The 72089-nt window shown below is 40.1% G+C and overlaps 2 protein-coding genes across 2 annotated transcripts in view; one reads left to right on the top strand and one right to left on the bottom strand.

Annotated features, from left to right (window-relative positions):
• The window catches only part of NPHS2 (NPHS2 stomatin family member, podocin), a 16568-nt gene extending 837 nt beyond the window's left edge, over nucleotides 1–15731 (bottom strand). Inside the window, exons 1-7 of the mRNA XM_032226800.1 lie at nucleotides 15449–15731; nucleotides 8918–9021; nucleotides 8543–8615; nucleotides 7803–7885; nucleotides 5780–5983; nucleotides 5417–5472; nucleotides 1232–1310 (exon numbers count right to left, since the gene is read on the bottom strand). Coding sequence (XP_032082691.1) covers nucleotides 1232–1310; nucleotides 5417–5472; nucleotides 5780–5983; nucleotides 7803–7885; nucleotides 8543–8615; nucleotides 8918–9021; nucleotides 15449–15731 — 882 coding nt within the window. The remainder of the gene's footprint in view (nucleotides 1–1231; nucleotides 1311–5416; nucleotides 5473–5779; nucleotides 5984–7802; nucleotides 7886–8542; nucleotides 8616–8917; nucleotides 9022–15448) is intronic.
• A 6106-nt stretch (nucleotides 15732–21837) lies between these two features.
• TDRD5 (tudor domain containing 5) lies at nucleotides 21838–58225 on the top strand. The gene is made up of 18 exons (XM_032226853.1): nucleotides 21838–22038; nucleotides 23859–23983; nucleotides 25397–25635; nucleotides 26115–26543; nucleotides 27081–27262; nucleotides 29773–29856; nucleotides 31421–31477; nucleotides 31945–32098; nucleotides 35297–35448; nucleotides 37180–37400; nucleotides 40911–41123; nucleotides 45815–45881; nucleotides 48777–48977; nucleotides 50154–50312; nucleotides 52988–53215; nucleotides 55742–55831; nucleotides 57043–57214; nucleotides 57874–58225. Exons 3-18 carry the CDS (start codon nucleotides 25404–25406, stop codon nucleotides 58131–58133), a joined length of 2901 nt encoding a protein of 966 aa, XP_032082744.1. The 5' UTR covers nucleotides 21838–22038; nucleotides 23859–23983; nucleotides 25397–25403; the 3' UTR covers nucleotides 58134–58225.
• The last annotated feature ends 13864 nt before the right edge of the window (nucleotides 58226–72089 follow it).

Here is a 72089-nt window from a genome sequence, read left to right as displayed (position 1 = left end):
TCTTCCCCTTCAGCAATTTATAAGTTAATTTATATTCCCGTGGATGCAGTTTATTTATTGCCCTGCATATATATATTTTTTGTTCCATAGCAAAATAATAGTACTTTGTGCAAGTACTTTCTCAGGAAATCTGGTAACTAAATTCACACACAAGAGTATGGAGATGAAGCAGGACAGAATGTGCTTTCCTACAAGTTAGGAAAAACTGTAAAGATTCATATATCTGAAATTGGAAAGTAAGGTATGAATCATGGAGACTAATCTATGGGACGTCACTAACACTCTCCATTCTTCCTGTTTGCTTGCTTGCTTACACTTAATATTATTGTATGTGCTACAGGGACGTGCAGTCAGGGGAGGCAGTGCCTCACCACTGTCATCATGAAAAGAAAAAAAAATGTAAAAGGAAAAAGGCAAGAGCTGAGGTCAGGCTGAGCTAGTTGCTGCCAGAGTCACCATGGATGACTCTGCTTAGTGCTTAACTGTTTAAAAAAGCCTCTAAAAAGCGCCCTCTAGAGGAGGCAGCAGGAGAACGACGTGCCTCATCTAGTCTGACTTTTTATGATCACTCGAGTAGAGTTAAGCAAGGGTTAAAAGTGGAAAAATTCCTGACGTAGGTGAAGCACGTCGTTCTCCTGCCTCCTCCTGTAGAGGGCGCATTTCTAGAGGCTTTTTTAAACAGTTAAGCAGAGTCATCCACGTTGACTCTGGCAGCAACTAGCTCAGCCTGACCTCAGCTCTTGCTTTTTTCCTTTTACATTTTTTTTTCTTTTCATGATGGCAGGCAAGAGCAGAGTTGAAATCCTCTCTGAAACAGCTGGAAAAGGTACGTGTGGGTTGGAGAGAAGGGGAGGAATTCAAACTTCATCCTGGTGCAACTGTGTGTGTGTGTGTGTGTGTGTTTGAGAGAAGGGGGAGAGAGGGAGGAAGGAGGGGAAGGGAGAAGAAAAAGAAAGAAGGAAGCTTATTTAGCAAAGGAGAAAAACAAATGCTGTCGCTTTAAATCGGAACTGAGCATGCCTGGCTGTGGAATTCTGGGAGTTGAAGTCCACAAGTCTAAAAAAATTGCTGCCTCACCAGCCATAAACCTCACCGCACGTCACTGATGCGCTATCAATCTCCCCGATAGCAGGTTTCTTTTCCTCTGCCCTGTCACTCCCCCTGAATCCAATGCCACTAGAGGAAGAGCATCTCCCGCATCTCCTGTAATAAAAATGTACCGCTGACTTACTCTCACTTTAGCATGACGCTGGGCTTCTGCTTGTGCAGATAGTGACACCTGGAGCTCAGCTGGCAGTCGAATGTCTTTACTGAAATAAAAATAGGAAACTGAAAGAAAAACTTCTCTCCAGGCTTAGAAACAATAGAAGATGCTTGACATCTTGAAAATATATGTATTTTTGGTTACTATTTTTTTCATGTCACGGACAATGATAAGCCATCTGATCCAATTACTTAATTCAGCTTTTTACTTCTTAGAAAAATTTTGGGCCGATACGCTAGTTGAACATTTGTCCAGGGTGCTGGCTATAAGTCAGCTCATTTGGACTTTCACTACCGTTATCTGCATACCATTTCAACTGATTCCTTAAGCACATTGCCTACTTCAGGAATCATATTTGGGTTCTAGAAATCGGTTCCACCACAAAACCGTGGACGACAAAATCGCGGTCGATGAAAGCGCGCATTTGACGTCATCACAGCGCGACGAAAACATGTGATCGAAAAATGTAAAAATAAAGCGAAAACCTTACCCTAACCCCCCCCCCAAACCTAACCCTAAATCTAACCCTAAACCTAACCCTTAACCTAACCCTAAATCTAACCCTAAACCTAACCGTTAACCTAACGCTAAACCTAACCCTAACCCTTAACCTAACCCTAACCCTAACCCTAAACCTAACCCTTACCTTTATGTGAATCGGCTTGCTTTAATTTTATTTTTATTTCAATTTTTAATTTTTTTCGTCGCGCTGTGATGACGTCAAATGCGCGCTTTCGTCGATCGCACTTTTGTGGACCGCGGTTTTGACGGGTCACGCTAGAAATCGCCTGCCTACCCTGGGTTAATCCATGAGTCTCTCTCAATGAACTCTGTATAGAGAGGTTGGGCCATAATTACAAACACTGTGTCTCCTACATGGCTAGGTTCCCCTCGCACATATGTGCTAGTCGTTCCTGACTCTAGGGGGTGGTGCTCAACTCCGTTTCAAAGCTGAAGAGCCAGTGCTGTCCAAAGACGTCTCTGTGCTCATGTGGCCATCTGAACGCTGTTACAGTCCCACCAAACGTTGGTTCCTATTTTTCTACTTGCATTTTTACATGCTTTTGAACTACTAGGTTGGCAGAAGCTGGGACAAGTAAGGGGAGCTCACTCCGTTACACGGCGCTAGGGATTCAAACTGCTGAACTGATGACCTTCTGATCGACAAGCTCAGTGTCTTAGCCACTGAGCCACCTACATAGCTACTGGGGATTATATCCCCACCCACCACTATTCCCAGTTAGATTAAGGAGGCTGTCATTATGGAGAGCTGATATTCTTCTCCTAAGCACTATCTTCACATTCTCCTACTTATCTTTTTTGGCAACAGCAAATGTGATATACCCCCAAAGGACCATCATTTTTTGAATTTTATGGGACCCTCACAGACATATGCTCCAATCACTTTATGCCATATCTCAAAAGCTCAAATGCAGTTCGACTGAGATTTGTCATACCCTCTCTCTCCAAAATGTCTCTGGGCAGTCTTTGGAAATTCTGTCCTATGATCTCATTCACTATGATCTCGCTTTAAAAAAAGCTGAGGACAGGGAACTCTTTCAGAGTTGAAAACAGACTTGCAAGGCCTTGAATTCATGACTCTTGCTCCCTTTTGCCTCCTCCATGCATTCTACACAAACAAATGCCTTTTTAAAAATTTCCCTCTTTTTGGAGGGCTGCCATGGCATCACTATTTACATGAAAGGCAATCCACAGGTATAAATCAAGGCCAAAGCATTTGGGAAGTGTGTGAGTTAGGGCAGAGCATGAGTCCATATAAAGAATTATAATCCATTAATGGTTTCCAAGTTAATTTAAATTTTACCTCAGGCATTTTTTTTTACATGGGAAGCTATTTTTGACACTGAGGCATATTCCCATAGTTTAGTTTGCCAATCTTCTAAAAAGATAAGTACGTGCTATTTGGACATTGTTCTTCAAGTGCAACCTAACCTGTACAGAATGCAATGGAACTTTTAATTCCTGTGAACTGGTTGCAATGCCTCTGTTAACATAATTCAAGCCTGCATTGGTTTTTTTTTAGATACTTCTGCTCACAAATCATTTTGTCAGGGAAACACTTGTAAGAAACTACAGCTGTTTCTTCACTATTTATTTGCTTCAGTTTAGATATCTGTCACATAATAGCAATAGCAGTTAGACTTATATACCGCTTCATAGGGTTTTCAGCCCTCTCTAAGCGGTTTACGGAGTCAGCATATTGCCCCCAACAACAATCCGGGTCCTCATTTCACCCACCTCGGAAGGATGGAAGGCTGAGTCAACCTTGAGCCGGTGATATTTGAACAGCCGAACTGCAGAACTGCAGTCAGCTGAAGTAGCCTGCAGTGCTGCATTTAACCACTGCACCACCTCGGCTCTCAAGGAGCACCTATTCTCTCTCCTCATGATTTTAGTGTAAAAAAAAAAAAAAAAAGAACTTCAGCATCTTCAACCATCCCCCAGAGCAGTCTTTCTCAATCTCAACAAATTTATGTTCTGTGCGCTTCTGGTTGGACATGCTGGCTAGTTGGTTGGGAAATTTTGGGGCTTGAAGTCTGTATATCTTAAAGTTGCTGAAATTGAGAAACTCAACTCTGCTACAGAGAAACTTGGAAAGGATGAAAGCCGCTTCCAGTTTACATAGACAACAGGAAGGAAAAATGGAACTAATTAATGTATTTCACAAATGCCTTTAGTGACTAGTTCATTCATTCATTCATTCATTCATTCATTCATTCATTCATTCAATCAATCTTGGTCAAGGAGTGGTCCTAGTACTCTCAGTATCTTATCTCTAGTTAAAGTTGCTAGATATAGTTTTTCTGGCCATTCACTTTCCATTCTGGATGGAGATGTCAGTGCATAGAGATTGAAAACAGATTGCAACAAACCTGCAGTCCTTTTTTAAAATCAAGTTTAATCAAAGAAAACCTTAAACATCTTGCATAACATTTTCAATGTTGCAGAAAAACACTTGATGTCTTAAACACTTGTGATAAGCGTTGGTTCTTATATTGTTGCTTGTACTCATAAACACTATGCAATGGAGACTCATCTAGAATTAGTTTATGCAATACTCACAATACAGCAAGGACCAAGTAAAATAGCACAAAAGACTATGCAGGCTTTGGAGTTCTCCAGCAGTCTTCATTGGAGACAATGTTATCAAAAATAATATAAAAACAGGATGGAGAAAAAGCCAAGAAATCTATAGCTAAGGATAGGTGTTTCAGTTATGAGGTATGCAATTCAAAGCCAGGATAAATATGAAGGCAGATTGAATATCAATAGAAGTACTATCAGTCATGGTTATAATATTGGAACAAGCTCCCCGTGGAGGTTCGAACCCTCACCACCCTCCAGGCCTTCCGCAAAGCCCTTAAAACCTGGCTGTTCCGACAGCGCTGGGGCTAAAGAGCTTTTGCCCCCCCCCTCGAATGGTACGGTTGTTGTGTGCTTTTAAATTGTGTATTGTTCTGTTCGTCTTTTTTATCCCTTATCTGTACCCCCTTCCCTGACTTGGATTGTGAGCCGCCCTGAGTCCCCTTCGGGGAAAAGGGCAGCATATAAATGCAATAAATTCAATTCAATTCAATTCAATTAGCAATAGCAATAGCAGTTAGACTTATATACCACTTCATAGGGCTTTCAGCCCTCTCTAAGCGGTTTACAGAGTCAGCATATTGTCCCCAACAACAATCCGGGTCCTCATTTTACCCACCTCGGAAGGAGGGAAGGCTGAGTCAACCCTGAGCCGGTGAGATTTGAACAGCCGAACTGCAGAACTGCAGTCAGCTGAAGTAGCCTGCAGTGCTGCATTTAACCACTGCGCCACCTTGGCTCTGTATACCTGTCTGTGTCCTTCATGCTCAAAGGTTGTGGGTTTTTGTAACCTCTTGCCTAATGAAGATTCTGGAAAATGCAACTCTCAGACAAACCCTTAGATCATTTTTGTTGATCCTAATAAAATCAATCTAACAATTGATTTTATATTTCTTCATGGATTGGCATAAGCATAACTATTAATTATAAGCCAATATAGAAAGAATATGTAATACTTGAATGTAAAGTTTCAAATTATAGCTAACAGTTAAAGATTTTATTCTTTTGATGTTTTTTTGGTTTACAGTGTACAGATTTCATACCTACATTTCTGTCAGCTCCACTTTGATCCCCCACTGACAGGTGATGGCATCCACAGCTACCTGCATAAAAAGAAAACAAAGGAAAAATTATTCAAAGTAAAAGCCCAGAATTACTGGCCTATTTGTGGTATCTAGCTTGGCAGGTATTGAAAACAAAAACTGGATTGAATATATACCGTATTGGTCAAGCGTTAGCAATGCAATTCTTACAAATCTGCATCTTTTGAAATATCTTTTAAGAAAGAGAAACTGTCCAATAACAAGGGAGCATTATTTTATTAATGCCAATTGGCTGATTACAATGTAAATATTTGTGATGGTTTTTGCCCATTATGAAGAGTTATCCCAAAATCCTCATCTTGCTCACTTTTATCTCCTGGCTGATGTTCTTTCTCTCCATCAGAATGTCAATGAAAGTCCGATGCGCCAGCAAGCGCTTTGTGATAGTCTGTACCAGCATCTGAACTGCGTTAGAACGATTAGCAAGGGAGGTCATCAGCAGAGTAACATTCTCCATTCGATAGTAGCAGACAGTATTTAATTCTAAAACAGCCATATCTTTGGTGATCACCTACAATAAATAGAAGGTTTATGGAAGATCTTCAATGTAATAAGATGAAGAATGGGTATGGTACAGTGGTAGGTTTCAAAAATTGTTCGAACCTACTCTGTGGGTGTGGCCTCCTTTGTGGGAGTGGCTTGCTGCCCATGTGACCAGATGGGAGTGGCTTGCCGCCCATGTGACCGGATATGAAGATGCCGACGACACTTGTCAGAACCACCTTAAATTACCTCACACACAGCACTGGCATGCATAAGAATAGGATGTAAACTTGTTTTTTAAAAAGCATCTTTGGTTTGCGTTAAAACAACTTCAACACACGCAATGTTCTGATTGCACCACAAACGCAGTAGTCATCCTTACCTTTCACAGAGGCACTGAGTTTTATAAATAGGAGCATGATAGTGTAGAATAATCATATCCAAGGACCAGTGGTGGGTTTCAAAAAATTTTGGAACCTCTTCTGTAGGTGTGGCCTGCTTTCCGGGTCCACTGGTGGAACCTCTTCTAACCGGTTCGGTAGATTTGACGAACCGGTTCTACCGAATAGGTGCGACTACTGCCTTTGTGGTGCAATCAGAACATTGCGTGTGTTGAAGTTGTTTTAACGCAAACCAAAGATGCCTTTTAAAAAACAAGTTTACATCATACTCTTATGCATGCCAATGCTGTGTGTGAGATAATTTAAGGTGGTTCTGACAAGTGTCGTCGGCATCTTCATATCCGGTCACATGGGCGGCAAGCCACTCCACAAAGGAGGCCACACCCACAGAGTAGGTTCGAACAATTTTTGAAACCCGCCACTGGATGGTTCCCAAGTTATGCACCGGACTCAAATGGAGAAATGCCACCCCATCAAAGACCAAAGGTGAAAAAAAGAGAACTAGGGGCCCATCCATTTAGACTTTTGAGGACTGAAGCTAAGGCTCCCCATCCAGACCTGAACAATATCCAGCATTGGATTAGGACATTGACATTGGACAAGCAAAGACTGAGATGTACAATTAAGCAGATAGATGATAGCAGACCCAAACTTCACCCAGAAATTTCATGTAGATATTAAAAAGCAGGGGCAGGAGTATAGAACGCTGTGACATTCAACAAGAAAGGAGGTGTGGACACAACCTCTCTTTCTCTGTTAACTTTGACTGGAACTGACCACTAGTGAAGGAGAACCACTGCAATATAATGCCACCCATTCTTAATCCCCCAGTATGTCCATAAGGATGCTCAAGGTACTCAAAACTGCTGAGAAATCAAGATGGTTACAGTATCCCATGTCATCAAAGGTTCCACCACAAAATCGCGCTCGACGAAAGCACGTACGTGACGTCATCACAGCGCGACAAAAACATCGCGCTGTGATCGATAAATGTAAAAATAAAGCAAAAACCTTACCCTAACCCCCCCAAACCTAACCCTAAACCTAACCCTAAACCTAACCCTTAACCTAACCCTAAATCTAACCCTAAACCTAACCCTTAACCTAACGCTAAACCTAACCCTAACCCTAAACTTAACCCTTACCTTTATGTGAATCGGCTTGCTTTAATTTTATTTTTATTTCAATTTTTAATTTTTTTCGTCGCGCTGTGATGACGTCAAATGCGTGCTTTCGTCGAGCGCGCTTTTGTTGTCCGCGGTTTTGACGGGTCACGGTCATCAAAAAGTGTAATCAATAGAGAATCCTCCTAAATGGAGAATCTATGTAACTTTTTTTCTATAATGTGTCTGCTTGGCAACTGTCTCATTTCTTGATTAATCCATGTGATTTTCTCCAGCAGGTGAGCTATAAAAGGATGAGTAAGCTATAAGTAAACTCTCTTACCTCACATAAAGGAATCTCTAAAGTTTTGAGACGGATGTCTATTTTGTGGTACGTATCCAGACAGGGAAGAAGAAAAAACAAGCCTTTTAGGAAAAACAGAACAGCATGGAAGTTACATTATAGGAATTAAGAGCACACTTTTTGATGCTCATTTTATCAAGTTATCATATTGGGACTTTACATATAGAAAAATTGTTGGCTGATCATCAGGTGCATTCTAATCATGTATTTTTTGCATGTATCTCACCCAAATTAAGGTCAACTCATGTTTGAGAAATAGTGGCCATAGTACCTCCAAGATATATGTAAATTTATATGTAATAAATGTGTAACAAATCTCCACTTGGAAACTGTTCGTATTTAAAGTGGTGTGAGTGCAACTATCTTAAACTATCTCCCTCTCAATTCAAGCAGTATATAAAAAAATATAGGGATCATCCCATGGTAATGAAGCTGGTTTTAGTTTCTATCGTATCAAAATGAAATTGCCAATATTCTACCATTTTATTTACTACCCTATTAATTTCATAATTCAACAATGAGACCTAGCAAGGTGATTTGTTCACTATGTATTTTAGCACAACCCTAGTTGTGCCATTGTTTCTCAACAAGGTTGACGCTGGTACCTTCTTTTACAACATCAGTCACCCCAATAGTTCGGTCTATATAGATGTCGTAGAAAGCAGTGTTATATTTAACTTGTGGTCCTGAAAAAAATTGAATAATCTTCGTATACTTACCAGGCCCTCTTGGCCTTCCATGAAGAATACGACCAAATCGAAATAAAACAGCTCTCTCATATTCCCGTACAATCTGTCATAAAAAAATGGAGATGAGTGTTGTGGCCCAGCAGGAGCCGTTGGAACTGCCACCAGACTCCAACGGTGAGGGGCCCTATGAGTCGGCCCTGGAGGAGGTGGAGGACCCTGGCCATCAGGAGGCACCTGGTGGAACCTCTTCTGTAGGTGTGGCCTGCTTTCCAGGTCCACTGGTGGAACCTCTTCTAACCGGTTTGGTAGATTTGACGAACCGGTTCTACCGAATAGGTGCGAACTGGTAGGAACCCACCTCTGTCTCCCACATGTACCAACTTCAATCTCTAGAAATACTCTTACCTTCATACAGAACCAGATGGAAATGGGAAACGTGATTATGATGAGAAGGAGTGAGAGGATGACTAGAAGCCACTCACAGATGCCTAAACCTGGAGACTTTAAGCCTGCAGGAAACAAAGACACAAGATATAGTTTTCTCCTGGTTTTTTTAAACCTGCATTTCTCATTTAAAAAAAAATCAATATGGAATATGTACCTGCTGACCCACATTATTCTTGGAATAAAGGAGACTATAGGAAGATCAAACAGAACTGAGATATCGTTCAAATTTCATCTGCAGATGCAAATAGGAACTCTTCTATATTCTAATTCAAATTAAACTTCCAGCATATATTTTGGGTCTTTCTTAGCTGTTAGCATTTTCCCCTTATTCCCCAATGTCAGTTTCAAGCTATGTAAACTCAATTATGCATCCCCACCTATTACATACGATCTGAGGTGGGTTCCTACCAGTTCGCACCTATTCGGTAGAACCGGTTCGTCAAATCTACCGAACCCGGTAGAAGAGGTTCCACCAGTGGACCCGGAAAGCAGGCCACACCTACAGAAGAGGTTCCAAAATCTTTTGAAACCCACCACTGGTCCTTGGATATGATTATTCTACACTATCATGCTCCTATTTATAAAACTCAGTGCCTCTGTGAAAGGTAAGGATGACGACTGTGTTTGTGGTACAATCAGAACATTGCGTGTGTTGAAGTTGTTTTAACGCAAACCAAAGATGCCTTTTAAAAAACATGTTTACATCATATTCTTATGCATGCCAGCGCTGTGTGTGAGGTAATTTAAGGTGGTTCTGACAAGTGTCGTCGGCATCTTCATATCCGGTCACATGGGCGGCAAGCCACTCCCACAAAGGAGGCCACACCCACAGAGTAGGTTCAAACAATTTTTGAAACCCACCACTGCATAGGAGGCAAAGTCAGGTGATCACTAGTGAGTGTGATCACAAAGGAGCTCTGGATCTTTCAAGCAGAGGTGAGATTACTCCTTCTGTCTGATCCCTAGTCTTCAAACACCATTCTGTTATTCCCTCCCTAAAAAGGTGAACTAAGTGGCATACGAAATGTCAAGGAAACTACTTGCCATGTATTGTTAGCCTTGGGAGGCAGTCCAAATAGAAGCACATCCTGACATACTAATTTTAATATATTGCTACTTTAACAACATCTTGCAAGCTTGAAAGTACATCTTCTTCCGTCGCCTTTTCAGTCGAGGAAACTAGGGAGAGTTCCTTCAGAGACATTTGCCACATCCCATTCCTTCTGCCGATTCAGCTGCTGCTTATCTCACTGTTGTGTATGCTATGGTTCTTCCTCCTGCCAAGGCCATTCCCATACAGCACTATATTGTTGCCACCAAAGCTACTTGGATTGTCCTTGTGGTCAGCAGGGTTTAAGTTTGACTTGTAAGGACTTTATTATTTTTAACCTGCCAAAAGGTTAAGGCATTCTGGATAAAAATATGGTGGGTTATGCAAAATATTTTTAAAAGAAGGATAAAGATTACTCCGCAGTTATTTTTACTAGGTATATGTACTGACTTTACAGTGGTAGAGACTAATTTGATTCTGCATCTAATAACGGCAGCAAGACTGTTGGTGGCGCAATACTGGAAGAAGGAAGACTTGCCTACAACTCAAGAATGGACATTGAAAGTCACAAACTTAGCCGAGATGGCTAAAATATCGGCATATCTTAAAGATCACTCAAATGAGAGATATAAACAAGACTGGAAAAAATGGATTGACTATATACAAAATAAATACAGGACCAAGAAATTCCAGTTAGCCTATGCTTAAGATCAGAAATGATTTAAATTGTTTAAAGTTAGTTCAGTAAGAAGAAGCTAAGGTCAATGTAGAATGTCATTAATTTCTTTATTTCTTTTTTCTCAATAGATTTTAGACTGTGTTAGTTAAAAATCCATACCGTGTACGGGTTCTGGGAAGTCGGGGGGGGGGGAGGAGGAGGGGGGCTGGGGGGTGGAGGGAGGGGCATACAAAAAATTTGTACTTCAATGTTTTAATGATTGACGAATGATGAAATATTTGTGTTTTTTAAAAAAAGGACTTTATTATTTTTAAAATAAATACTATATTTTGCAGCCGGGGTGGCCATTGCGGCGTTGGGTATATTGGATTTGTACAAGAGCACAGCATTTTTATTTATGTGTGCTTTTAGATTAACACATCTTGGCACATGAAGTGTCAAGAAAATGGCAAAGTAACATTTGTGAAAATACATAATCTCATGTGCATGTGCACCAAAAAAACCCTATGTGGACATATCCACTTAATCATAAGGATTCAGGTTTTACTTGAAAGAGACTTTACATACTTTTTAAATATTAAAAACAGAATGGAGAGGAGACCATCATTGTTTTGGCGGCCCAGGCAACTTGCAAAAAAGTGTTAGACTGCCCTAGTTTGTTTTAACTTTATAGTCTTTCTTGGTCTGGTTAAAATACTACAACTTCAAAATGATATAAAGGAGTAGAGAAGTCTTAAGTAAAAAGTTTTCATTTGGTTTGGTTTGGTTTATTGGATTTATATGCCGCCCTTCTCCCAAGGAGTCAGGGCAGCGTACAACATTAAAAAAACACATATTACAAAAGATAAAAAAAATTAAATAGAATATCCAAAAAACAAACCCAATTAAGATTAACAATAACATTTTAAAAAAATTGATTAAAATTAACAAGCATTTAAGAAGTGCTGCTTGTTACTCGGTTCCATTTATCATCCCTCTAAAAATGTAATTTGCGTTATGACCAGTGGTGGGATTCAGCCAGTTCGCACCACTTCCGGAGAACCAATTGTTAATTTTCTGAGCAGTGAACTGGTTGTCAGAAGAAATCATTAGAGCAGAGAAGCAGTTGTTAAATTATTTGAATCCCACCACTGGTTATGACTAAATGGGGAGGAGGAGCATACAAAGGAAACTTGAAAGGACATACAGGGTCTCTCAAGGTCTTTCTAAATCAAACCTGCCCTATATCCTACTGCAGTATATGACTGATGGATATTTTTCTCTTTGGTGAAGTACCGAGTGAAAAGATTAAAAAGAACTAGCGGATTAAACCAATCATTATGTCTCTTATGAGCAGCACCCAGAAACATTGGAATAACATTATGAACTGGACATATTGTGTTTGTGATCTGAAAATCAAAGAATGATTATGTATGAATTGTTCCTAGGGCTGCTCCACTCAAACACCATGGTTCTTTTGTTCTTTACATTCAGCTTTCATCTGGTAAGTACTGTATGTTATAGAGAACTGTGGCTATTTCTACTTTTGCCAAAAATAATAATTATACAAGTAAAGCATGTCTTGTAAACTAAGAGGAACTGACCCTGTTTTTAAGTTATATATCTATATATCTATATATCTATATATCTATATATCTATATCTCTATATCTATATCTATATCTATCTATATCTATCTATATATCTATATATCTATATATCTATATCTATATCTATATCTATATCTATATCTATATCTATATCTATATCTATATCTATATCTATATCTATATCTATATCTATATCTATATCTATATCTATATCTATATCTATATCTATATCTATATCTATATCTATATCTATATCTATATCTATATCTATATCTATATATATATATATATATATATATATATATATATATATATATATATATATATATGTTTTATTTTGTGCTGATAAATAAATAAAGGGAGACTAGTATAGATCTATTTCAAGCTATTTAGCTCTCATCAGCTAGCCATACCCTTACTGGGATTCAAACCTGTGCTGTATTGATTCTTAGGCGAAAGTCTTAGCCATTAAGCCACAGGTCTCCTCCTTATCAGCTCTCTCTCTCTCTCTCTCTCTCTCTCTCTCTCTCTCTCTCTCTCTCTAGATAGAGATAGAGATAGAGATAGAGATAGAGATAGAGATAGATAGATAGAGATAGATAGATAGAGATAGAGATAGAGATAGAGATAGAGATAGAGATAGAGATAGAGATAGAGATAGAGATAGAGATAGAGATGATAGAGATAGAGATAGAGATAGAGATAGAGATGATAGAGATATAGATATATAGATATATAGATAGAGATATATACACACACACACATACCTACACACACACACACACACACCTACCTTCTGTGTTTGGAAGGAACTCTAACAAATGTCAGCCTTCAAGTACTACTAATTCTTCTGAAGCTTAGGCTCTGAGGGGTAGTTGTGTGTGTGTGCAACTGAATAGAGATTCAAGGAGTGAACCCTAATAAAAACCAAGAGGAACCTAAATGGTGCTCAACTGATGTCAAACAGAGCCTGTTAAAAGTGGAATGGGAATATATCTTAATTCTAGCAGGAAATAAATCTTACATTCAAGATTTGCCTGAAACTTTATCTTGATGAACATCGGAGTTTAGCAAAAGGAAAGCAGAAAAGATGAGATAAATAAAACTTGCATGCAGGCAGACTAGGGCCTCACCTCTTTCTTCTAGAACCAGCACAATTTTGTGTCAAAGAGCCAAAGAAAATTCACAAGGGGTTTTCCCCTAATTATTCTTCTCAGAGGTGAAGCCTGATCAGTTACAAAGGAATCCTCTTTCATAAACTCAAAATTAGGAACATACCATTTCAGAGGTCCCCTTGGCCATTTTTTATCAACTATCATCAATTTCACATGTTCTGACAAAAGCAAGAACACTGTGGAAATTGTAAATCAAAATATTTGGGCATTTCTTGTCGATGCCCTAAAAATAAATATCTATATTTCATATCATTTGACAATACAATCAGAACACAGCTGCCTAGCTAAGGAAAGGCTGTAATGCAATAGCAGAACCCATGTTGTGGATACGATACTGGAAATCTCATTCAAACCCTGCCATCGCCAGCAGTGCTAAGAAAGATTATAACTGTTGCAATCATAAATGAAGGTGAATTAGAAGGACCAGTGAAATGGTTTGATATGAGGATATATTTTTTTTAGAGTGATGCTTGTGGATTCTTCAGAGTGGAATCTTGATATAGAAGAGCCGAGGTGGCGCAGTGGTTAGGGTGCAGTACTGCAGGTCACTTCAGCTGACTGTTATCTGCAGTTCAGCAGTTCAAATCTCACCGGCTCAGGGTTGACTCAGCCTTCCATCCTTCCGAGGTGGGTAAAAATGAGGACCCAGATTGTGGGGGTGATATGCTGACTCTGTAAACCGCTTAGAGAGGGCTGAAAGCCCTATGAAGCGGTATATAAGTCTAACTGCTATTGCTATTGATATAGATGAGCACTTGTTTATTGCTCTGCTAAGCCAAATTCATTTTGGAAAACAGAAACCAATGGCAGGTTACCAGGACCCAATCTGCTTAATCTAGGGCCTTCATTAGGCACAAAAAAATTCAGCCACAATTTCAGTGGGGAACCTGTTGATATTAAATGATTTGAAATGTCAGCAGGAAATTCCTGGAAGCTTGACCTTCTAACAAATCAACTATTAATGTATAGGTAAATCCTATTTTCAAATCATTTAAAACCAACCCAGATTGGTATTATAAGAGGGAGACAGATAAACAACCAGCAAACCACACTCTTCCACATGCTGGTGGTGTTACCTACCTTAATAATGAAACAAATGCAGGAATACAAGCAAAGTCAGAAAACACCAAAAACCTAATTATTAGGCTTCTCCTGAAGCTCCAGTGAATGTCTAATAGCTAGGTCTCACTGATGTCTAATTTCCTGAGGTTTCCAAGAAAAAGATTCCAGAAGAAAAATTAAAATAGAAGCGGAGACTTATCAACCTGAAGCTTTGCACTGTCTTCTCAATAGAAGCAGCATATCACAGATTGAATGGCTATCACTTGAATTTGAAGTCCGAATCCTTCATACATGCCCCATTTTGAACTCACACTAAATTTAACGTTCACTGGAAGAACTCTTCAGAACTTCTGCTTGTGCTGTATACTACACTAATATCTGCCCAGGGGAGGCTGACTATGAACATTTCTAGGTAGCTTTTGTATTTTCTCTGCAAACTGTTTGCTTTGAGGATGCTCATCTTAATAACTTTGCAATAATTTTGTTGATTTCTTTTGATCATGTTGTCTTAAAACGCAAAGCAACTAGGAAGTGATGATGTTTGCTACAAGTTCTCCTCCCTTGCTACATTCTCATGATGTACGACAGAATTTAATCCTTTTGCATTTTGCTACTACCCAGAGCTGGTTGCTATCTGCAAGAGAGAGGACAGAAATTCGATGTATTTAAATCACCCTGCTGTCTTTAATTAAACGTGACTTACAGGATAAGTCTACCAGGTCAGAAAACATGCAAATGATAGACAACATTTAATTCCTCGCTGTCTTCTAATCCTTCCTGGATTTTAACAACCCAGATTGGTTTGCTTGTCTTTATTCCTTTAGTGTTGACTTTAAGGATTGTAGATCTAAGATCTCTTAAACTAGGCTCTCTTCAGGAGATGGACCTGTCCAGGAGATGAGTCACTGGTGTTGTGCCCAATTTCTTCCCTTACCTTCCTCCTGCTTCTCGCTTTCAAGCAAGGCCATCATCTCCATTTCTTCATCAAATGACACCACGTCGTCCACATCAACCACTGTGGAGGTATGGATTTGGTTGCCTGCTTGAAGGGTGCGTTTGGTGTCCTTCTTTAATTTCTTCTGATAGGATTCCTGCCTCTCTTTGCTGGTTTTCGGTCTGTGTGTCATCTTCTCCTTTTTGTTCCCGGGAGAGGACTTCTCTCTGCTTCTCGCCTGCTTTTCCCTAGAAGAGCTGCGAGGCCTTTTTTCATCACTCATTGTGTTGTGTGTGAACTGCAGAAAGCAGCTCCAGATCAGAAGGTGGGAAGACTCTGCTGCCTAGAAATTTATGTTGCCAAAGGGGAGGGAGAGAGGGAGGGGAAGTCCAATGCAAGAGAAGAATTTTCATTCTCAGGCAGGGAGCATCCTGGACAGTCACGCCAGTCCTGAATTTCAGAAAGTATGGGGAGAATGGAAAGGTAGACTGCAGCAATGCGCCATGATATGGAGCAAACTGAGAATGCCAGCTTACTATTGCAAGGAAAAATCATGGCCAAATTTACTCTTCCCTTTATTTGTACGTAGGACATCCAAATCTTACATGATGAGGAGTGATATGGAAGCAAAATTCTCTATAAAGTGCAGCTGACCAGATCTCCTTCTGGAGCAATTCCCAAATCAATGAATGCCAGTGTTGCTAGCATAACATAGACTCCAGAATATACTTTGGTTCCACCACAAATGCGCGAACGACAAAAGTGTGCCTGACTAAACCGCGGTGACAAAACCGCGCCGACGAATGAGCGCTGAAGCGCAGCGACAACAGCGCGGCGACAACAGCGCGCTGTAACCCTAACCCTAAACCTAACCCTAACCCTAAACCTAACCCTAAACCTTACCTTAACTTAAATCGCGCTTCTGTCGGCGCGGTTTTGTCGGCGCGCTGTTGTCGGCGCGCTTTTGACATCACGGTTTTAGCGCCGCGGTTTTGTCAGCGCGCTTTTGACGTTCGCGCGTTTGTCGGGTCACGTTTGTCGGGTCAGGAAATGAACTAAGTGTAATCTTCATAATGTACTCACAGGCATCATATACCCTTCCCTCCAAAGGAATGCAATACCATTTAACAGATATCATCATTTAGCACATTATCTCTTTCAGGTATGGCTTTAGGACTTCTATCTTGTAATTATCTTACCACTTGTAAATATCCTGATTCGATGGATCTTGATGTTAATACAGGTAAATTACCTGTATCAGGTAATTACCTAACTCACAACAATAATGGGGCCTGCCCGTCGTAGTCATGAAGTCACGATGGTTGTAAAATGGATCCCCAATTGGACTGATCCAATTATACTATCTTTTTTGTGGTGGGTCACTTCACGAGTGTGGCAGTCACAACATGGCAGCTGTGGTCATTAAGCGAACACCGTGGTCATTAAGCTATCGTTTGCAATGGGCCAGTTTTGTTAAAAACTGGAAGTAAAAGCTGGTTTTCAGTAAAAGCATTGTAAAACAGTCACAGCAGTGCTGAATACTGCGAATGGCAATAAATATGGATTGGCTGCTGAGCAACCAACATGTGGCGAGGATGTTGCATTGCTGGAACTTCAGAACCAAGTTGTGAAAACCCTGGCAAGGACCATCATAACTTTGAAGTCTCTAAGGAACCATTGTAAGTCCAAGACTACCTATAATGCAGGGGTGGGTTCCTGCCAGTTCTAACCTCTTCTATAGAAGAGGTTCCACAAATCTACAGTGCTGTTTAGAACAGGTTCCAGCTTCCTCCCTCCGCCCGTCTGCACATCATCAAGATGAAGAGCGAGAGGAGGAATTCTGGGAGTTGAAGTCCACAAGTCTTAAAGCTGTCAAGTTTGAACACCCCTGGGATTTTTTTTCTAAATGGTTAAGGGTGCAAGGGTTTTGTAACTTGACAGCTTTGAGACTTGCGTGCTTCAAATGCCAGAGTTTCTGAGCCAACATTTTGGTTGCTACGCAAGAGCGTTGTTAAGTGAGTTTCACCACATTTTACAAGCTGGCCACGCCCACCCAGTCACATGGCCGGCAAGCCACTCCCACACAGTCGCATGGCCGGCAAGCCACTCCCACAAAGCAGGCCACACCTACAGAAGAGGTTCTAAAAAATTTTGAAACCCACCACTGCTGTAATGTTCCAAATGACAGTTCCACCATTGTCTAGATGGAAAACCAAAAATGTTACACTTGTTTTCACACCAGTGCTTCTGTGAATATAGTCATTTTTCCTAAGTGCTAAATTTGTTATCTAAAATAGCACCAGTTAATACTGGTTTTACAATGTGTATTGAATTTAAAACTCTTGATATTTGAAAGAGCTATTCGTCTTTTGTGTTTTATTTGCAAGTAAATCCCCCTATTATGGGATTACATATGATCACCTGGTGTACATAAACACACTAAAACTTTTCTCTGTTCTTGATACCAAATACGTTTCTCAGACAATTATATACTAAACCAATGGTGAGAAAATCTGCTAGAAATTGCTGAATAGTAATTCCCAGACATCCCAGTCAGTATGACCAGTGAGGCAGGATGTTGGGAGCAACACTCCCGTGCAAAATATTTGAGGGGGATGAAGTCTCTGTTCAGGATTAGAACTACAATTCATTCATTCTTGCTATTTCCATTACATCAAGATTCCACTGTCCATGTGTAAGATTAGGGTTTTTTTTTTTAAAAAAATAGTGCTGTTATTACTACTCATTCTGAAATGCTGATGTGAGAAGGAAGAAAAAGTGAATTTAAGGAGGCAATAATCCATGTTTTTCTTCCTCACTTGGATTCCTTTGTAATTAGAAATCTGTGCCACTAGGCTAATGTAAGCATAAGCACAAACAATTCACTTTTTAACTACCTCAAGTACTTTGTTTAAAAGCAAGTAAAAAGATACTGTTTTCCTGATATTTTTTTTATGTTGGTAAACAATTAAATTGGTACTCATTTCATGAATCTAGGCTTAATTTAATATCTGAATATCTATTTAAATGCACTAAGAAATTATTTACAAATACAGTATGGTGTACATACATATACATACTGTTCTGACCCCCCCCCTCCTCCATCCAGGAACGAAAGCCGAAACCAACGTAAATGAGAAGGTTTCTTTTAATCAGTCAAGACTCTCATTGGCTGCAAGCCACATAAACAAAGAGATAAGCACTCTGGCAGCAAGTCCTACAAAACTTGGCAGCAATGCAAACAAACTCTGGCAGCAATCCAGCCTGCCAAGTTTGTTTCTTGTTAGTCCTTAACGTTGACTTCTGCAGAAAGGCGTGGCGCAAGCAGTCTCTTTTATAACCAGGAGAGGATGTTAATGAGCATCAGCTGAGCATAATCACCTCTTGTAATTACGCCGTTGTTCTTGACGCGAGTAGCCCTTCGACGGCGTGCATCCCGGAACAACTCACAGGTGTTTTCTGGATCACTCACTCTTGTCTCCTCCCCACTGATCCAAGGCTCAGGCGCCACCTGGTGGCCAACCAGTTTCTCCTCGCCCTGCTCGGAGTCAAAACCCTGTCTAGGGTCCTCCACCTCCTCCAGGGCCGAGTCGTAAGACCCCTCGCTGTCGGAGTCTGGCGGCAGCTCCAACGGCTCCTGCCGGGCCACAACACATACATACACACAAACCTCCATACAAATTATACTTTGGTAGGGCTCTTTCTCTTTTGGTGACTACTACATCAATTATTACTATTATAATGATTTTAAAGGAAAAATGAATAGATACACTGGGAAATTCCAAGGGACGAAAGCTGCCCTTGTTCTGATCATGAAGCTGGCGTTTCTCAGGCTTCTTTACATGGTTGACTGTATTAGAATGTCGAGCTCTGCTATATTTTCATTTTGCTGCACAGTTAGGTAGCAGGAATTTTAGAGTTGTTTACATTCACAACAGCTTTTGCATGTCACCTACTTCTAATCGTTGCATCCCACCAAGCTGTCTAAATGCAACTCCAGAGTGGAACTCAGCTGTTTTCAGGAAAGAGAAACAGTATAAATACTAATCTAACACCCAGAAAGAGAGTTCTTGGTAAAAATCAACATTTTCCTATGTATTGCTTATAACACCGATTGGCAATTTTGAAAAGGATTTGCAGGTGGAAACTATGTGCATTGCATTTATTTGCTGAATTATTGAAAAAAATGAATCTTAAAGGTCAGCTTTGAGATCCATAATTGGATAAACATGACAAAGCAGCCATGAGGATGGTTTTTCCTTCTCCACTCTTTAACGGCGGATAGAAAAAAGGTTACTCTGCAATGGCTCACAATTCCTTTAACCCAGTGGTAGTCAACCTTTTTCTATCTACCGCCCACTAATGGATCTTTCTTGATGGAAAAATTTCCTTACTGCCCATCAGTTTTTGTGCAGTGAGCCGAGGTGGCGCAGTGGTTAAATGCAGCACTGCAGGCTACTTCAGCTGACTGCAGTTCTGCAGTTCGGCTGTTCAAATCTCACTGGCTCAGGATTGACTCAGCCTTCCATCCTTCCGAGGTGGGTAAAATGAAGACCCGGATTGTTGTTGGGGGCAATATGCTGACTCTGTAAACCGCTTAGAGAGGGCTGAAAGCCCTATGAAGCGGTATATAAGTCTTGATATAATTTAGATGTGCTTGGTAAATAACTACATAAATATCACTTTTTAGCATTTTGTTTGTTTCATTTCACAGGTTCAGCTGTCTTTCTCTTCTTTGTTAAATGCTATTTTGTCTTGAGTGTTAATACTGTTGGCCTTGTTTCCTGTGTATGTGATAACTGATCTATAATGGCTTCTAAAAACAGAACGAGACTGAGAACACGAGCAAGCTAATTTGGACTGGCAGAGACTTGTTGCTGTCTGAAATCCCAACACTGCATTCTCAGATATGGCCTACTGTTAAAGAAAACGAAGTAGTGATGATGCTAGAAATTATATTGAAAACAGACAGCTGAGCTGATTTTCTTTGGAAAATCCTTCCAGTAGCTAGAAAGGACTGAACTAAAAAGACTACCTGACCCATTGAACACATGGGCTGTTTAGCAATATAGAATATATCTATATATCTCTATCTATATCTCTATATATCTCTATATCTCTTTATATGTAGGTCTTTGGTTAAAAGACCAAACAAATATCTATATCTATCTATCTTATCTATCTTATCTATCAATCTAATCTATCAATCTATCTATATCTATTCTATATTTATAGAATATAAAAATCCATGTTCAAAATTTCTTTGTTAAGAATCAGGTTTTTTTACAAGACTGTTTTATAACTATGCAGAACATTTCCAAGGTATAATTCCTCCCTCCAGGTAAAAGCTTCAAATCATATTTTTTTAAAAAAAATGAAATATCATACTACACAGACACAAATTAGGGCTACAATGAACAGAGATATGTTTATCTCTCAGTCAGACCACAACATTTTATATCCTTCGTCCACCATGTCAGTGGCTGTCTTAATGTCTTTTGAGTATACAGAATTTTTTTCCTTGCTGCTCTATTGCATTTCTCCCCCCCCCCCCCCACTCCGCCCCAGCGCGAGCCTTTAACAGCTGAGCCAAAAGCGCACGCGACGCTCCCCCCCTCCCTCCCAGGTGTCCCCTGATTGGTATTCACGGAGCGGACTCGCTGGTTAAAAAAAAAAGTATAGAAGGGCAAAAGCTTCACCCTTCCACTTGTTTCCCCCTCGCCCCGCCCCCAGCGCGAGCCTTTAACAGCTGAGCCAAATGCGCACGCGACGCTCCCCCCTCCCTCCCAGGTGTCCCCTGATTGGTATTCACGGAGCGGACTCGCTGGTTAAAAAAAAAAGTATAGAAGGGCAAAAGCTTCACCCTTCCACTTGTTTCCCCCTCGCCCCGCCCCCAGCGCGAGCCTTTAACAGCTGAGCCAAATGCGCACGCGACGCTCCCCCCTCCCTCCCAGGTGTCCCCTGATTGGTATTCACGGAGCGGACTCTCTGGTTAAAAAAGAAATATAGAAGGGCAAAAGCTGCACCCTTCCACTTGTTCCCCCCTCGCCCCGCCCCCAGCGCGAGCCTTTAACAGCTGAGCCAAATGCGCCCGCGACGCTCCCCCCTCCCTCCCAGGTGTCCCCTGATTGGTATTCACGGAGCGGACTCTCTGGTTAAAAAAGAAATATAGAAGGGCAAAAGCTGCACCCTTCCACTTGTTCCCCCCTCGCCCCGCCCCCAGCGCGAGCCTTTAACAGCTGAGCCAAATGCGCCCGCGACGCTCCCCCCTCCCTCCCAGGTGTCCCCTGATTGCGGACTCGCTGGTTAAAAAAAAAAGTATAGAAGGGCAAAAGCTGCACCCTTCCACTTGTTTCCCCCAACTCCCCCCCCCGCCCCTCGCCCCCCGCCCCTTCAGAAGGGAAGCTGAGCGCACGTGCGGCGGCGTGAAGGCCGGGCGCGCGCGCGCTCTCGAACTGAGCCTGCGCAAACTGGGCTTTTGGGCGCTAGTCGAAGCCCTTGCGGGAGCGAGCGAGAGCCTTTTCGGAGCGAGGCGGCGTGTTTGTTTTGTGGAGGTTCTTTCAGACTCCTTTAAAGCCAAAGGGAGCCAGGTGGGAAATCTCGTTGGGAGAGAGGAAGGGTTGGAAGTGCTGGACCGCAAGCAAACGACGTTCGTAGGTGGAAGCTGGCTGGGCTGAATATCCCCCCGCAGCCAGACACACCCACACAGATAATACACCCACCCCCCCCCCAAAAGGGCAGAACTGGCTTGTTTGCAGGAAGTTGTTGGCTACAATCCGAAAAGAAAACAAACGCCATTGACTTCAGTTGGGGTTGCTCGCAGATAAAATGCAGAATTGCATAAAGAGGCTTTTTTTGGGGGGGGCACGTTCAGTTATGTGGACTGAACAAACAAACCTACTTGCAGGTTTGAAAAGCAGCCTGCCAGTGCCACAGTTATGAATTCCCTCACCTCAGTAAAGAAACTCAATTAGAGCCGCCTAAATATGAGCTTAGTCCGCCTAAATATGAGCTTAGTTTATCATATGAATGATTCACTTCAGAGTTTTTACCTCCCTTGGTTGTGCAAAGAACGGAAAATTAGTAAATGGGACCTCAACGTGGCTGCATGGGGACACACACTTGTATTTTTTTGGCTAGAATTAAATCAGTGCAAAGTGAGGTGATTTGAACCTGAACAGGTAATTTTTTTAAAAAAAAAACTTTCATCTATCCTAAGTAGAAGAGTAGAAGATGAATTCAGTTAAAACTGAATTCAGGTGATTTGAACCTGAACAGGTAATTTTTAAAAAAAAACTTTCATCTATCCTAAGTAGAAGAGTAGAAGATGAATTCAGTTAAAACTGAATTCAGGTGATTTGAACCTGAACAGGTAATTTTTTAAAAAAAACTTTCATCTATCCTAAGTAGAAGAGTAGAAGATGAATTCAGTTAAAACTGAATTCAGGTGATTTGAACCTGAACAGGTAATTTTTTTAAAAAAACTTTCATCTATCCTAAGCAGAAGAGTAGAAGATGAATTCAGTTAAAACTGAATTCAGGTGATTTGAACCTGAACAGGTAATTAAAAAAAAAAAACCTTTCATCTATCCTAAGCAGAAGAGTAGAAGATGAATTCAGTTAAAACTGAATTCAGGTGATTTGAACCTGAACAGGTAATTTTTTAAAAAAAACCTTTCATCTATCCTAAGCAGAAGAGTAGAAGATGAATTCAGTTAAAAAACGGACGCGCAGGATTTCTTTTCCTAAGCATACACATAAATATAAAAAATGTTACAAATGCAGGTCTAGGAGTCATTGTTCAGAAGGAGTGTAGCTAGTGCAGAAAAGTTAAATCAGATTTTGCTTAGGATTCCTTGTCCTTGTGTTTTGTAATTTCTGTATTGCTGAAGCTTTTTAAAATTTTATTCGTCCAATTAATATAGCTGCCAATCTCACAAATGAGTCATTAGTGGTGGCTCCCAAAAGTATATGTATGCTCAGTTTAAGATAACTGAGTGATCTGCAACTTTAGACTTTTAATACATTTGTTGCATTTTTTAATAAATAATTTGGAGTTCTCTCTGAGCTTGGTTGTGCATACAGGCATTTTCATTACCTGACAAGGATTAATGTCTACAAACAAACATCCAAGCATTAAAGACGTAACAATTTAATCCTGAGTCATATACATTCTATTCTATTGGTATATATATTTTAGATTTCTGGTTGGCAGGAAGAATGGCCAATCATTTCAGATATGTTTTAAAAATGGTAGTGAATATAGTGGAGATCAAAGACCGATGTCGTCTATTTACATGGAATTTTGTGTAAAACCTTTTCATCCGTCTGTGGTCAGCTCATAGACCGCTGTGCTTGCAAACAATGTAAATAAGTTTTTTTGTTCAATATTGCCTCTCCTCTATACCAGGCTTGTCAAACTCGAGGCCTGCGAGCCGGATGCATCACATGCTGGCCACGCCCACATCCAGTTTAGCACTGGGGGGAAAAGTTTTGATACCTCAGGTGACACTGCCGGGACGACGACGTGAGGATGTGAGTTTGACACCCCTGCTCTCTACCAATCAACAGCGAATCAAACTTATTTTATTGCATAGCATACTATAGTAGTACAGTAATAGAGTATTAGTGTTCTAGAACCTTTATACTAATTGTTAAAGGTATTTAGAATGTACTTTTAATGGGAATATTCAACACAAATAAAAATATTTATTTTCAGAAGGAAAGAACTAAAATTTCTGAACTATGGGTGGATTGCACTCATAAGTACTGAAAAAATAAAATGAACTTTTTTGAAGCAAATTTGGATATATTTTTTAATGGGACTTTTTCTTTAGAGTTGAGGTGGGCTTCAAAAAGATATTACTATCTTTTTGATTACTATCAAAAAGATATTACTATCTTCTGGCGTTCCTCTATTATAGTTTTGGTTTATACCAGTGGTGGGATTCAAATAATTTAACAACTGGTTCTCTGGCCTAATGACCAGCTGGGTAGGCGTGGCTCTGTGGTAATGTGACTAGGTGGGCATGGCCCTGTGGTCATGTGACTGGGTGGGAATGGCCAACTCAACATCACTCAGGTCGATAGGCACTTCGCCTTAGCTGTTACAATGTAATGAGGGTTAACCAGGGAGGCAGTTTCTGTAAGCAAGGCAATAAATATTAGGCTAGAAACAACACCAGAATGTTTCCTTCCTGCCTTCCTTACAGGATTAGCCCTGTAAAGTGGGGAAAAAAACAAAAGGAGATTTCTTCCAACAATCGGTTCTCTGAACTACTTAGAAAGTTACCAACCGGTTCTCCCGAATAGGTGCGAACTGGCTGAATCCCACCACTGGCTTATACTAAGAACTACTGCTTATTAGTATAGATAGTTTTCGGTTAACAATGTTAATTGGGATGAGAATTTCCATTGCTAAGCAATATGGTTGTAACTTATTAAGGGCAATCCTGGACTTCTCCTTGCCGTTGTTAAGTGAAGAAAATGGGTTATTAGGTGAGTTCTAGGCAGCTTGCATGCAGACTAGCAACAGAGCTGTTGTCAGGTGTGCAGTTGGCTGTTGTGAGTATGGAAAGGCTGGGTGTGATTTTATTGAGTGACCTGTGACCATCCTTGCTGACTTCTCTTTTGACTTTCTTGTGAAAGTCAGCAGAGAAGATTGGAAGTGGCCATTGACTGGGATGCTGCAATTTAGACATGTAAGCTGGTTGCCAAGCACACAGATCATTTCACGTGAATGCAGAACAGACTGTATCTCAAGGACCAGTTCTAAGCACCATTCATTTAGCCCCATCTGTAACATTGAACAGTTGGTGAATGAGTGTTTGTTAAATTAAGGCTGTATGTATTTGTATTCTTCCATTGCTTCTTGACCACAAGTAAAGCTCTATGGCATTTTTGATTCTGCTGTCCTAGGAAATACTATTTTGTTTTTCATTTTGTTAGTGTAAACATGACAGATCAAGAACAGCGAATGAACTCACTGAAGAAAGAAGTGCGGTCACTATTGACACCTATCAAGGAAGGTCTTACCCCTTGCCAATTAGAACAAGAATACAAGTTTATGATAGGAAAAATGCTTCCATTGCGTATGCTGGGTTACCATTCTGTTATGGAACTAGTGAAGGACATGCCTGATACTGTTAACATATCTCCAAAAAGAGATGGTACTGTTATTCTCAAAGGTGGGTTTGATTTTAATCTGGTAAAAGTAATGTTTAAAAAGTATGTGAATATTTTAAAATATGTACAGTGTTTTAGACTTGTGATATCTTGCAAGCCTTGGTCATTATGACCAGCAAACAGTAGCAGGGTTCTTACCAAACTCTGTTGTACATCTATTAGATTGAAAATAGTTTGTATTTTCCTTTACACTTTTTTAAAAAAATCATAATTTTACCTTCAGCTAATAAGAGCTTTCAGAGCAGCCCAAAATCTGAAACATGACTTGTAAAGGTCAAAAGCCCAAAAAGGTGGGAGAGAAAATTGCAAATGAAACAGAGTCGAAAGCTGTGGGAGTGTTTGTTTTAAAAAGTTCAATAATGCTAGACTTAAGAGTGGGAGATTATGACCTGCAAAAATTAGAAAAATATCTGTGCCTACAGAATGCAAACCGTAGGAATTAGTACTGTGATAATAAACGTTATTTTTTTCTGTCTTTCAGCGATTGCTGATGAATCTACCAAAAGCATTGCGAGCTTGGTTGCCAGACAAAAGAGCAGATCTAAGCCACAACATTCCAAACATAACCCAAACTTCTCTTTGCCTTCCACCTTTTGCTCCCAAGTGCCTTTGCACCCCCAGCATTCTCTAAATTTGCCTCGGCATGGGGGAGGTCCTCCTATTCTGCCCCCTGTTATAAAAAGTGAGCTGAAGGAAATGCTCAGATTTTCCCCCGTTTTGCTCTCAGATTTTGACAAAGCCTTTACTCAACGCTTTGGACGCAAATTTGAATTTGTGCGTTATGGATTCTTCTCAATGTTTGAAGTGCTGAATGCAGCTTCGGATATTATCCAAATTGTGCAAACAAGAGCAGGCTCTCTGTTGATGTTAAAAGAACACCCTCTTACGAAGCAAGCAGAAATGTCTGAGTGTAAGACAGCGTTTGTTTATATTCAACTGAAATGTGAATGCTTATATTCAACTGGAATATATTTATCACACTTTGCTTATAAAGACTTTGAGAATCGCTGGAAAATATATGCTGTAGTGATTGAGGCTGGTGTTTTACCTTCTGAGAGCATGTACTTTTTTGAGATGATAAATACAAGCACTCTCGGTTGTACCTAGAGGAGAAATAGTAATAGTAGAATTGCTCAGTGCTTCCTTAGGTTGAAGCTTACAGCAGCTGGTTGGATTCACAGTAGGAAAATTAACTTACTGAGGTTAAGGCAAAGAAAGGTATATTTATTACAGTAGTCTTTGTTGGAAGGTTGATTGGTTAGATTTATGCATATCATTGCAGGTTACATATATTGATACAGACGTGAATCTGCATATGTTTATTGTCCCAACTGCTTCTGGTAAAAGATTAATTTTGCTGCTTAGAACTTTTAACATTGACTGGCTTGAAATAGAAAATGGAGTTATGTGTAATTACTGCTGACATTTTTATCCTGGCTTTCTTAAGGCAAAATGGCAGTCCAGTCATGTGAAACAGAGCAAACTTTGCCTTCTGCTGTACCAGAACCTGTGGCAGAGATGCCTTCTCCAATCCTGCCAATGGATGCTCTGTGTTCAACCGCAGACCAGAAATCTGATGATTTGCAAATACAGATGAAACTAGTTGAAAGTCCAAAAGAGAAAACTGAGGTGAGGATGAGACAATAAGAAGTAAACATATTATACCCTATGTCAGCGTTCCAAGTATCATGTAGAATTAAATCAGAGTCCAAGGCAAAACGATCCTTAAAGTTCCAATTTAATAAAGCAGACATCTTAGCACATCTGTGTTAATCCCAATTCTGGAAATTACCTCAGAATCCCACCCAGTTAAAAGTTCATGATCTTGTCCCCACACCCACAATCCATCACATGGTCCAATCTTCTTCCACACTGATGTCTCCACCCAGCTGCTTCCGGTCAGGTGTAAAAGTGCGGAGACAAAAGATGACCTTGGCTTCTAGAAAAGAATGACAACAATACATTCCACAATCCTACTCCTGTCTATTCCCCTCTCCCATCAACTATACTAAAGAAACAGCATAATGAAATAAGAGAAAGTGTGGCAGGCCAAAATTCTAAAAGGAATATAATTGCAGGCCTGACACCCTACACATGACTGGAATGAAGGATGCATTTGGATCATAGAAATTCTCTGGCATGGAATGCCTTTTCATTTTATACAGCCAACATCAAAAACTGACTGGGAAATCAATTTTAAATATTACTCTCAGCCAAAATAACATTATAAGCATATCCACATACATATAACTTTTCAATGCAGCTATAATTCAAATGAACAAGTCCCACTCTTCATTTATAATTTAATATGAGCTGCAGTGGCGCAGTGTTGGAAAGCAGTACTGCAGGCTATTTCTGCTGATCACTGGCTGCTAGCAGTTTGGCAGTTCGGATCTCTCAGAGTTGACTCGGCCTTCCATTCTTCTGAGATTGGTAAAATGAGGACCCAGATTGTTGGGGGCAATATGCTGACTCTGTAAACTGCTTAGAGAGGGCTGTAAAGTACTGTGAAGTGGTATATAAATCTGATATTTGTTCACTCCTATATATCAGCATCTCTTATGTTTAAATGGCTATTTAAAAATCTTGAAAACATCGCTTTGGCCGAGAAATGGATTCAATGACAAACCCCATCCCCTAAACTCCAAACCCTATCATTAGGGGAAATTTTTATTTTAAATGGTCTTAGTGGGTATTTCCAGGTATTTAGGACCTTGCTGCATGTACTGCTGGCTTAAGTTTTGCCAGTATGTTATCTTTGAAGATATATGGCCATTTACAAAGAAAGTTTAACACTTCAAATTGGTTATCAGTAGTGGAAAAGCTGTGGCGCTGTTTATAATGCTGAATTGCACCCTTAGCATCATTCACCTTCATCCATGGGATTCTGGAAGTTGTAAAGTGCATTTAATCTGTGAAGATTTAATGGTTAATGTAATGCGAGAATCCTTACGGGCATTGGATATCTAACTTTAAACATCCTTGCACAGTATAAGGAGTTTAAATGTTATCTTTTTAAGCAATCAAGTAAAGTTCTGGGGTGCTACACAATATTCAGAGAATAAGTCTGTTTTCTAATTATTCCTGGGTCAAAAGGTAGGAGTTACTAATTGAGCTTTCAACATTTATTTTTGCTTTATTACAGACATGTTCACCTTTTAGTATGATAAATTTATTCTGGGCGGCTTACAAAAAGAAACACGAGAAATATATATCCAACTATTTAATATAAAATTTTAAAATAATTCTTGAGAAAGACAATACTAAAGCAAATGGATGTTGAAATAAAATTACCTTAACATATATCAATCTCATTTGAGTAAGCCCTTCTTTTGAAACTTCAGCCTAATCTACATATGCCTCTAACTAATGTATATTTGATTAATACAAATAATATGAGCTTACTTCTCAATATTGTTACTTCACTTAAAAATGGAAAATTAAAAGAAACCTAAAATGCTTGAAAAGAAAAATCCTTTCTCCCAGCTTATCACTGCAATCCAAAAGTTGTACCTTACCCTTTCTCCCCTCAACCAACAAATGTTATTAATTACTAATTAACTAGTGTACTGATTTACATAACTATTTAAATTTCTTTGTATTGGCTTTGTATTAATTATGTATAGAAAGTATTTAAATGTTAACAAAGATCCAAATCTTTATTTTACAACAGGTATTTCTTAGCCAAGTCTCTTAATTAAAAATTCCTCTCAGGGGCCTGCTTCCAAATATTTGATTTCTGTTATATAGGGTTCTGGGAGATTAATCTATCAGAAGAGTTTTCTCTTGTTTTACTTTTGAATATAAGATTATTTGCAATATATGAAATTTTAGGAACCAAGAAACACTATACTACATTAACTTTAAAAAGAAAACATCTTGTTACTTAGTGATTAATGTTTTGCATGGAATGAGACTTCCTTGTTTCTTGACTGCTTCTGACAATTGGGAAAGATCTTTATTTCTTTTCTGTTCTGTTTTGATCTCTCTGAATCCTCTCTTGGAATCCTCCGGCTAGCCACAGTGCTGAATGCAGTAGCATGATAAGAAGATTTTTAATCCAATTCCAGCATTTTCTTCAATTTTAGATTAGTGCATAAGTATATGGACGTACTTACTTTCACTCTTCCCCCTCAAAGCTCAAGAAAGAAATTAAGATTGCCTTGGCCCAAAAAGGACCTGGAGGAATTGTCAGCTCAGAACTTAAAAAAAAAATTAAAATTGTAAGTACTGTACTCTGTTTGGCTGTAGTTTGTATTTTGAGGATGACAACCCAGAGAACATAGATAGGATCCATTCAGGGATAAAGTGAAATGCTTTGAACTTAGTGGGGGAAAAAAATAACATTGCTGCCCACCAGCTTTACATAAACTTTTGTGGACTTACCAAAATTACCTGGGTGGGGGAACAAACCCACACATATTTCTCTACCTTCACTTCTATCTATCACTGAAAGGCTATTGAATTCCTATATATACAATAGTGTTGGTTTGGATACAAACAATATTTGCTTGCAAATTCTCATAATTAATGTGAAGTTCAGTTTCATCATCTAGGATCGCGATGGTCTCATGGGGGTGGGGATGCTGTTTTCGCCCTCCCCTGGCTCCAAGAAAGCCATGCGCATGTGTGGGGCAGCAGGGGGAGTCACGCGCGCATGCGCAGGGGGGTATGGCCCAGGAGAGAATTAAATTATGTGGTGGGCACGCAAGTGCTTTTGGCACCTGAGGTGAAAAAGGTTTGCTATCACTGATCTAGGATATCTTACATTTGCTCTTCGGATCTCTCATATCTTTTCCATAGAAATCCTATATGAGGTCTGGAAATATTCTATAGGAGCACTTTGACTACAAGAATGCCTTGCTCAATTTTTAAGGCTGGTGAAGGTGCACCAGGACTTTCAATATTATTTGTGCTACCAGGAAGCTGAGATTTCCCTCCTCCTTTTATTCTTAGGAACTATAATCTGGTTTGCATTTACTCTCCAAATGAAACTAGAATTCAAAGAATACCAAGATTAGTGCAAAACCACCTAGTTTTCTTGTTTATACTTCAATCAAAGTAATAAAAAGTATACTTGCAAAAGCACAAAGTAGACAAATGTCATATTGCTATGGTCAAAGTATAGAAGTTTTATTTGAGAATAAAGAGTACTGGTATTGAAATATTTTTTAAATATTTAGATAACATATCAATATTATTATTATCAATATAATATATACAATAATGTGAAATCACAGCTGCCAGTTCCTTAACTTTTATTGGCCTACATATACATCCAGTTCTTCCCAAGAACCTAGGATGTTGCCATATATCAAGATAGTGTATGTCTGAAAGCAGTGTGGCATTTTGTAATTGATAGAAATTTTGTCAATGCGTAAAGTTTCTAAGATTCCTTTGGTATAGTCCCAGTGCTGATAACTACTGGGACTACCATGGCAGATTTATGCTACAACCCATAACAGTATTATTATGATAAGTTGCAGATTTATCTTAAGATATTTAAACTGAATTTCACATTTTTATCCACCTATTGAATCTTTCTTAAGCACCTGGGTTAGGGAGATATTATTTGATGTGATTTCATCACAGGCTGTAAACTGTTCCAAGTAAATTATCCTCATCATTATTTATATCCTACTTTTATTTGCACCACTCAAAGCGGCATATATAATACTCCCATCCTCTACTTTCCTCCACAATAGCAAACTTTGTTAGATATGTCTTTTACTGTTTGGCACACAGTTGTAAATAAGCTTAACAATCATTCTGTGATTTATTTTTAAGATTATAGCCCAGCACCCAAATGGCCTCCATGCTTCCAAGTTACCTGGAGAATTTGAGGTAGTAGTTGTTCATTTATTCAGATTTATTTGTGTTTATTGCCTTTTGCACCTGCAAGTGTTCTCTTTCTCTCATTCTATATGACAACTGTTGCAACAAATAGGAGAGTGTATACTCTAGACTAAAGTAGCGCAGTGTTTAACCCCACTGCATAGATTTCTAGTATAAAGAAACAGTTAATACATACCATCACTTGACAGTGTACATGCAGATAATCCCAGGTGCAGAGACACTGAGGCTCATAATTCTTGGTTTCATATACTTCTTCCTCTATGTTGTGAATTTTTATTTGGAAATGATATAGCATTAGTAATAGCAAAATAGGTTTGTTATTCAGATGTCATTTTAAATCCTGGTTTGCAAATTCATTTTATAATGTTAGCTAAGTTGACTAATTTAATCATTCTTGCAAATTTAGCCATGGATTTCTGTTTTGATTTCTTAATATTTTTTTTTGTTTTATCTAGGAGTATTTTCATGAAAAATTGGCAGTCAGAAAGCTGGGTTTCTTAAATTTGATGGAACTTATTGGTGCCCTTAACGATGTTCTCCGTATTGAATGCAGAGAAGGAGAAAAAGATTGGCTCATCTTTGACATTGATTCACAAAGCTTACCAGATGGTAAGTGGAAATCCTAGGTGCACAAATCTTCCAGAATAACGGGCCCCTTTACAGGTAATCCCGGAGCATTCCCTTAGCGATCATTCAAAGTTATGTGATTAGTGCTCCCTAGCATTTCCGAACAAGGCTCAAAACTATGAATCTTGCAGCACCACAGCACTTGTTCGCCCTTATGAACAACTGCAGAGGCTCTGCAACATTCGTCCTGTGGCTGAAATGGGGCTTCTGAGGGGTGGATTCACCCCTCAGAAGCCCCATTCAGGTGTCTAGAGGCCTTTCCCGGCACCTTGCAGGCTGAAATTGAGCTTCTCAGGGGCAGATCCGCCCCTCGGAAGATCCGCCCCTCAGAACAGGGCCCTCAGAAGCCTTGTTCAGCTCTCTGTGGGCCTATCTAAGCCTGTTGCAGGATGAAATGGAGCCTCCAGGGGCTGGATCCAGATCTGGCCCCTGGAAGCTCCATTTTGGCCTGCAATGGGCTGCGGGAAGGTCCGTGGAGAACCGAAGGGAGCATCGGAAGGGTGCACAAGGCTGGAGAGGACACTACTTGCTAGATCTCAACTGAGCCGAGGTGGCGCAGTGGTTAGAGTGCAGTACTGCAGCCACTTCAGCTGACTGCTAACTGCAGTTCAGCGGTTCAAATCTCACCGGCTCAAGCCTTCCATCCTTCCGAGGTGGGTAAAATGAGGACCCAGACTGTGGGGGCGATGTGCTGACTCTGTAAACCGCTTAGAGAGGTCTGAAAGCCCTATGAAGCGGTATATAGGTCTAACTGCTATTGCTATTGCTATTGCTATCTTCACAAGGTAAGTGAACCAGCGCGGCAGGTTGGGGGGAGCAATTTGGACTGAGATATTTCAGTGGGTTGCGGAGGCCCTGGGTGTTCTTAGACAGAGGCCTGTTTCATTGGTAGGCCCCTCATGGCTTTCCCCACCCTGAAATGCCTTATGTGCACTTGATGAGCCTCGCATTCGATTAGTGAATGCGTGGGCGAAAAAAGGGAGTGATCTTCCCTCGCACGAATCCTCGGGTTACAAATGGAATGGGCAGGCTCCATTACATTTGTAACTTGAGGACTGCCAGTACTTAATTTAGCTTTATAGATTTATAATTATTGAAATATTTGCAGTATAATTAATAAAAATAGGCATTTACATTCTTATAGATGCACTTTTCCCAGTTACTAAAGAACCTGAATTGAATTATGGTTTCAGTATGCTATTAAACTGCTTCCACTTAGTGATTGTTCTGGGTGTACAATATGTTGTGTATATGTTTACAATGGGAAGTTGCAACATGTATCCATTTGTTCTCTTGAAAAGAATTTTAGTTCCAGCATGGACCTGTATATTATTATACAAGTAGTAAAGTATATTTATTTATTTGGAAATTTTATATTGCCATCTACTTTGTGACAGTGACTCAAGGTTGCTTATAGAAAATAAAAAGACAATATAAAAGAAATAAAAATAGTAAAACAATACCCCGCCCCTCATACACACACTCATACCAGCCATCTAATGGGCTACATCCCTCTTTGGGTTCCCCAGGCCTGCTGGCAGAACCACATCTTTAGGGCCTTCCAAAAGAGTTTCAGAGTGAGGGCCAGTCTAATTTCCGGAAATAGGATGCTCCAGAGGGAAAGAGTCACCACGGAGAAGGCCCTTCTGGGTCCTCCAGATGTATCTCTTTAGGGCAGTGGTTCCCAAACTTGGCAACTTTAAGACTTGTGGACTTCAACTCCCAGAATTCTCCAGCCAGCTCTGGCACTGCTTTAGGGGATGGGACTGGCAACATTCCTTGCCTCCCCACTCTAGTGAGTCTGATGGACGTGACTGCAAGAGATGGTCCCTCAGATTACCTGGTCCCAAGCCATGAAGGGCTTTAAAGGTGACAAGGGGTTTTGTGATACTTATTATAGAGGCTTTGTGACATTTATTTAATATTGGAGGAGGTGTGAGCAACTGTAAAGATATGGCTTCTTTTAAATAATCTACCACCTCAAAGATTCACTGTTAACTTTACAGAAACAAACAGGGATGAGGTCATCTAGATATTGCTAAATATAACTGAACATATCCTTCATTGGCCAGAATGCTCGGAATATGAGAAGATAATGTGTGAATGGGATATCACATCACCAATCATTTGGTGAGAGCACGATTCAATGAGACTGACTATGTCAAACTTCCCTCTGAATAATACATAATGGTTATAATAAATTACATGGTTTTAATGATAAAACATTTAGAATTTTATTGTTTTTGTTCTAGCCTAAAATGCTTGCTCTGTTTGGGATCATCATCAGCATTTGATGTTCTTCAAAGTATATTTTACATAAGATGCAAATTTGAATTTAAAAAAAGTTTGTTTTTCCTGCAGACGATAAAGCACGGTAGATTCCAAGGAATCTAATAAATGCTATATGAAGACACTTGACAGAAGGCTTATTTGTACACTTAAATGTCCTTGCATATAAAATTGCTCTAGTTGCATAGTCTACTAAAGCAGTGTTTCTCAACCTTGGCGACTTTCAGTCCTGTGGACTTCAACTCCCAGAATTCCCCCAGCCAGCTATGCTGGCTGGGGGATTCTGGGAGTTGAAGTCCAAAGGACTGAAAGTTGCCAAGGTTGAGAAACACTGTACTAAAGGATACTGAATAGCGGTGAAACATGAATCAGTGCTAGTTGTAGCTTGTATTTCACTAAAATCAGACAGGTTTGGTGTAATAAAGTTTGGATATGAAACTCAACTTTTAAAGCTTTAGTAGCTTAATGAAAATAATGTTATGGTTTTATGCTTTACAGTTTTTATAGTTCAGGTTTGTTTACTGTTGTTATGAGCCAAATAATTACAAATAATTAAAAAGCTAAATAACACCCCCCAAGTATGATTTAATATGGCTTTTTCGGGGGCAGGTAAAAATCAGAGGGCTTTTTTTCTCTGTTCTCCATTTCCGAATGCACAGAGCAGTGACAAAGGCATGGTTTTCACTAGGAAATCACTGCAGGAATTTGGAGTGTATCCCACTGAATTTACTCTAAAATTAAAACAGCCAGATTAAGCAGTGTTGTTTAAATGTATCATTTATAACCGTTTTTTTTTTAAATTTATTGTACAGCATTCCTGAATATAAAATTTTCCTTATTTTTGAATTAAAATTTCTGTGTGTTTTAATATCAACTATATTGTTTCTACAGACGAACAAACAAATGGTAAGATTTCTCAGTCTGGTTTATTAGCACAGCAGGAGGCCTCTGAAGAGCAAGAACTGCCCACTTGGGATTCCCCGTCTGAGGATTCTAAGAAACTGGAGACTCAGTTCAATGTAGTAACAACGATGTTAATGCCGGTACGGTGATACAATAATAATAATACATTTTTATGTAATAAAAGAGCATTTAACTTTAAATTTAAGTGCAATAAAATCAAAGTTGCATAGAGAGATAACAGCAAGAAAATCCAAGAAAAGGCCAAGAAAACAGAAATGGCTTTGCCTGACTTCAAAGTGATATTGATGGGGGTACCAGATAAATTTCTGGGAAAGTATTTACTGTGTGAGCACCACCACTTAAAATATCAATTGCTGTGCGCAATGCCACTCAGTGGGCCTCTAAAGAAAAACTCAAAGTCAAGTATTCATTTGTACAGAGAAGTAATCTTTTGGTACTCTGTACAAGAGATGAAGCCCCAAAATGAGGAAAAGAAGGATGTTAAAATGGTTCCAAAATGGAATGGGAGCTATTGTAGTATCGGTATGGCATATTCATTTTTTTTTTCCAATTCCATTTAGTAGTCTCAACCATATTTTTAATATGACATTGCTAATGCACTTCCAAAGGCCATGTGTAGTCCAAATGAGAATGTATTAAAACATGATTAGCTGAAGCCTGGCTATAATCTGTCCTTTGATGTTTGTGTGTGTATGTTATAGATTAGATATTTTAAGCTGGGGAAAAATGCTATAGCTTACAGAAGCGACCTGTTTTCCAAGAGACAAAAATGGATCATGAAAATTACCAGACTCTGAATCTGATCCTTCAGGGAGAACACATTTTATCTATAAAAGATAGAACTTAAATGATATAGACAAGGAACTGTTGCAAGGTCCTTAACCTTATCCATGTTGAATAGCTTTTTTAGTCTCATAAAATCCATTACTATTTCCATGTACTAATTTAGCTTACTCAGTAATTAAATTAGATAAAAAGTAATAGAATTAATTATTGGGCCAATTACTGTTAAATGAAACTTTTCAATCAGGGTCAGGGTTCAATTTTGCACATTTCCTAAAATAATTTTTGACAGGAAAATAATGTGGGAACTCGAGTCTTATTGATTCATCCTCTCCTCTCTGGAATACATTGATATATTTTGAAAAATCCATTGCAGAAGTTCGGCTCTCAGAATTTTTCAGCGATTCCATTATTTCAGTTGTAAATTCAGGAAGGGATGCTGAGACATTGCTGTTCAATTTTTTTCAATAGATGAGTTTGAGGATCTTGGAAGTATGAACTGATTTGGAGTTAAATTATTATTAGTCTAACAATCAATTCTATTGCTTCTTTGAAAAAAAATGTGGGATAATGTTGGAGAGTTTTTAGATATTAAGATTCTCGTACCTTTCAAGATTTCCACTGATTTAATGCAGATTTTTAAATTTGTTCATGCTATTTTGTCTAGTTTTTATTTATTTATTAAATGATATATCAAATGAAGGTGGGAGATGTGGAGAAACTTGTAGGAATATCTTTTTGAAAATTATATTCAAGTTACAAAAATAGGGCAGGCACTATATTACACTGGAGACAAATTTCTTGTGTGTCTAATCATACTTGGCCAAATGAAGTATTCAGTTCAAATTTCTGTGTATATGTGTTTTGTAGAATAACGGAGTACACACAAGGCAAATATAATAATGCACACAGTTCAGATATAAAGAGTTCTCAAAAATCACAAAACTCAAGCGTCACAATGAAAAAAATGAAAGAATAGCTTTTATGTTTCCTTGCATTGGTTTTTTCACGCAAGATTATTAGTCCTGAGTTTTATGTGATTCTTTTTTCTTTCCTTGCATTTGCAGCACCTAGGCATAAAGAAAGATAACATTATACAGGAAATAATGGAAGAAGAAATACCGCCAGATGCAGTTCAAGATCAAACTCTTTATTGTCTCCCTAAGCTTGATAAGAATGCTTTTGTTGCGTTATTCGTGGAAGACATTGTGTCCCCTTCACAATTCCACGTCCGGATTTATGGTGGAGAAACTTCTGATGAGCTGGAAAATATTATGTTTGAGATGAGGTTAAGATATATTTGGGGTGTTTATGAGAGTTCTAGAGATACCTACTTTTGCACAAACTTTACTAAAATTGAAGGGAGGGTGAGAATTAACTTTGTTTTTGTGTATGGATGCCTATAATCCAGTGGTTCCCAAACTTGGCAACTTTAAGACTTAAGAGTTCTGCTGGCTGGAGAATTCTGGGAGTTGAAGTCCATAAGTCTTAAAGTTGCCAAGTTTGGGAACCACTGCATAATCCATAACTCTCAACCACTTGCAGTGCAAAATGCTCTCAAAATGGTTATCCATGCACATTTCAAAGTGTGAACTTTCAACATTTCATTTTTGAATTGTCATGTTTGTTTGAAAAATTGTGGGGAAGAACTTAAACATTGTCATCATTTTTCAATAATTCAGATTTTTCACAACTTGTTTGTATCAATTCCATAAGGAAAAAAATGGCAAATAAGATTAGGTAGAAAACATTTTTGCAGGCTTAAAGAAAATAGAAAATATGTCAGAGCTTTGGCAGCGTGACTAGTATTATGAGGTAAATCCAGGAGCAAAACACAGCACATACCACACAGTGCCTTTAGACAATTAATGGTGCTTTATATGCAAATATATACATATATATTTGCATATAAAGCACTATTAAACTCTTTATTGTCTCCCTAAGCTTGATAAGAATGCTTTTGTTGGATTATTTGTGAAAGGCATTGTGTCCCCTTCACAATTCCATGTCCGGATTTATGGTGGAGAAACTTCTGATGAGCTGGAAAATATGAAAAGCGTTCGGAGACTACAGCTAGTCCAGAATGCAGCCGCGCGAGCGATATTGGGTGTACCGAGATACACCCATATTACACCTATCCTCCGCGAGCTGCACTGGCTGCCAATTGGTCTCCGAACGCAATTCAAGGTGTTGGTCATTACCTTTACATCCCTACATGGCTCAGGACCAGGGTATTTGCGAGACCGCCTACTGCCACATACCTCCCAACGGCCGATAAGATCCCACAGGGTGGGCCTCCTTAGGACGCCGTCAGCCGGACAGTGTCAGCTGGCGGGGCCTCGGAGGAGGGCCTTCTCTGTGGCTGCTCCGACCCTGTGGAATCAGCTACCCCCAGAGGTCCGGACCTCATCCACCCTCATCGCCTTCAGAATAGCTGATAAGACCTGGCTGTTCCGGCAGGCCTGGGGCTGTTGACCTTATTATGTAGGGTCCAGCCCCAATCAGAACGTATGTGTGTTGGAGAGTTTTTAAATCTTTATTTTTATTTTGTTTATTTTTTTCTTTTCTTGTTTGTGTAAGCCACCCGGAGTCCTCCGGGATTGGGCGGGCCTATAAATCTATTAAATTAAATTAAATTAAATTAAATATTATGATTGAGATGAGGTTAAGATATATTTGGGGTGTTTATGAGAGTTCTAGAGATACCTACTTTTTATCACACAGCTACGAACACAAGGAGAGAAAATGAGATACATGATGAGTGATATACAACGAGTGATACGCAAGAAGAGAGGCAGCCTCACATGGCCTCTCTTATAAAGACAGCTTCTTACAGTAACCCTGCTGACTAATCCTCAATTCATCATCTTGGTTTGCAGCCTTACATTGGCTGGTCAGCTTTAAATCATCATTACCCTGACACTCCTTCCATTTAAAGCTGAACAGCTGAATACTTTAACATATTCCCGATGCTTTCTATTTATATTATGTCCTCGCCTCCTGCTTTGGTTACTACTGTGACTGCTACAAACGCTGCTACTACCATTATTACTATTGCTTTTCCTACGTTCATTATCTACTGATTCTGTACACTCTGTCTCATTAATCTCCATTAAGTTTTGTTTACCATTTCTTGGCTGGATATCTTTACTTTCTCTTTTCACTAACCCAATCTCCTCTCTTTGGTTTATCTGCCTACCTGTCTTTCGCTTTAACTTCGGCTTCCCCCATTTATCTCGTTCCTTAGGCAATGTCCATATCTCCTGGTGATTACCTACTCTACCCACCTACTCTAACCCCATTTGCAGTGAACCGCTCAGGAGGTATAACTTCCCTGCACCATTCAGGTCTCCTAGATATAACACTGTTTGCTTGTCTTGTGTATTTTGTTCGTAGCTGTGTGGTAAGGGATTTCTTCATGTGTATCAGTGGTGGGTTTCAAAAATTGTTCGAACCTACTCTGTGGGTGTGGCCTCATTTGTGGGAGTGGCTTGCCACCCATGTGACCGGATGGGAGTGGCTTGCCGCCCATGTGGCCAGATATGAAGATGCCGACGACACTTGTCAGAACCACCTTAAATTACCTCACACACAGCACTGGCCTGCATAAGAATAGGATGTAAACTTGTTTTTTAAAAGGCATCTTTGGTTTGCGTTAAAACAACTTCAACACACGCAATGTTCTGATTGCACCACAAACGCAGTAGTCATCCTTACCTTTCACAGAGGCACTGAGTTTTATAAATATGAGCGTGATAGTGCAGAATAATCATATCCAAGGACCAGTGGTGGGTTTCAAAAAACTTTTGGAACCTCTTCTGTAGGTGTGGCCTGCTTTCCGGGTCCACTGGTGGAACCTCTTCTAACCGGTTCGGTAGATTTGATGAACCGGTTCTACCGAACTGGTGCGAACTGGTAGGAACCCGCCTCTGATGTTTATGTTTGTATATATTTGTTTATAAACCACTATTAATTGTCTAAAGGCTCTGTGCTGTGCTTTGCTCCTGGGTTTATCTCATAACACTACTCACCCTGCCAAAACTCTTTGACAGGTTATAGGCCCAGTCCAGACAGATGGCCAGAGTGACTAGATAACCTAGCCTGCTATTATGTATAAACCCACCTGTAAAATATATCATGATATGAGATATGGGGAGATTGTTTAAGATGGCCAGTTGGGGCTTCAAATATTGGCACTCCAGCTGCTTCCTAGTCCTCATCTCAGCGTTTGTTCTGTGACTAGGAAAAATGCTCTGCTATGTGGGAGCAGCAAAGTCAGTCCTTAAATCTATCAGACAAGATGAGTGAGCAGTATAAGATACATGTATTCTTCACGAGAGAGGAGGGATTTCCTACCAGTGGGATTTTCAGCTTTTCTCCAGATGGGAGAGAAGTAGCTCATGGAAATGAAGCATGTCTTTGTTCTAGTATTTCACTTTATTTTTTATTTTTTTTAAAAAATATGAGATTGGTTAAAAAATAGGATTTTTAAAACTGGATACTTTTTGCCAATCCAAATAATGCCCCAGAGACCAATTCCTGTTTACAAGAACTCCCATGAAATGCAATCCAGCGCACTTCAGTACTCATCCATGTTTATAATATTGTAGGAGGAAAGTTGTATTCATGTACGGTAGCGAAAAAACAGGTTTCTGGTAGCACCTTTTCAGACAGCAGAGCTGTAGCTCGTGTAAGCTTATGCTTTTTAATAAATTTGTTAAATTGAAAAGGTTGTACCAGACTCCCCCCAGATATATAAGAAGCTACAGTGGTGATACATTTGAATCTTCTCTTTCAGACGATGCTATTCTAGTACATATGTAGCTAATCGTTACGTCATGCCTGAAACCTTCATCCGTCCTGGCCAGCTTTGTTGCGTAAAGAATTCAAAAGAAAAATGGTGGTACCGAGTTATCATTCATCGACTCCTTAATGACCAAGAAGTGGAAGTGTTTTACCCAGACTTTGGAAATATAACAATAGCTCAAAAATCTTCACTGAGGTTACTCAAGTAAGTAAACCAGTGGTAGTCAACCTTTTTCTACCTACCGCCCACTAATGGAACTTTCTTGATGGAAAAATGTCCTTACCGCCCACCAGTTTTTGCGCAAGTGCGGAATATTCCTCTTTTCCCTTTTATTACAAACCAAAAACAATGCTGTATTAGGTGCCAATTTTTATTAAGTGTCACCATCAAAAAAAATTCCTTTTCCTTCCTTCCTTCTTCTTTACCTTTCTTATAGTATTTCACTATATCAAGGATCTCTTTTTCCCTTTTTTTATTTTCTCCTCCTTCCTTGACTTATTTCTTTCTTTTATTTTATAAGATAACAAAATTTAATTTAGGGGGCCACACTAAACACTGCTTACTCTCCTCCTTTATTTTATCCCTTTTTCTCTTCTCTTTTTTTGTTAATTTTTTTTTATCTTTTCCTTTTTATCTCCTTTTTTTACCTTCCTTAGGGCAATGTACAAAAGTAAGGCTGAGCTAGTTAAGCCCACTTCTTATTATTAGCCAACAACAATTCTCTCCTGCCTATAACTTTTCTTTCTCCTATTTTGCAACTGCTCTGCTCTGCTTCTGCCTGTCCCTGCTATCAGTTTCCACTCCTCCCCTTCTTCTTCCCACGTGTTTGCTTGTTTGCGTGCATGCGCACTTTGGTTTATTGATGTTTGTGCTTGCACCTGTCCACTCGCTCAAACGGAGATTTTAACCTCTGAAGTCCCTACCGCCCACCTGGAATCCCAAAATGACCACTAGGGGGCGGTAGGGAGCAGGTTGACGACCCATGAAGTAAACTACCTTTAAAGTTGTATAATGACATAAAAGACTTTCATTACCCCATTAACCCATGCTATAGTTTAGGCTTAATGTTGATTGAGATTGGGACATTAATCTGGCAGTCACTGCAATGAAAAATTAAGATCCTTATTGTCTTCTCCCTTTTGTGCCAATATCAGATATACATCAACTTTTATACTGATTACATTTTATGATTATTATTTTTATGACCCCATAATTCTTTAATTTGGGGTAAAGTTGGGGCAACTAAACGGAGTTGAGGATTTACTGGCCAGCTGCCCTTCCTAATGCCTACATGAAGTTTGCAGCAGATACTTTCTTTTTGCGTCCTGAAAGAAAAAACATCTGCTATTACCTAGGATTGAACCGTCAACCTTCTGAGTGGAAGGTGAATGTCTTTACCACATGCTATTCTCACTTTCTGATCATTATTATTATAGCTTATTGAGCTCAGGATCCATTGGAAGGCCAGGAAAAGCTCATCCTTTCTCCACCTCCTTAAAAATATGTACAGGGTGGAGTGGAGTGTTGGTTTTATTTTTTGGTTTTTTTAAGAGAGAAAAACTCCACTTATGCTACAGGAACAATTTTACAGGAAGTCCTCTATGCACAGCCAGTTGCTTAGTGACTGTTCAAAATTACAACAACCTAAAAAAGGAAACATGACCTGGATTGGAAGTTCTGGCTTTAGGTCCCCTCTCCAGTCATGTGAACAAACTTTGGACATTTGACAATATTGCTGCATTTATGATGTTGCAGAAAATGACAGGCTTTAGACTTCTCAGGATACAGGTAAAGTTTATTTGGCAGCCAGGTTCAGAAAGCTAGCCCATGGCTTAGCATTGCAAGTTCTGAACAACCTTCATTATCGAAGCACGCGTTCTTATACATTCTCAAAAGCATTGCAACACGGAAATACTTAACACATTTCTTAGTGGTTATTTTGAGGAGAAAGCCTTATAAGGAGATGGGGTCTTACTTCTCCTTTTGTTTCAGGTATGGCTTACATGTTATTAACGAACTTTAATTGAACCTTGGTCTTTTGACATAGGCTTTTGACATAGAGACATCTTGTGGTTGGGCACTGGCTTCCTGTTTCTTTTGCAAGCTCCAACTCTTGTCTATGTGGCTTTTAATATAGAAGTAAAGGAGCCCTAAGAGGCTGTCCAGCCTGACCTAGTAGGTTTCACACTTAATGTCCAAATCTCACTTTATGTCTGCTTTATCCCCCCCTTCTAGACTCTTATTAATACCCACAATTGAGTCTAGCCTGTTAGATTAAAAATACAAGTATGCAGAATACAGAATAGCAAATTAAAGCACATTTTATAGCACATCTGGCTTTTGGCAAACTACATTCATCACAAACCATTGCTTCACTTAAGAACTGCAGCGTTTGCTTAATGACTGTAACATTTGCTTTATAATCAAGGTATTCATTTAACAGCTCTCAAAAATGTCATAAAATCATTTTATGACCATTACAAGATACTACTCTAATGGGCATCATATGTCAAGAACTATTTGTACTTCAGTTTGTACTTTTAGATCACACAGGGTTGGCCTCCTCCAGGTTCCGTCTACCAGCCAATGCCATCTGGCTACTACCCGGGGGAGGGCCTTCTCTGTGGCAGCTCCAGCCCTCTGGAACGAACTCCCCGCAGAGATTCGGACCCTCACCTCTCTCCAGGCCTTCCGGAAAGCCGTTAAAACCTGGCTGTGTCGGCGGGCCTGGGGTTGATGAGTTCCCTTCCTCCCTCGATCTGTGTGGCTGTTGGTTGTTTTTAAATGCTTGTATTTGTAGTTTTTGTGTTTCCCTTCCCCCCTTGGGTTTGTGAGCCGCCCTGAGTCCCGCTGGGAATAGGGCGGCATATAAATAAAACCTAAACCTAAACCTGTAAACCGCTTAGAGAGGGCTGAAAGCCCTATGAAGCGGTATATAAGTCTAACTGCTATTGTTATTGTTATAGTTTGATTTTAGCCTCCCATTTTGTTCTTGATAGGCTGATAAGTTAGCCATTAATCTGACATTTTAGACCATGTTTAAAGTAAGAGATATAAGACAGGTAAGTGATATAGCTCATCCTTGACTTATGATGATTGGTTTAACCATCGTTCAAATTTATGATGACACTTAAAAAAATCATGACAGGTCCTCACACGACCATTGCAATGTCCTTACAGGCACGTGACCAAATTTGGGCATTTGGCAACCAGGATGTGTTTATGACCATTGCAGAATTCCAGGGTCATGTGATCGCAATTTACAACATTCCCAGATAGCTTCCAACAAGCAAAGTGAATGTGGGAAGCTGGATTTGCTTAATTACTGTATAATTCACTTAACAATCATGTTGATTTACTTCACCAAAAAGGATAGTAAACTCAAGATATGACTCACTTAATGGCTGCATCGCATTGATCAAAATGCAGTGGTCATAAGTTGCAGATTGCCTGTATTTACATATTGTGGAAGTGCTGAATTTGGGCAACATGTAAACTAAAATGTGATTTGTTTTTATCAAAATTGGGTAATAATAATACCGTCAAAACATAGTCTCCAGAAATGTTGCTACTTAGTTTGAGGACTGTATATCATTTTGGAATTTTGTGACATATTTGTAATACTTCTGAAAGTTAATTTATATGTTTTTGTTTTGTTTTATTCAATAATAAAATGGTGTGTTCCTTGCCTTTGCAAACACTCAAAGACCATCAAGCTTGTGTCCAACCCTGAAGAATTTTAATAATTTAGTTTATCCACCCAGTTAAAAGTTTAAAATATTTATTTGTGTTAAAGTGTGTTTCAATCTGAAAATAAGATCAAAGATTAGAGAAGGCTGTACTCATACACTCTAATGTCATTTTTACTTTGTGGGTTCTGTTCCATAGTTTGCCAGAACATCTAAACATGGTAAACTATTATGTAATATTAAAGCAAAAGAATATTAGAGATGACCAATACTGTAGTTCATTAACACAGATAAAATGGCAGGTATAGACACAATCCCTGTCCAGTTTCACATTTGATGCTAATCCTAATGTGGCTTGTTTGTTTTGGCTTTTCATGCTCTGAAAACAAAAGTGAATGAAGTGTGGTTCACTTCAGAGAAGTGAACATCAGCAATAGCAATAGCAGTTAGTGGTTCACTTCAGAGAAGTGAACATCAGCAATAGCAATAGCAGTTAGACTTATATACCGCTTCATAGGGCTTTCAGCCCTCTCTAAGCGGTTTACAGAGTCAGCATATCGCCCCCACAGTCTGGGTCCTCATTTCACCCACCTCGGAAGGATGGAAGGCTTGAGTCAACCTTGAGCCGGTGAGATTTGAACCGCTGAACTGCAGATAGCAGTCAGCTAAAGTGGCCTGCAGTACTGCACTCTACCCACTGCGCCACCTTGGCTAAAATCAGGTGGAAACAAGATTGTGGTTTATTTGCCAATTGCATCTATTACTTAGTATTATATGTGAATGGAAATGAATGTGATGGTTTTCTGAACTGTTTGTATTGCAGCTTTTCCCAGCATCTAACCAGTTCATAGAGGCAATATAAACATTTTTTTTAAAAGGAAGAAAACAAAACATTTGTTTTACAAGTTTTGATTTTGCCAACCTGTTAAGCTGTGCTCTGAATCTTTCAACAGAGTATTCTGTAATGTGTGTATGTGATGTGTGTATGTAGTTTAGTGGTGGGATCACTCACTGAACCAAGCTATCGTGAAGTTTTGTTTGGTTTTGGCTTAGTAGTGTATGCATAAAGGCATAATGGTTTACTAAATATGGTTTATTGCTTGAAGTGTTATATGAATCAAAAACATATAAAGGGATTGGAGAACAACATCAAGTCATCTTTTGTTGATAAATCTGAATTAGCCTATTATAACATTCTTCCAACAGACAGTGCTATGCAAAACTTCCTGCCCAAGTTATCCCTGGTTGTTTAGCCTGGGTGAAGCCAAGCAAGGTATGTAATTTCCTATTTGTTTGGTTCTCATCTGGGGAATAGATTGGTGATAACTGAAGAGATCATCACAATTTTTTGAGAAGCTCAGAATGAAGAAACTCCCGAATGAGTCAACCCAGAAAATGGTTAAAGCACAAGTTCTATAAAACTAATGGTGAGGTTAGTCACATCATATATTAGAATACATGATTATAAGATTTATATCTAGCACAGATTGTCCCAATGATTTGGAATTTATTATCTAGATATATTTTATCTAGTACATTGTATTCTATATGTACGTCTACACACACACACATACACTGTGATCACTCAGTGGTTAAGACACAGCAGCCCAGGTTTGAGATCCGAATGCCGTGCGTGGGGTGAGCTCCATTCTCACTCCACATCCTGCCAACCTAGCAGTTTGAAAGCATGCAAATTCGAATAGAAAAATAGGGAAAGTAATGGCGCTCTGTGACTTCATGCCGGCCATATGACCATGGAAGTGTCTTGGACAGCACTGGCTCAATGGTCTTGAAATGGAGATGAGCATCTCCTCCTATAGTCAGCAACAACTAGCAGAGTAAAATCTGCACGGACTCCTTTTATATTATGTGTATAGAAGTGATTGCATGACCTCTGTAGATGCTACATACTAAATAAAAATAATCTGTTGTAAGGAAACCTGTTCTGACACCACCCCCCTTCGCCGTCCAGGAACGAAAGCCAAAACAGACGTACAAAAGAATGTTTTAATCAGGCCAGACTCCTGTTGGCTGCAAGCCCAAAATAAACAAAGAGATAAGCTCTCTGGCAGCAATTAAACAAGCTTCTCACAGCAAACCACTTATCCAAGTTGGTTTCTCTGAATCATGAATGTGAACCAGAACGCTGACTCCTGCAACCAGGGCGTGGCACACACATTCTCTTTTATACTCAAGAGAGGATCTTAATCAGCATCAGCTAATCACAATCATCTCCTACAATTATGCCGTTGTTCCTTCGAGTAGCCTTTCGCCTGCATGCATCCTGAAACAACTCCCAAATATTTTCCTGAACATTCCCTTTGATCCAATGCTCTGCCGCCACCTGGTGGCCAACCAGTCTCTCCTCGCATGCTCGGAGTCGACACCCTGTCCAGTGTTCTCCACCTCCTCCGAGGCCGACTCATAAGACGCCTCACTGTCGGAGTCTGGCGGCAGCTCCAATGGCTCCTGCTGGGCCACAACAGAAACCTATGTTGTAGCCCTTGAAATTTGCTGTAACAAGCTTGATGTCTGATCAAGAATTGACCTGTATTTTTCATATAGTTTGATTGCCTCCTGGAATATGTTATGTACCAAAGTATTCAAGACAACATCTTATCTTTTTCTGGGATCTATTTCATTTTGGTGAATTTAGACGCAGTAGTAAATACATACCGTACTTACATCTTGAAGCATGTTCATCTATTCCTGAAAAGGCCTCCCCTCAATCCAGAGATCTGTGCCTTATTTAGCAGAAAGGAAGATAACACTGAACTTAAGAATCCCTCTTGAGGAAAACAGAAGGGGGAAAAAAATGATACACATACATTAAAAAGTCCTATGCAATCCCTCTTTGCCCACTATATTAACTCACACTTGCCAGGTTAAATTAACCTAAATCTACATTGTTCTGTCAATGAATGACATATATGTGTATGTGTATCAGAAGTCACATTTCAAAATGGGCAGGGTCAGGATAAAACTTTTGAGTAAATGAAAATAAAAAGTATTTGATTCCACATCTGCCTGTAAAAATAGAAAATGACTAAAACTACAGGACTTTGGGCTAGCTGCATTGGTTAAGGGGTAAGAATTGGGTTGATATTAAGTGAGGGGAGGAGTCAAGGGGGAACAACAGAGCAGGGAAGTACTAGGCAAGATTCTGGAGTAATTTCATGTAGTTTGTGTATTGATTTTAATATTTTGCTTATTGTATTTTAGTGTCTGGATTTTTTTAGATTTAAATAATTTATAAACAATTGAAACGGGTTCAAAGAAAAAATAAGTTGCAATATTGGGAAAGAATAAGGTTTGTCTTGCTTACAGAGCAATGTTAGCATCAGAATTTAAATATTGGAACTGTTGAATAAGTCAGGGAATGAATACATCACTGAAAATTTAAAAGCAGGTGAAGAGAAGAAAAGTTAGTGTCAACGTTCCAAATATCATGCAGAATTAAATCAGAGTCAAAGGCAGAGCTATCCTTAAAGTTCCAATTTAATAAAACAGACATGTTGGCAACCATCTGTGGAATCCCAATTCTGAACACTTCCTGGGATTCCACCCAGTTGAAATTTCATGATTTTATCCCCACACCCATAAATCCATCACATGGTCCCATCTTCTTCGGCCACGCTGGCATCTCCACCCAGCTGCTTCCGGTCAGGTGTAGAGGTGCGGAGACAAAAGATGACCTTGGGCTTCTAGAAAAGAATGACAACAACACATTCCACAATTCTACTCCTTTATATTCCCCCCTCCCAACTACTACACTAATGAAACAGCATAGTGAAATAATAGAAAGTGTGGCAGGCCAAAGATCCTAAAAGGAATATAACTACAGGCCTGACAGATGATTTATTAACAAGGAAAGAAATTAAATTTAAAATGCTGATTTTTAAAAACAGACTGGCAAAAAATCAAGAAAAACAAAGCAAATATAATTATTTTTTAAATTTGTACCCCTTCCCGCTCCGGGGTCGAATGTAACATACATAGCACAAGATTCTTCCCTCCAAATTTTCCGAAAATAACAAGAGGCTGAAAAATAGGGATTATTCTGAAGGCTTCCATGACTGTGAGAATACCTGAATTTGTGCTTTTCTGATTCTAAATTTAAGCTTTGGTTTATATTATTCTTTGTCCTCTCTTTTTTTCCTGCATAAAGGGTGATTGGTCTGTCGATGCTATAAAGGAATTCCGAAGACTCTGTGAGCTGAAATTGCTGGTGGGATTGGTAGATGAATATATAAATGATGTCCTTTACCTCTTCCTTTGTGATACCAGTTCCGATGAGGACGTCTACTTGCACAATGTTTTGAATTCAGAGGGTCATGCACTCATTTGTAGGGAGAACATTCCTTCCAAGGTAAAAAGAAGACAAGTTATGATGGGGCAGGGTCTCAGTGCTGAATTATGGCAAGTAATTCTCAGACTGGCTTGAGCTGGACCGAAAAGAAAAGAAAAATGGAACAAGACGATCATAAGGGAAACAGATTGTGTCAAAGAAATCCATATTGGAAGAGGGAGTTAATTTTTTTACAATTGCTAAAGCGATATAATCATACAATTTTTTTAAACGTATCAATTATCTCTCTAAAAAAAGTTTTTACATTTTTTAAAAAAAAGTTTTAAAAAGTAATCTGGATATAAAGAAATAGGTTCCATAAAATTACCTTTAAAACAGCCTAATTTTCTAATCGGACTACAAATCAAAAATCAATAATAGGAAAACAAGCCTATTGATGGATTGGCATCATACCTAATTAACAAATTAGTGTTCTGTTTGTAACTCTACCTTCAGGTACAGATAGCATCATATAAATAGAACTGAAGTCCTCAAGCTGAGCTGTATGAAAATAGCAAATGAAAACAAGTAATGTTTCATCCTGACGACCTTGTATGTTAAACAGATAAAAATCAGAACCAGATGAGTTAATTCTATTTTGTTGTAAGCTACCTTGACAGAACCTTGCAAGTCTGAAAATGCAGTCATCCTCTTCCCCCGTTTCTATTACAGCTGAAGAAATGGCAGAGGCTCTCTTCTGAGCCTCTTGCCCCAGCTACTATAGTTGTGAGCTACCGTGACCCGACAAAAGCGCGCACAACAAAAGCGCGCCGACAAAACCGCGTCGCTAAAACCGTGACATCAACGCGCCGACAACAGCGCGTCGACAGAAGGGCGATTTACAACAGCGAGTTGACAGAGGGGCGATTTAAGTTAAGGTAAGGGTTAGCATTAGGGGTAGGGTTAGGGTTAGGGTTAGGTTTAGGTTTACAGCGCCCTTCTGTCAGCGCGCTGTTGTCGGCGCGATTCAGCGCTCATTCGTCGGCGCGGTTCAGAACTCAGTTTTGTCACCGCGGTTTAGTCGGGCGCCCTTTTGTCGGTGAACCGTGAGCTACACTATTTCTTATGTGGCCATCCCCTGGCAGCCACTCTTTGCCCAAGGTCTTTCCCACATACCATTAACCACCCTGGGTTGCAGCTTGTTTCTAAGATCAGGCTGGAAGCTATTAAATATTTCTTTGTTTTTACTTTTAACAGGGCTTCAACGAGCTAAATCCTTTTACGCTATACATGAAACTGCACAGAAACCAGCCTGCTGATTTCACAGAAGCAGACCCTTCATTGCTTCAGGAGGATTTTCTTGTGAACTTCCCAGGAACAAATTCAGAGACTTGCAATAATGAAGAAGTTTCACAGGTGGGAAAATCTGAGCATCTGATTATTGCTCCTCATACTATTTACGTATTTTTTTCTCTGTTCCTTTAAAACCCCCAGAAGACTTGAGGAAGTTTTTCTTCTAAAATTAGCATCTAGTAAATATGGCTGTATGGTTGGGTGAATCCCCAAAATATTACATTGAGCCAGATGGATTCTCTAAAGTCAAAAGCAAACAGTTTTTCTGGGTGGCTTGCATTGTGCACTGCAGCACTTGACAATTGTTTAGCATTGATCTGACTTTCTTCACAATCTGTCTTCATATTTTTAAATTAAAAGGAGTGTTGGCACGATGCGTAACAGAACATCAGCCTCCAACATTACCTCTGTTCCCAGTAGTTATTCTGGACCCAACATGAAAATGAAAATGATGGGTAGCCGCAATCGGTTCCACCACAAAACCGCGGTAGACTAAAGCACGCTCGACGAAAGCGCGTACGTGACGTCATCACAGTGCGACGAAAACAGCATGCTGTGAGCGGTAAATTTAAAATTAACGTGTAAATCTAAACCTAACCCCCCCCAAACCTAACCCTAAGCCTAACCCTAAACCTAACCCTTAACCTAACCCTAAACCTAACCCTTAACCTAACCCTAAACCTAACCCTTAACCTATCGCTAAACCTAACGCTAACCCTTAACCTAACCCTAAACCTAACCCTAACGCTTAACGTAACCCTAAACCTAACCCTAAACCTAACCCTTACCTTTATGTGAATCGGCTTGCTTTAATTTAATTTTAATTTATTTTTAATTTTATTTGTCGCGCTGCTGATGACATTAGGTACGCGCTTTAATCGGGCGCGCTTTAGTGGACCGCGGTTTTGTCGTGCCACGGCCGCAATCCAGTGTTTTCTTTAGATGTACACTCGCTTACCTAGAAGAAGAAAAAAAGTAGTATGGTAGTGAACAGTGTAGGGGGTAATGAAAGAGTATCCTTCTGGTTTACTTTCTAGTAAATGGGTGTTTTGTGGTTGCCCAAACCAACTATAGCACTCATTTGCAGATGGGAAAGCCACAGCAGGAGACTGCACTGTCCTTCAGATAGTATTCCAATGCCCCCTTTTCTCCTTTCAACTCAAGTCTGGTGTACTTACAATATTCTACACCCACATAATTTCCTTGATTGGTAGATTCTATCAACATAATCGTCATTATTTGACTGGTCTTCCTCTCCATAGCTTTATTATTATTATTATCGCAACAAGAGAACTGTATCACAGCGGCCAGTTGTTTCGCCGGATTTGGCATTGATTACTAGTCGGGCCCCACCCAGGGGCCTAGGACGTCGTAGCGTACTTTCGTAATATGCGTGCAGATCCAAGCAGTGCGGCTTCTTGCATTTGACTGAGGGTGATTTTGTCAATTTTTAACTGTTTTAAATGTGATTCCAGTGCTTTTGGAATAGCACCCAGTGTGTCGATTACCACTGGAATTACCACTCCTGGTTTGTGCCATAGTCGTTGAATTTCGATTTTTAAGTCCTGGTATTTTGCGATTTTTTCATATTCCTTCTCAGCGACCCTGCTATCACCTGGTATTGTGATGTCTATGATTGTGACCTTATTTTTCTCAACCAGTGTGAGGTGTATTATGCACTAGTATTTGGTCCGTTTGTATACGGAAATCCCACAAGATCTTGACCATCTGATTTTCGGTGACTTTTTCAGGCTGATGTTCCCACCAGTTTGTTGCTGTTTTAATATTATAATTTTTGCACAAATTCCAATGGATCATTTGTGCTACTGTATTGTGCCGCAATTTATAATCAGCCTGCGCGATTTTTTTACAGCAGCTGAGTATGTGATCAACAGTTTCATCAGCTTCTTTGCAAAGTCTGCATTTGGCATCATCAGAGGATTTTTCGATTTTGGCCTTAATGGCATTTGTGGGGATAGCTTGTTCTTGCGCAGCCAGGATTAGTGACTCTGTTTCTTTCTTTAATGTACCTGTTGTTAACCATAACCAAGTTTGTTCACTGTCCACTTTATCTTTTATTTTTTCCAGAAATTGGCCATGCAGTGCTTTGTTCTGCCAAGTCTCCATTATTATTATTATTATTACTATTTTTATTATTATTTTTATTATTATTATTATTATTGTGGAATGAGATAATCTTACATAAATATTTCCTCATAATGTTTAAAATATTTCTGTGGCAATCAAATGTTAATGCCTCTTGATACATTTTTCAGTGTTCTTCCTTTTAAATGAATGAATGTGAAATTACATAATTAGATATATTAGTGGGGTTGAGAAATGAAGCATACATAAACTTAAAATAAGATAGTTTCAACTATTTAGCATTTTCTATGTGTATACTGAAAAGATAGTAAATAGAAAAATACATGAATAAAATATTGCAAAGTGATAAAAGTTAAATATGTGGGAGTATTTATTCAGTTGCAACTTTAAAGATTGTTCATAAATCTCCTTTTTCAGTGCTTTTGCAACTTTGAGTGATTGCTGAACAAGCAGTCAATAAGCGAGGATTATTTGTACTGTGTAGGAATTGAACAAAATGGCCAAAAGTGTGATTGTATTTACTTTTAATAAATGGAATTTTGTGCAGGATTTTCCAGTGAACAAATTCTATAAAATACTGTATTTGAAATTAAATATATAATTAAAATGACAGTATTGTAAACGTTTTTTAGCATACAACAAGCCAGTCCTCAGATCCTGAAGTACCATACCTGGAGCCGGTGTATTTTTGCCAAGAAATTTGGGATGAGAACTGGTTGCCTTCATCATCTTATGAACAAAAGAAAAATGAGGATGCTTCTGATAATTTACATCCTGATTTTATGGTAGTTTCTGACCAGACTTCAGGCCATGAAAGCAACAAAAATAAGATCCAACACAACCAAGGTGTGATTCAAAAGGTAGATTTTGTTACTGGTTTTTCGTGTTACTAATCCGAAACTTCAGTTGAGATGCAATGCTCTCTTATCCCAAAGATTCAGAGTTTGTAGTATATAGATTTTTTTTAAAGAAAACTATAATCTTATCTGTATGCATAAACATTAAATTGGTGAAAATAGATTGCAACTAAAAAGGGTAAAATACAAAAATACTAAAATAAGGAAACTGCATGGCAGTAAAAACAGACTAGGAAATTATTACCAGCCAGCAAGCATACCACATGGAGTAGAATACCAAAATATTTTGGAAAATTTAAGGGAATGATAAATGCCTGCTTTAAAATGCTTTCAATTTGAACTTGGGAACAGTACATGTATCCTCTGACATACAACTGTAATTGAGCCCAAAATCACTGTCATAATTTGTGCCAGTCACTAAGCTGGTCATCATGTGACCAACCTGATTTTATAACTTTTCTTGTGGGGGGTCATTAAACTCTGGTCGTAAAGTGAACAGTGTCTGTTAAGCGAACCACTTTTCTACAAAGTAAATGCAGGTTTCTGGCAAGCAAAAGTTTAATGTTAATTGTGGTTACATGACTGGGAAGTCAGACAAAGAGCCATAAATGCAGGCCCAAAATACGATCACATGACTAGCTGGGTTGCCCAGCTCTCAGAACTTTGAATCTGGTTCATTAGTATGTCCACCATAACTTCAAACAGTCACTAAGCAACCAATTCAGAGGTGGGTTCCTACCAGTTCGCACCAGTTCAGTAGAACCGGTTCATCAAATCTACCGAACCGGTTAGAAGAGGTTCCACCAGTGGACCCGGAAAGCAGGCCACACCTACAGAAGAGGTTCCAAAAGTTTTTTGAAACCCACCACTGGTCCTTGGATATGATTATTCTGCACTATCACGCTCATATTTATAAAACTCAGTGCCTCTGTGAAAGGTAAGGATGACTACTGCGCTTGTGGTGCAATCAGAACATTGCGTGTGTTGAAGTTGTTTTAACGCAAACCAAAGATGTCTTTTGAAAAACAAGTTTACATCATATTCTTATGCATGCCAGTGCTGTGTGCAAGGTAATTTAAGATGGTTCTGACAAGTGTCGTCGGCATCTTCATATCCGGTCACATGGGCGGCAAGCCACTCCCATCCGGTCACATGGGCAGCAAGCCACTCCCACAGAGGAGGCCACACCCACAGAGTAGGTTTGAACAATTTTTGAAACCCACCACTGAACCAATTGTAAGTAAAGATCCACCTTTATTTCATAACATGAATGCCACTACTAGAAAAACCTTAAATGTCCTAAAAGTTATGTTCAAATAACAGATGTTAAGGTCTCACAGAGCAGTAAGAAGCAGGCATTTAGCTACATTTAGAACATTGTTCCCAGATTGGATAGACACAGATATGAATGCTTTCACATAATATCAGAACTTTAATGTTGCTACAATAATGCTGATTTGATAACGGGCTTTTGCTTCATTCAAAATATTAAATTCCTTTTTAACAGCACTTCAGCATTTAGCAGTGCCTGTCTGTTGATATCTGGGATTAGAAGTTGGACAGGGTCAGGGCTGGCGAGTACCTAGACTGGGTTTAAGTTAGGTTAGATTGGGATGTCAAAATCATCTAAGAAGAAAACAAAGGCAAACAATTTCTACTGTTGTGTTGTCAAGAAGACAGCCCAGATATATCTACGAAGTCCCCAGAAATTGTTCTGGACTTGAAGGAGACATTGATTACCTTCAAAGCCAGCCCCATGCTGAATCCCATAATCAAGATTTGGAGGCTATGGAGAAATTGATCTGACTTCTCCAGACAGGAGTACTGTTGAGAACATAGCAGTGTGTGACGCACTGCTTGTTAAAAGCTGGAGTTGAATGAACAGGCAGGACTCGGGATGGTGACTCCAGCTCTTTATTGCAGGCTTGGTACATTCTGCGTGCCGGTTTTCAGACAGCTCTCTCTCTCTTAAAGGGAGCTGTCTGGCAGCCCATCCCACTCAGCTTGCTCAGCCGATAAAATTAAACCTTCCCACTTGGAAAGCGGACCTGAGTGAAGCCTATATCCCATGCTTCACTATAGCAATAGCAATAGCAGTTAGACTTATATACTGCTTCATAGGGCTTTCAGCTCTCTCTAAGTGGTTTACAGAGTCAGCATATTGCCCCCAACAACAATCCGGGTCCTCATTTTACCCACCTCAGAAGGATGGAAGGCTGAGTCAACCCTGAGCCGGTGAGATTTGAACAGCCGAACTGCAGAACTGCAGTCAGCTGAAGTAGCCTGCAGTGCTGCATTTAACCACTGCGCCACCTTGGCTCACCTTCACTCCCTATTAACATATCTAACACTGCTGCTACCATAGTACTTTGAGTCCCAGGCAATTCCGTTATGTAAATTGTTTTCCTCTGTTCTCTCCTCACCATTTTGGTTCTTTGGTCATCACTTTAAATGTTGGATCTCCCTCTAAGACCTAAGGGTTGGAGGGAGGTCATTTTCTGCTTGGAATAAATGTCCTTTTTTTGGCAGACCGGGGATGTGTCCAGTGCCATTGAGATAGCAGATGATCCAAGTCTGGAACATCCAAATGAAATTCTGAGCTTGGCAGCAGAAACCAAGGTAATTTGATTTGTAATATTTCTGTTCTGACTCCCCTCCTCCGTCCAGGAATGAAAACCAAAACAAACGTAAAAGAGAATGTTTTTTAATCAGTCCAGACTCTCGTTGGCTGCAAGCCCAAAATAAACAAAGAGATAAGCACTCTGGCAGCAAGTCCTACAAATCTAGGCCAACGCAAACAAGCTCTCACAACAAACCAATTCTCCAAGTTGGTTTCTCTTAATCGTGAACATTGACTTCTGCAAAAGGGCGTGGCACAAGCAGTCTCTTATAATCAGAAGAGGATCTTAATAAGCATCAGCTGAGCATAATCATCTCATTCTTGCCGCCAAATAGCCCTTCGACAGCGTGCATCCTGAAACAACTCACAAGTGTTTTCTGGATCACTCCCTCTGATCCAAGGCTCCGGCGCCACCTGGTGGCCAACCAGTCTCTCCTCGCCTTGCTCGGAATCGGCACCCTGTCCAGAGTCCTCCACCTCCTCCAGGACCGACTCATAAGACCCCTCGCTGTCGGAGTCTGGCGGCAGCTCCACCGGTTCCTGCCGGGCCACAACATATTTCTATTTAGGATAAATGTTTTTATTAGACTGGACAGTTGTATGCTCTACGGCAACTCCAAAAGAAGAAAATATATATTAGCTGAACTGGGTCGGACTGTGGAGTCCTTGGCTTGTTTGCTTGCAGACATTTCAAATAGGTAACTATACTCCTCAGTCTATAGGGATTGTTAAAAGATATGCAAAATATAGGTGTATTGTTAGAGTTGTCAGATATTTGCCGTATTTGCCATTCCAAATTTATGTGACCACCTATGCCCGTGATGGCGAACCTATGACATGCGTGACACAGGTGGCACGCAAAGCCATATTTGCCGGCACGGCAGCCCTCAGCTCCGGGATACATGTGCGCTCCGGCCCTCTGATTTTCGACCTTCCGGAGGGTGGGGAAGGCCATTTTCTCCCTCCCCAGGCTTCAAAAAACTCCTGTCCTCTGTATTGGGGGGGTCATGTGCATACATGAGGAGGGGTGTCATGTGCAAGCGCGCGAGGCGCATGCGCAGGTGGGTGGGTACGCATGGGCACAATTTTGGAACACCTATAGAAAAAGGTCAGCTATCACTGACCTATGCTTCATTTTTATTGTAACAATGTCCGTCAAATGGATATCCTGTGTTTTAAAGCAGGTTTCTTTTTTTTTACTTGACTGCAGACAGAATCCTCTGTTGGAGATATACCTGATTCTTTTTCACAAACATTAGAAGAGTTTTATGTTTCCATTGTTCATTCCAAGAAACCAGAAAAGCCGAGTCAAAATGAATCAGATGTAAACAAATCGTCCGCTTGCCATTCCCAGCTTCCTCCGTCAACATCAGTGTTGCATGGTATATTTACTCATTGATCTTCTAATGATCCTAACTTTGCTATTGCTATAGTATTACTAAATTTGTTCCTAAAATATACCCTTTTAAAATGGATTTGTAGCTGAACTGGTGCTACACAATCAGATTCAGTAGAGATTACAAAATGATCAACTTTTGAACCATAGGAAGTCTCTTTTGAATCCCAGAAGAGCTAAAATTCAGAGATATCAGGAATGGTGGCTAACCAGAATAGTATGGAACATATTGATTCTGAAAGAGTTAACATTTAAAGTGAAAATATGAGAGAGCTAGGGGAGGAAATGGGGAAACATTAGGTACTGGTTTACACAGCCGATTCTATTGGTCTTCGTGTTTCAAATAAGAAATCATCATGAAGTCTAGACAGAGGTTTCCTCTAGGGACATGAGAACAGCTTCCTCTACTCAGCACTTCCTGTTCATGATGAAAATTGGGTTTTGTTGAGTAACTTTATATGACCTCATGTTAGTTTAATCAAAAGTGGAATTGGAATAATTTAAGGAGAAGATGTGGGAAAGCAGAATCTATACTTACATTATAGAAATGTGAACTAGTTAAAGTGAGATCGGTCAGGGCAAAACAGGATCTAAGACCTATAACAAATAAATTTCTAACCACTTTTTCTTCTCTTTACTACGTAGGAAGACCTGCTTCAGAGAACACGGTTAATGGTGCTCCTGGAACTCAAACAATTTCTGTGTATAATGCTAATGATTACTTTGAACCTTGTGCCCTTGGTCACAATGCCTTGGTCTTTACTGCTGAGCTTCAGGGCTCTTCAAAATTTTGTATTCCATGCAGTCCAGCTGTTGCCTTGGGAGCATCTGCACGGTTACTTTCCTCTGGCGGATATTTTCCCCTTAACTTTAGGAAGCTGAAGCTATCAGAAACGTCAGTATGAAAGATTTCCTAAAGACTTCAATGTTCATCTAGTTCAGTGTTTCCCAACCTTGGCAACTTGAAGATGTCTGGACTTCAACTCCCAGAATTCGAATGCTGGCTGGGGAATTCTGGGAGTTGAAGTCCGGACATCTTCAAGTTGCCAAGGTTGGGAAACACTGATCTAGTTAACTGGACAATAGCAAAAAAAAAAATGAAAAATAAAAATCTTGTAATTTGAGCCTATGAGAAATTATAATTTAAAGCCCAACTAAAATTTGGGCAATTTATGCCATGACTTTTCTCCATATTTTGCTTTTCTTGTTGTATATTACTGTATCTTGTTATATGTTAACATTTCTACTCTTAATATAATAGTTTTACAAATAATCAATGAACTGTCTTATTTAAATTGTATGAATATTTCTATAGGCTGGGAGAGTCATTGAGTTTGAGGGCAGCATTTACAACAATGTCAAACGACAGCTGCCAATTCCTTATTGATATCGGCCTTCGTACATATTGAGTTCTTGCCAACCTAGGATATTGTAATAGTGTAGCATGTGCACAGATATGAAGTGTGGTACCAGCCTTAGTAATAACCAAGCAGTGTTATTTTTTTTTTTTTAAAGTGTATGCAGTTTTCTGGGAAAGAGCTTAAATTAATATGAATGCTACATTTGGTCTTCTCAGCATTTCTAATGACATGTTAAAATATTCAGTCTCAATATTTTCCTGCAGATGTACAATGTGAGTGGGAGTGAGTTAGAATTAGGGCGGAGGGTGAAAAGAGCTCCCCTCCCCCCCCGGAGACCCTCCGGAGGCTTCAGACAAAAAACCGGCCCTATGGGCAAACAGGAAGTTCAGGAACGGACTTCTGGTGTGCTCGTAGGGTCGGTTTAAGCCCTCCGGAGGCTTCTGGGACCTTCAGGAGGCTTCCCTGAAGCCTCCGGAGGACTAAAAACCACCCTACGAGCAAACTGGAAGTCACAACGACATAAGGTGGTTTTTTGCCCTTCGGAGGCTTCAGCCCTGAAGCCTCCAGAGGGCCTGGGGGGGGGGGGGGGCTGTGTTTGCCCTCCCCAGACTCCTATAAATTATTTTTGGGAAGTAGTCTTTTCTCTCTTTGTGCTATTGTAAGCTCTTAAGGAATGGATTCTTAGTATTTATTGTTATTGTCTTTTCATTGATTTTGCTTTCTTGTAGCTTATTTTGATTTGTCTCTTCCACCACTCCTTCTGATTTCTCATCTGCGTTCTGAATATTTTGTTCATCTCTTCCCACCATTTGTTGAGGGTCTTCTACACTCAGTTCTTTATCTTTGGACAATCCCATCATCTCCTTCTGATTCTTTGTCACACTTTCATAAAAACTTTTAACCATCGTTAACATTTCTTCATAGAACTTTATTGTCTCCTGCTGAGTCATTTTGTACCAAATTAATAAATTAAAAATTACTTGATGTATCTCTAATATTCATCCCAATATCTAAAAACTCCAAAAAAAGGTCAATTATTAATAAAACCTATCCCAGAATTATTCCTCCAAGTCCTCTAGCTTTCTAGTCCTTAAAAGCTATAAATGTATACGTTACAGTCCTTATAGTTTCCAGTTTACACCTTTCCAATTATCCAAATTTTAAATTCATTTGTCTTTTCTTATTATCTTTTTCTCCCTTTTCTCTCTCCCTCCCTTCTATCGTTTTGATCTATCAAATAATTTCAGTAAATCAAATCCAGCTTGCCCTACCAGGTTTCCCCAAATCTTTCAAATCCACCTTTCAATAAACAGTTCAATAAGTTTTTAGTATTTATAGTTCAGTTGCTTTAAAAATCTTCAAACAGCTCAGTAGATATTTCCAAGCCTCCAAATCACCTGCTAAGATAAAGTCAAGGTCAAATAGCCTCCCAGGTGTTGTTTACATTCTCTCCTTTCATCACTTTAATTCAGATTTCCCATGTTTCAGTAATCTTCCTCCAGTAGATGGCTCCCCTCCTCCCAATTCCAGCATTCAACAGAATGTAAAATCAAAACAGCTGTCAACTATTCAGGGGGGGTTAAAAATAGAGTTTAGAAAAGCAATTTCTCCCAATAATCACTTTTCACAATGTTATTCAACTTTTTTCCAGGCTTAAAACATCCTTTAAATATTTATTTTGCGTCTGAATCTTTAATTTTTAGTCTTTAATCCTTTTCCATAAATCCAATCGCTGCATTCTTACTATCTATCTATCTATCTATCTATCTATCTATCTATCTATCTATCTATCTATCTATCTATCTATTTATACGATTTATAGGCCGCCCAATCCCGAAGGACTCCGGGCGGCTTACAACCAAAAGAAAAAAGAAATAATAGAAATAAAAAGACAGGTTTAAAATCACCACACATACATTCGTTCTGATCGGGGCTGGACCTCAACAATGAGGTCAACAGCCCCAGGCCTGCCGGAAAAGCCAGGCTTTAACAGCTTTCCTGAAGGCCATGAGAGTGGGTAAGGCCCGGATTTCTGGGGGTAGCTCATTCCAAAGGGTTGGAGCAGCCACAGAGAAGGCTCTCCTCCGGGGAGCTGCCAGCCGACATTGTCTGGCTGACGGCATGTGAAGGAGGCCCACCCTGTGGGATCTCACCAGCCGTTGGGAGGTATGTGGCAGTAAGCGGTCTCGCAGGTATGCTGGCCCTAAGCCATGTAGGGCTTTAAAGGTAATAACCAAATACTCCAAATACTATTTGGAGATTGTTTTTTGTAATTTTTAACTTGGGTTAAATCTTTTTGGTAGAAGTTGGAAGTTATCCCACCCAATTTCACTGCTCTGTTCACACACCGCTTCAGCACAAGATCTTAGTGTCCCAGTTGTCCCAGCTTGTGACAGACCAAAATGGCCGTCATCCCTGCTGCCATTCAAGAGAGCTTTCTTCGGATCCACGAGAAAATTGCAGTTTCCTCGTGATCAATGAAATGCCACCCCTCCAGGGTGACTTGACCCCATAGGGTCTCCTGGCAAGCAGTTGCGGGCTGCATTTCACAAAGCTGGCGGAGCGCCGCTATTTTTCAGAAGTGTTCCAATATTTGAGAGGCTGCCACAAAAGAAGACGGGGTCAACCTATTTTCCAAAGCACCAGAAGGCAGGACAAGAAGCAATGGATGAAAACTAATCAAGGAGAGAAACATCCTAGAATGAAACTTCCTAACAGTGAGAGCTTGCTTTCAGAAACGGGTGCTCCATCACTGGAGGCATTTAAAAAGAGATTGGAGAGCCACTTGTCTGAAAAGGTAGAGAGTCTCCTGCTTGAGCAGGAGGTTGGAATAGAAGACCTCCCAGGTTCCTTCCAACTTTATTGTTCTGTATATGTGGACCTATTTTTCTACTTCCATTTTCACATGCTTTCAAACTGCTACATTGGCAGAAGCTGGGACAAGTAACAGGAGCTCACTCCGTTATGCAGCGCTAGGGATTCGAACCGCTGAACTGCTGACCTTCTGAACGACAAGCTCAGCGTCTTGGCCACTGAGTCACTGCATCCCACATAGACTTACTTATGATCCCACCTTTAGAAATAACTCAAGGCGGTGAAGATAACACTCTTTTTCCTTCTACAATCCTATGAGGTGGAGATGGCTGAGAGAGAGCACAACTAGCCTGAAATCACCCAGCCTAAGCAGGGACTAGAACTCACAACTTCCCGGTTTCTAGCATGCTATCTTAAACACTATATCGTATTGTCTTCCCAATATGGCAAGAGTCTAAATGTAAATGCAGATGTTGATATCTTCTGACTGTAACCCTTGTGTCATTTGCAGTATAATTTCTTTTATCTCCATGAGTTGGAATTTTAGTTCAGTAGAGGGAAGAGGAAAAGGAGGAGGAGCCGAGGTGGCGCAGTGGTTAGAGTGCTGTACTGCAGCCACTTCAGCTGACTGTTATCTGCAGTTCGGCTGTTCAAATCTCACCGGTTCAGGGTTGACTCAGCCTTCCATCCTTCCGAGGTGGGTAAAATGAGGACCCAGACTGTGGGGGCGATATGCTGACTCTGTAAACCACTTAGAGAGGGCTGAAAGCCCTATGAAGCGGTATATAAGTCTAACTGCTATTGCTAAGAGGAAGCCATATGACTTGCAATTCATTGCTTTTTTGATATGCTTGAGATGGCAGGTGGTATAATATTTCAAACTCTTTCAGTATTCAGTCTGAGTGACCAGGACCTTTACCAATCAGCCATCTTTCCTAGCATAGAGAACAGGTTTATACTTCGATAAGTCTACCGCCATGTTCTCCAGCCTGACATCTTTCAGGTGTGTTGTATATAGTTGCTGGAAATTTTTGGAATTGAAAGTGTACCATGCTTGGAAGCTACTAAGACTCATAACTCACTGTGGTGCATTAGCAGCAGAATAAGAGAGGGGGGGGGGGGAAACCACCTAAAGTTTCTAGGGTTGCTAACAAGTGATATATTAGCAAGATGGATTATTACACAAGAGTACCTGGAGGTAAGGGGAATGTTTACAATGAATTAAAAATTGAACTTCAAAAGAATGTTCCTTCTCACTCCAGCTGTTCCTGAAAGCTAGGCCATACTCAACTGCAGTGCGGGATGTACTCTGGAGAGCTTCTAATGGAATCCAGTGAAGTGGAGGTCACAGTTCATTACATTTATATTGATGTAGCCTTAAAACCAAAGTACTCAAATACATAGCATTACTATATCTAAAAAGTAGATGTTTGAAAAGTCTTTTTGGTCTAATGCCCGTGCATTGTAAAAAAAATGGATTCCTCCCCCCATATGTAGACCACTTACTATCTAGGCATCCAAGGCAACTTTATAGAGCAGATGGGTCTCTCTGCACACTCTCCTCGTGGTAGTAATTTTGTGAGATAGGTTAAATTGAATGAATTCATGGCCAAGTCACAAAGTCCAAGGTCATACGGGGACTTGAGCCAAGGTGGCGCAGTGGTTAAATGCAGCACTGCAGACTACTTCAGCTGACTGCAGTTCAGCAGGTCGGCTGTTCAAATCTCACCGGCTCAGGGTTGACTCAGTCTTCCATCCTTCCGAGGTGGGTAAAATGAGGATCCGGATTGTTGTTGGGGGCGATATGCTGACTCTGTAAACCGCTTAGAGAGGGCTGAAAGCCCTATGAAGCGGTATATAAGTCTAACTCCTATTGCTATTGCTACTTGTACGTCTGCAGAGACTCTTAACGTGCACACATTTGTTCTCTCCGCTGTTGTCCTTTTGAACCCCAACTCTTTACGGCTCATCTCCTATAACATTAGCAGAAATGGCAGAAAGACAGGCAAAGTAAGAGAGAACCCAGGCTGAGAGGCCCAAGAGTAGGAGGATTAAGCCCTGGAATCTGCAAAGTTAAGCTATGAACAAGTAGGCCTAGGATGCCCCTTCTTCAGGATCATTCTATAAAATGCAAATTTTCAGTGGCGCCATCAGTCAATGCACCATATACCCTTCAATCAGCACTGGGTATAGTGATTGAGAGAATTACTCATTCTCTGAACTATAAGAGCCAAGGTGGCGCAGTGGTTAAATGCAGCACTGCAGGCTACTTCAGCTGACTGCAGTTCTACAGTTTGGCTGTTCAAATCTCACCGGCTCAAGGTTGACTCAGCCTTCCATCCTTCCGAGGTGGGTAAAATGAGGACCCGGATTGTTGGGGGCAATATGCTGACTCTGTAAACCGCTTAGAGAGGGCTGAAAGCCCTATGAAGCGGTATATAAGTCTAACTGCTACTGCTATTGCTATTGCTATTCAAAATTCTCTTCTCTGCAGTCTTTCTAGAGTCTCAGTATCTTTTTTACATCATGGTGACCAAAACTCTATGCAGTATGCCAAGTGTGGCCTTTCCAAGGATTATAAAGTGGTATTAACACTTCATGTGTTCTTGATTCTATCCCTCTGTTGATGCAGCCTAGAACTGTGTTGGCTTTTTTGGTAGCTGCTGCACACTGCCGGCTCATATTTAAAGATGTCCACTAGGACTCCCAACATCCCTCTCACAGTTACTACTATTGAGCAAGGCACCGCATATACTGTACCTGTGCATTTGGTTTTTCTTGCCTAAATGTAGAACCTTACTTTTTTTCACCATTGAATTTCATTTTGTTAGATAGTGCCCAATGTTCAAGTCTGTCAAGATCCTTCTGTATCTTAAGCCTATCTTCTGGAGTGTTGGCTATTCTTGCTAGCTTGGTGCCGTATGCAAATTTGATGATTTCCCCATCTATCCCCTCGTCTAAATCATTGATGAAGATGTTGAAGAGTACTGGGCATAAATATGAGCCTCAGGGTACCCCACATGACACTAATTTTGTCATTTTGTTGACAAAAAATGAAGAATGCAATAAGATTAGTCTGGCATGATCTGTTTTTGACAAACCCATGTTGGCTGTTGGTTATTACTTCGTTTGCTTCTAGGTGTTTGCTGATTCATTGCTTGATTAACTTTTCCAGAATCTTCCCTGGTATTGAGGTCAGGCTGATAGCCCTGTAGTTTCTTGCATCTATTTTCCTCCCCTTTTTTGATGATGGGAACTATGTCTTCACCTCTTTTCCAGTCCTCTGGCAGTTCCCCTGTGCTCCAGGATCTTTGAAAGTTATAGTTCAGTAGTTCTGAGATCTCATCTGCCAGTTCCTTCAAAACCTTGGAGTGTAATCCATTTGGTCTGGTGATTTGAACTCATCTAGGGTAGACAGGTGCTCACTTACCATTTTCTTCCCTATTTTAACTTGTATTCCTAATCTGTTTTTGTGGTGCTATTTTTGATAGGTTGGACTGTTTTTTTCCCTTTGTGTAAAGACAAATGCAAAAAATGAATTAAGTTGTTCTGCTTTCTCCCTATTGCTTGTCACCTTCTTGCCACTTTCTCCCAGCAATGGACCAATTGTTTCCTTGATTTTTATCTTGTTTTTAACATGTTGGAAAAAGCTTTGTTTGTTATATTTTACTTTTGTGGCAAGCCTTTGTTCATTATGAGCCTTAGCTTTCCTCACTTCATCTTTGCAGGCTCGGGCTATTTGCTGATATCCTGCCTTAGTTGTGTGCCCCTCTTTCCACTTTTTATACTTCTCTCTTTTTTCGTGTTTCATTTTATCAGAAATCAGCCATGCTGGTTTCTTTTGAGAGCTGTTATTTTTCTTCTTCATTGGTATTATTCTAGACTGGGCTTTTATAATCTCACTTTTCAAAATTTCCCAAGCTTCTTGAGTTGTTTTCCCTTTGAGGATTCTCATCCATGGAATCTTCCCCAAGCTCTCTCTAAGTTTATTGAAATTAGCTCTCTTAAAATCCAAGACTCTAGTCTGACTTTGTTCTACTACTTGTGTTTGCATAATGTTGAATTCCAATATTTGGTTCTCGTCCCAAATTCATGCCATATTTTTCCACAGAACTGAATTACAATCCAGCAAGGACATTTGGCTCAGGTGAGCTTCGTCAAATTCAGTGGACTTTAACATGCATTACTTCAGTTTGAGTGGTGGTCTTTAGTGTTTGGGGAGAGGATGAGCAGTGGAGGAAGACAGGAATTGCACCCAGAAAGTCATGCATGATTATCTTTACAAAGACAGGCTGGCCATGCTGTTACAGAGTGCCACATTTCTCAGAAGACTGGAGGCATAGAAATCTATCCCTCCTTTATAACTTTTGAATTCCCCCCATCTCTTGCTGTTGCGGTCAGCAGTTACTGCAGAGTGTAAATGAAAGTGCTTTGAGTTTTAAATGGGCTGTCAGAAAGCGTTTGGCACTGGCAGGAGGAAGCTGGAAAATGACAGCTCATTTCAGTTTTAACAAAGTGCTTTGAAAGCTGCCAAATTTCCAGGCACCGATTAGTCCTTGGAGGTTTAGGTTCCTTTTTCTGGTTTGCCTGTGGGAGGAAAGCAGAGGGAAGGATGAGGGTGAGGAGATTCTTCCCAGAAAATGAACTACTACTCCTCCCTAATTCTCACAAGAGTACAAATACAACTTAGTGATAAGAAGAGTCAAAAGATTTTATTCTGGACAAGTGCTGTTAACAGCCGTGGCACGACAAAACCATGCTTGTCAAAATAGCAGTGATAAAATCGCATCGCTAAAGCCGCGACGTCATCACCGCGTGTAAACACCGCCGCGACAACAGCGTGGCAACAGAAGGGCGCTTTAAAACAGCGCCGCGGCAGAAAGCCGATTTCAATTAAGGTAAGGGTTAGCATTAGATTTTGGGGTTTGTTTTAGGGTTTGTTTTAGGGTTAGGTTTAGGGTTAGGTTTAGGGTACTGAGTGCTTGGGAATGCGCGGATTTGCCCTCCGCGATTATGTCATCGCGGTAGGGTTGCGTTTTTCCTTAGCGCTTCAAACGGCGCGAATTAGTCTTCGCGCTTATGTCTCCGCGGATAAGGGCTTCGCGGATTTGTGGTGGAACCGTTAACAGCACCCCTCAAGGCTAAATGCTTATATTGTCACAAAAGGAATTAGCAAATGGCATAGGAAAAAAGTCTCCAAATATCAGCAGAGTATTTATTTAGTCTATGTTCCTTAAGATTTTCACTTACACCCCTCAGAGAGGGCACACAATTTGGGAGTCCTCCTGGATTCACAGCTGACACTGGAACATCATCTGTCAGCTGTGACCAGGGGAGCCTTTGCCCAGGTTCACTTGGTGCACCAATTGCGGCCCTACTTGGATCGGGAGGCACTCCAAACTGTCACTCATGCCCTAGTCACCTCAAGGCTGAATTACTGCAACACGCTCTACATGGGGCTACCCTTGAAAAGCATTAGGAGACTGCAACTAGTCCAGAATGCAGCCGCGCGAGCGATATTGGGTGTACCTAGGTACACCCATGTTACACCCATCCTCCGCGAGCTGCACTGGCTACCCATTGGTCTCCGGACGCAATTCAAGGTGTTGGTTATTACCTTTAAAGCCCTTATATGGCTTAGGACCAGCATACCTGCGAGACCGCCTACTGCCACACTCCTCCCAGCGGCCGGTAAGATCCCACAGGGTTGGCCTCCTTCAGATGCCGTCAGCCAGACAATATCGGCTGGCGGATCCCCGGAGGAGGGCCTTCTCTGTGGCTGCCCTGACCCTTTGGAATGAACTACCCCCAGAAGTCCGGACCTCACCCACTCTCATGGCCTTCAGAAAAGCTTTTCCGGCAGGCCTGGGGCTGTTGACCTCATTGCTGAGGTCCAGCCCCGACTGAAATGAATGTACTTGTGTCGTTTTAACTTGTCTTATTTTATTTTTATTTTATTTTATTTTTTTCTTTTCCCTTCTGTAAGCCGCCCGGAGTCCTTCAGGATTGGGCGGCCTATAAATAAACTTAAACTTAAACTTCTCCTTTGCAGTTTTGCCAATAGGTTTTTGGTTTCAGAGGGGAGTGAATTGATGCCAGACCAGAAAGTTTCATTAGCTATCTTAAGAAGCTAAATAGGACCTGTTGTGTAATTGGAAGTCAGAAAATTGCAAGAAAACAGCTCTTATAGGAAAAATATCACCTGTCCCTGCACCAACATCCAATTCCATCTCATCCCCATGACTTTTCTTATACCTTGTCCTGCTCTCTGATGAAAAAAAAAGCTGTGAATGTGCCCACATCTCCATCCACTATCACTGTTGTTACTCAGGACAATTTTCTAAAGTTGTTGAAAAACACTCTTATTTCATTATTCGGTTCTGCTTTGATCATAAACAGAGAGATGGGAACCAGTGTTTTAAACAAATAAATTAGGAAGCAGAGAATGATCTTGCATTTATCAGTCATTGAATGAATTCTTAATTTCAACAGGCTGAGATTCAATATTTTCTTAGCATTGCTCCAAATGATTCTTTCCTTCTTCAGCAGCTTCAATAAGCCCATAAATACCCAACTCCCTTGTTGGATATATGAACATTTTGAACAGAAGATGAAATTAAGGCAGAAAAGCCATTTTGGCTTTCAAACATAGTAGCCAAGTTCTCATCACCTCTTAGATCTTCTCCTCCTTCACTCCGAGTCTGGTTATATTCCAACAAGAAGACGCTGAAGCCAAAGAAGATAATTTTAGTAGCTCTTCAAGGGCTGCCAGGTATCTTCTCCTGGTCACGGTCCTGATTTGGTCTGATCAATATTCTTACAAGCATTTTGAAAATTGAAATGTGCATACGGTACTTCAGTCTTACCCGGTGATAATTTTGATTTTTTTGTAGGCATGGAATACATTCCAGAATCTGTTATAGTTCTCACATTTTATATCCCACTGCTTTTCTCAATAAGATTGAAAACCATCTAGGTATAGGACTACCAGACCTGGGTTGAAGAAATCATGGCAACAAAGACTTGGAGTTTTCTGCATCTTTCTGCATTTTTGCCAGGGCCCTATTCTGAACTGACATTGAGTATTATTTCATATAATCTCTTGGATATTGCAACAAAGTAAATGCATTGAGTAGTACAATTGTTTTTTTTCTTTCTCAATGTAGAATCTAGATCAGTGTTTCTTAACCTAGGCAACTTGAAGATGTCTGGACTTCAACTCCCAGAATTCCCCAGCCAGCATTCGCTGGCTGGGGAATTCTGGAAGTTGAAGTCCAGACATCTTCAAGTTGCCAAGGTTGAGAAACACTGATCTAGATAGATCGTAATGGTACCTGATCAAAATAGGTCTTGGCAGCAGAGGTAGAGGCAAGTGATGAAATTCACATGATGATGCCATGAAACAAAACCTAAAATGTAGGTTACTTGCATCCCACATTGGGATTTAAGTACAAAAAGGTGGTGTCTTGTGTTGATGTCACTGCTTACATATTGTTGTTTCTCCACCATCTGACGACTTGCCCTCAGCAGCTAGTAGGACAAAGAATCCCACTGTTTGTGCCTTCACCAATGTTTTCAGATGCATCCAGTAGAAGAAAACGCCATAGCATTGAGTCCTAGGTTTTTTCCCCCCTCTGGAGAGTAGTTTAGGATGTAGATTTTCAATCCAAATCTATTTTTAGTATTACAATTGTTTTACCTACTTGGGATAAATAGGAGCTTATGATAAAGAGAAGGAAACTTTACTAAACCTAATGTACAAATTAATGGAACATATTTTGTTTGCAATATGGAAACCGTTAGAAGACATACTGTAATCCTTTGCTTGTAATGATGGTGTCTGATGATACATCACTCAAGCTTAGCTGCTGTGCATAGCAGCTCTTAGAAACCATCTTGTGGAACAGAAAGAAGTAGGCAATGTGATGGCAAACTATGCAAAAGGAAATGGATGTAACATTGGCCAGCCCTATAAGCTAATTTTTAAAAGACTGAAGTGAAATTCCTGGAACATATGAACATCAACAGCTTTTAACTAGAATGCTCAAGGCATCTGTCCTAATGCACTGGGTGTCCCAATTACCTTAAATTGCCACAAGCTAAAAGTGGGCTGCAAGAGAAAAATGTACTAAAGTATAAAAGACATCCTGGCATACACAGAATTATGGAGATGGGGTTTAGGGGTATCTTATGAATTTGCTATGAGGGAATCTTCTCCACCAGATGCTTCATAAATGCTGAGGAGAAGATTCATTATCCTGCTTTTTCCAACCCATCCAAACTATGAGCAGGTCCCACAGCTATGCTCAAATACAGTAGTACCTTCAGACATTCTCTTCGTTTCTGGAATCCCTTCTCTGCCGGTCCAGAATCCAAATTGCAGCTAGGGCTTTGCAGGCATCAATGTGCATTTCTAACATTATGTGTTAAATCGTGTTTCCATAAAACAGGCGTTCAAACCAGTGGTGGGATTCAGCCAGTTCACACCTATCCGCGAGAACCGGTGGGTAACTTTCTAAGCAGTTTGGAGAACTGGTTGTTGGAAGAAATCCCATTTTGTTTTTTCCCCACTTTACAGGGCTAATCCTGTAAGGAAGGCAGGAAGGAAACATTCTGCTGTTGTTTCTAGCCTAATCTTTATTGCCCTGCTTACAGAAACTGCCTCTCCGGTTAACCCTTATCACCATTGTAACAACTAAAGCGAAGTGCCCATCGACCTGAGTGACATTGACTTGGCCATGCCCACATGATCACATGACCACCGAGCCCCGCCTACCCAGCTGGTCATTAGGGCAGAGAACTGGTTGGTAATTTATTTGAATCCCACCACTGGTTCAAACCTTGGGCTTGACTATACACACGATCCTGTCCCGAGTATGCATTGTGCATATCTCTAGTTCCATTTTAATTGGATGAGATTGGACCACATTGTCATACCTATAATCTTACCCTGTAAGAAAGCTGTAGACCAAGATGGGACTATGCTATTCAACCATGCTATTGCTGCCTAGATACCAGGTCAGTCAGGAGGACCTGATTTTGTGCTATGACCTTCCAGTAAAATAGCTTTGTCTGTCTGGTTTCTTGACCATCTGGTCTTAGTAGCCTTGGACCTATACTGGCTGTGATAATGGGAATTAGAGTCCAATAAATCTGGAAAACATTTGGTTGAAGAAAATTAACTGTGCATCTAAATTATGTATGCTGGGGCTTCAATCTCCATCCATATGCTGTGAGTCTAAACATGGTCTTTATGCTTTCTGCTCAACATGAGCATTTACAAGCTATTGTTTTTTTACTGCTAGTTAGCAATGAAGTATTGCTAAAATAAAATTTAAAAAATGATCAGCCAGGAGGTATATCTGCAGATTCTGACCCTCACCACTATTAAAGCAGCCTGCAGTCTCCCTTAGACCAATAAGATCGCACAGGATGGACCTTCTCCGGGTGCCTTCAGCACAGTGGTGGGTTTCAAAAATTGTTTGAACCTACTCTGTGGGTGTGGCCTCCTTTGTGGGAGTGGCTTGCCACCCATGTGACTGGATGGGAGTGGCTTGCTGCCCATGTGACCGGATATGAAGATGCTGATGACACTTGTCAGAACCACCTTAAATTACCTCACACACAGCACTGGCATGCATAAGAATATGATGCAAACTTGTTGTTTAAAAGGCATCTTTGGTTTGCGTTAAAACAACTTCGACACACGCAATGTTCTGATTGCACCACAAACGCAGTAGTCATCCTTACCTTCCACAGAGGCCCTGAGTTTTATAAATAGGAGCATGATAGTGTAGAATAATCATATCCAAGGACCAGTGGTGGGTTTCAAAAAAGTTTGGAAGCTCTTCTGTAGTGTGGCCTGCTTTTTGCTTCCACTGGTGGAACCTCTTCTAACCGGTTTGGTAGATTTGACGAACCGGTTCTACCAAATAGGTGCGAACTGGTAGGAACCCACCTCTGCTTCAGCAGGACAGTGCCAGCTGGCGACGCCGAGGAGTAGGGCCTTCTCTGTTGTTGCTCTGGCCATATGGAATGAGCTGCCCCCGGAGATCTGGACCCTCCCCACTCTCATGGCCTTTTGCAAAGCCATTAAAACCTGGCTTTTCCGGCAGGCCTTCTGATTGGATGTTTGTTGCCTTTTTTTTTTTAACTTCGCGTGTCCTATTGTTCTTAAGCCTTTTTTTCCTTTTAATTCTTTTTATTCTGTAAGCCGCCCGGAGTTCTTCGGGATTGGGCGGCATAGAAATCAAATCAACTCAACTCAACTCAACTTCTCTACAATTCCATTTTAAATTCAAGATGTATGCACCAATTCTGTAATACTTCAAGCTCCATCCTAGGTCTTCTCATTTTTAATCCAAGTGCATTTTATTACTACGAGGATGGACAGAAGAACATAATAGAAAGAATTGACACACTGCAGAAAAGAAGGGCCGACCCATTGGCTGAGATCACAGATAGCTTCCGACAACAATATTCAAGATGACTGACTTTCCTAGTTACTGAAAATGATCAACCGCAAGCAATTGATATTAAATGTGGATCAGGATTGGAGCACACTAAAAGAAACCACGAGGTGCCACATATTAATAGCAATAGCAGTTAGACTTATATACCACTTCATAGGGCCTTAAGCCCTCTCTAAGCGGTTTACAGAGTCAGCATATTGCCCCCAACAACAAT

Source organism: Thamnophis elegans, chromosome 11 (assembly GCF_009769535.1).
Source record: "Thamnophis elegans isolate rThaEle1 chromosome 11, rThaEle1.pri, whole genome shotgun sequence".
In the NCBI taxonomy this organism is placed as follows: domain Eukaryota; kingdom Metazoa; phylum Chordata; class Lepidosauria; order Squamata; family Colubridae; genus Thamnophis; species Thamnophis elegans.
Note: the sequence above shows the minus strand (reverse complement) of the source record. Positions and strands in the feature narration are given on the sequence as shown.

Excerpts from the sequence above, each read along its gene's own strand:
- TDRD5 (XM_032226853.1), top strand. The coding sequence starts at position 25,404 with ATGACAGATCAAGAACAGCGAATGAACTCACTGAAGAAAGAAGTGCGG. Across the intron at positions 55,832-57,042 it reads GCTTGGCAGCAGAAACCAAG|ACAGAATCCTCTGTTGGAGA; the intron begins GTAATTTGATTT and ends ACTTGACTGCAG. Across the intron at positions 57,215-57,873 it reads GTCAACATCAGTGTTGCATG|GAAGACCTGCTTCAGAGAAC; the intron begins GTATATTTACTC and ends TTTACTACGTAG.